The 70,088-nt window shown below is 46.6% G+C and overlaps 3 protein-coding genes across 11 annotated transcripts; all 3 read right to left on the minus strand.

Annotated features, from left to right (window-relative positions):
- Nucleotides 1-392: 392 nt before the first annotated feature.
- LOC121442541 (GTPase ERas) lies at nt 393-1,079 on the minus strand. Its single transcript, XM_041644121.1, has one exon. The coding sequence runs from the start codon at nt 1,077-1,079 to the stop codon at nt 393-395; it is 687 nt and encodes a 228-aa protein (XP_041500055.1).
- A 5,497-nt stretch (nt 1,080-6,576) lies between these two features.
- On the minus strand, nt 6,577-30,033 carry LOC121442580 (histone deacetylase 6-like). Of its 9 annotated transcripts, none has more exons than XM_041644170.1 (29): nt 29,846-30,023; nt 28,998-29,117; nt 28,782-28,910; nt 28,560-28,648; nt 26,544-26,628; nt 26,409-26,449; nt 25,598-25,694; nt 25,368-25,465; nt 23,472-23,576; nt 23,300-23,368; nt 16,168-16,294; nt 16,012-16,077; nt 15,855-15,914; nt 15,698-15,787; nt 14,801-14,907; nt 14,649-14,716; nt 14,280-14,451; nt 14,072-14,200; nt 13,739-13,907; nt 13,369-13,502; nt 12,518-12,586; nt 12,205-12,397; nt 10,524-10,673; nt 8,881-9,055; nt 7,949-8,412; nt 7,712-7,813; nt 7,436-7,582; nt 7,214-7,342; nt 6,577-6,972 (listed from the first exon to the last, which is right to left on the minus strand). In XM_041644170.1, exons 1-29 carry the CDS (start codon nt 29,939-29,941, stop codon nt 6,904-6,906), a joined length of 3,549 nt encoding a protein of 1,182 aa, XP_041500104.1. In that variant the 5' UTR covers nt 29,942-30,023; the 3' UTR covers nt 6,577-6,903. The 9 variants fall into 9 exon arrangements, with proteins under 9 accessions (XP_041500104.1, XP_041500099.1, XP_041500098.1 ...); XM_041644165.1 differs by having other exon boundaries at nt 7,895-8,412; nt 28,782-28,907; nt 29,846-30,022; XM_041644164.1 differs by having other exon boundaries at nt 7,895-8,412; nt 29,846-30,022.
- Nucleotides 30,034-48,822: 18,789 nt separating this feature from the next.
- Nucleotides 48,823-56,091, minus strand: LOC121442583 (erythroid transcription factor). The gene is made up of 6 exons (XM_041644176.1): nt 56,058-56,091; nt 52,063-52,298; nt 51,064-51,441; nt 50,816-50,961; nt 49,668-49,793; nt 48,823-49,194 (listed from the first exon to the last, which is right to left on the minus strand). The coding sequence occupies exons 2-6, from the start codon at nt 52,277-52,279 to the stop codon at nt 48,823-48,825; spliced, it is 1,239 nt and encodes a 412-aa protein (XP_041500110.1). The 5' UTR covers nt 52,280-52,298; nt 56,058-56,091.
- Between the last annotated feature and the right edge of the window lie 13,997 nt (nt 56,092-70,088).

Genomic DNA, 70,088 nt, shown 5'->3' on the forward strand with positions numbered 1-70,088 from the left:
AACCAGGAATGAGTTCAGTATCAGCCTGGACTACATGAGACCCTGTCTCAGAACAAAACAATTTGGCATGGTGGCACATACCTTTTATCCCATTATCCCAGGACTCAGGAGGCAGAGGCAAGGAGCTCTCATTTCCAGCCAGGGCTACATAATACACAGTAAGACTGTCTCAAAAAAAGAAAAGACATTATGGAGGTAGCTTTGAATCCTGAGAACATTTATTTAATTTTGCATAAAGCTTCATAAAACACAGCCAATACTAAACAACCCATGTTACCACCAACTCCTCACCAAATGAAAAATAAAAAGGTGTCCATGGTAACTGTTATTTGGTGGGGAAGGGGACTCTTATGCCAAAGAGAATTGTCATCCTGATCTGCTGTGAGAGATCTTCAGGCAACAGAGCAGCCACAGCTACAGACGGCTTTGTGGTGTCGGGGCTTCTTCATGCTTGCCTCCACCACCGCCTCCTGGGCCCGCTGAATCTCATGGACAAGCAGAGAAAAGGCTTCCTCTACACCTTGCCGTGTCTTGGCTGAGGTCTTTACGAAGGGGGCTCCCCACTTGTGAGCAAGGACAGCTGCAGCAGCATGAGCATCTCCAGTAGAGGTCACTAGGTCACTCTTGTTGCCCACGAGTACTAGAGGCTGCTTTTGATGAGGGCTCCAGGACGACCAGATCTGCTGTAGCTGATCCAGAGATGAGGGGTCATCCAGAGCAAAGACCCCCAGCACGCCATCACCGGCTGCCAAGCACTGGTCACGAAAGGACCTGTGAATATCTTGCCCCGCTGTGTCCAGCACATTCAGAATGTAGCCCCCGTTGTCCAGGGCTACCTCCTTCCAGTAGGAATCCTGAATAGTGGGGTCATGGTCTTTGACGAAGCAGTGGTGGGTCATCTGGATAGTGAGAGCACTTTTCCCAACACCACTTGCGCCCACCACCACTGCCTTGTACTCCGGAAGCTGCCTACCAGCATCTTTGCATTGTGCCCAAGCTTCGTGGCTTTCCTCTGGTGATCTGGTGTACTGTGTGTTGGAGCTCAGGTCCAAGACACTAGACCTGGTCGGCAATGCCATTTCCTACCAGTCAGCTCAAGGAAGAGATATAAATAGCCGCTGCTGAGAGAAGACAATGACAGGTGAGACTGGTTGGAAGAAAGGAGACCCCCCAGGTGCCATTGAATCAACACAGTTAAGTATACAGGGCCGTTTTCTCCTTATTTGGGGGTGGGGCAGAGTCTTAACCATAGCTCTAGCTAGCTTGGAACTTGTCCTACAAGTCAGGCTGACCTCAAAGTTTCAGCAAGCCTCCTGCCTCTGCTTTCCCAGTGTTAGTGTGCCCCACCATGTCCAGTTTCTTTCTTTTGGAGATAGAAGGCAGTTTTTCTTTTAGCAAGTCTGGGAATCAAACCCAGAGTCTCTATCATTCAGCTACTCCTTCAACACCGAGCAGGGATATTTGTTTTTCATATATATCTCATTTTTAAAATTGCAATTTTTTTGTGCATGGGAGGTATTGGATTGGGATAGATAGAGGGGGACTTAACCCTTGCTTGTGTACATAGCATTTGTGTGGCCGTCTAAGGACAATCTATGGAAACAGGTTTTTTTTCCTTCCCCTGTAGGAGTAAGGTAGTCAGGTTTGGGAGCAAATGCCTTTATCTCTGAGCCACCTGGCCTGCCCTGGGATTTTTCAAGTCTTGCTTCTACTGATATCAGCATGCACTCCATAAAGCCCACCCAGTTAAAATGTGCGGCTCCTGTGGAGCCATCACTATAGCTGAATTTGAGAATGTTGAAAGTTTTGACCATCTTTATCTTGCGGAAAAGAATCTCTGTCCCATAGCAGTCTCTCTCCATTGCACAAGTAGAGTGGGATTTGGTGTGGTTTGGTTGTCTTTGAACCCCAGCTTAGCCACAGTAGTGACTGTCTGGTGATTGAATGGCTGCTTGGAACTTTCCCACCCAAAGAACATCTTACTGCCGAAGTTCAAGATCAGCCTCGGTTACAAAACACATTGGGAGCGGACCCTATCTCAACAACAAAAAAAAAAAAAAAAAAAAAAAAGAAAAGAAAGAAAAGAAAGAAAGAAAAGAAAAGAAAAAGGCAAACCAAATCATGTAGCCTAGTAACCACCTGTGTGAGGCAGGGGCATAGATAGGCACAGAAAGTAAAAAAAAAAACTGGGGATGTGGTTCAGTTGGTAGAAAGCTTGCCTAGCATGCACAAATTTCTGGATTTGATCCTGAGTATAATACAAAATCAGGCAGAGGACCAGCAAGACAGCTCAGGAGGTACTATTAATGCTTGCTGGAAAAGCCCAGCAAGCTGAGTTTTCACTGGAGCCCATGTTAATTGGCGCACAGGTTTATCCCAGCACTTAGAAAGCACAGGCAGGTGAATCTCTGGGAGTTCCAGATGAGCCAGGGTTATAAAGGGAGGCCTTAACTCCAAAAACCAAAGCCACGGCCACCAGCAACAAAAATCTCAAAACAGCAGCACTCCCAACCAAAGCAACCTTAACTGCTGTGAACTAACATTACTTTCTACATTTTATTTTATAATCTACACCGTTGCCTATAATCTCACGTTGTTTGGCACCAGATAAGTTAATTTTAGGTATTTTATTATTTAATATCAATTAAAAAAATCTTCCTGTACGCCAAGCATTGATATGGCACGGAAAACAAAAACAAAAACAAAAAACAGACTCAACTCCTGGGGCCTTGGAACAATGCTACTGAAAAGAGGGACAATAAATATGATAAGTATCTTCCTATGTAAGATAAGGAAATTATCTTACATAGTAGAAGAGGTTAGGCACACAGCAGGTGCTCAATTTGTGTTAGCTACTAATAGCAAGTCATTAGCTCACTGAATGCACCTCCACATCCGGTTGGGGAAGGGCCTTCCGAGAGAGCCCCGGAATGGTGGTTGCCATACAGTTCACTAGAAACTGGGAGGGGTGGCAGTTGGGGGCAGGTGGTGGGTTCCAGGGGTCCCCAGCAGATTCGGCAGCGGTCAGCGGTAGCGTTTGGGGAAGTGAACAGAGATGGGGGTGACAGGGGAAGGTCTTAGGTGGAGGGATCCTTGAAAGGGGCCACTGGAAGTGCTAACCCACAAAGGGATGTAGGGTAAGAAGAAAGGTGGGCAGAGAACGGAGCTTTGGAGTAGGGCAATGTTTAGGGATGCAGAGAGGGAAAAGTCCTTAGAAAGAATCAGGATGGCCTCCGTCACGAGGCCCAAATCGTAGAACCCAGGGCTGGGGTGGTGGGGCTGGGGTGGTGGGGTGGTGGGTGCTGGGGTGGTGGGGTGGTGGGGCTGGGGTGGTGGGGTGGTGGGTGCTGGGGTGGTGGGGTGGTGGGGCTGGGGTGGTGGGGTGGTGGGTGCTGGGGTGGTGGGGTGGTGGGGCTGGGGTGGTGGGGCTGGGGTGGTGGGGTGGTGGGGCTGGGGTGGTGGGGTAGTGGTGCTGGGGTAGTGGTACTGGGGTGGTGGGGCTGGGGTGGTGGGGCTGGGGTGGTGGGGTAGTGGTACTGGGGTGGTGGGGCTGGGGTGGTGGGGTAGTGGTACTGGGGTGGTGGGGCTGGGGTGGTGGTGGGGCTGGGGTGGTGGGGTGGTGGGGCTGGGGTGGTGGGGTAGTGGTGCTGGGGTAGTGGTACTGGGGTGGTGGGGCTGGGGTGGTGGGGCTGGGGTGGTGGGGGTAGTGGTACTGGGGTGGTGGGGCTGGGGTGGTGGGGCTGGGGTGGTGGGGTAGTGGTACTGGGGTGGTGGGGCTGGGGTGGTGGTGGGGCTGGGGTGGTGGGGTGGTGGGGCTGGGGTGGTGGGGCTGGTGGGGCTGGGGTGGTGGGGCTGGGGTGGTGGGGTGGTGGGGCTGGGGTGGCAGTCGAACAAGTGGAAAAGAGAGGTTAGGTTCTGGTGGAAACGAACAGCTTCCTTTCCAGATTAAAAAACGAGGGTCAGGAAAGAATCACTATTAAACTTGGGGCTAGAGCAACTACCAATCTAGGGGTGCTGTGACCAGAGGTGGGGATAAATATGAGACGGGCGCCTCCCCAAGGTGCTAGCGATTAGCACAGTGATGGTAGGAGCTTGGGGGAGGCCGAGTGAGCCCCCAATATGGCCACTCAACCTCATCTTTGTGATACCTCAGGAAGGCTAGGGCTATATAGTCTCCAGGTCTTTTATTCCCAAGAAACAGGGGAAAGAGTGAGGGGACTGGCCCCAGGCTCCTCGGCAGGAACGGTAGATACATCACAGACCGGCGCTTCGGCTCTCCGCTTAACTTACACAGAGCCTCTAAAATGTGGAGTGTTGCTGAAGCATTCCCAGAGAACTCTGTGATCCCTGTGGACACCGGCTTTGAGCCACTTGCACCAGTCTTCTGAACTCGCATCTCCGACCCAGGAAGGCAGGAGCCCCAGGAAGGCGAGCAGAAGCAGGCTGGGCACACGGGGTCAAAGAGGGAAGGGCATCGGGTTGATACAAATAAGAGAGCTCCGTGGTGTCCTTCCCAGGGTAAGCTTGGACAACTCGCCTGATCTCTGCACTTTCCCGTGTCGGAGTCAGGTGAAGTGTAAAGCTCGGAGTTGGGGAAGGGCGACCCTGATCCGCGCTCCTCCACTTCGGACTCAAGTTAGAACGGTGGCAGTAGCGCCCTGGTGCTCCTTTCTTCTCCTCCCATCTTAAGAAACAGCCCTGCTTCCCGCTCAGCGCAGGGCACTTAGGCACTCGACTAAGGTGAAGCTGAAGCGAGTGCAGAGTGTGAGGCTCACTCCACAAGGCAAGGACGGGGAAGGGGCCCTGGAACCCCGCGCCAAAAGAAGTCTGCACCAGGAATGCCAGCGTTCCGCTTACCTGTGTCCCCGGAGTGGCGGTCTGCTGAGGGGCCGCAGGCTGTTCTGGCCGGACAGTCCTGGGGGTTAGGAAGCTCCCTACCCCCAGCAGCGGCAGAGGGCGGGGATGTGGGTTTGCCCCCTCCCACCTGCCCGACCCCTGACCCCCGCCTTCCCCCTCGGCCAGCGCACGAGGTGGAGAGCAAATGTGGGCGGGACCTCCACCTGCCCCTCTCTACACAGCAACCCCCTCTCAGGCCCGCCCCTCCCTCGCCTGGATTGCTTGCTTTAGGGTTGGTTCAGCTTGGGCCATTTGTGTGTGTACAGGATTTGACCTGGAAGACAACATTTTGGAAACCATTTTGTGTTTTTTTTTTTTTGTTGTTGTTGTTGTTGTTTGTTTTTTTGGACCCAGAGAACTTGTATAACTTCAGCTGTGTTTCTAGGTAGCTCTGGGGTAGTTGTGTCTGTCATGAAGGGAAACAGTTACAGAAGAAGTGCTGTTTTATAAGGACAGAAAGAACCTGATCTGAGGCAGAAGTGCAAGTTACAAATCCCTCAGACTCTCTTGCAGCTATGACAATCCTAGGCTAGAATTCTGAGCACGTAAGGTGGGATATCTGTAATGCTTCCCTAAAGGAACTGAACTGGGTTGCAACTTAGCTCAGGTGGTAGTGCTTGCTAAGCAGGCAGGCACTGCATAGAACATATGAAGTAGCATCCTGCTGTCATCCCAACATCAGGGAGGTGGAAGAAGAAGGTTCCAAAGTACAAGGTTAAGGCTGGAGAGATGGCTCAGGAATTAAAAACACTTGGTGCTCTTCCACGACACAGGTTAGATTTTCAGCACCCACACAATGACTCAAAACCATCTCCAGTTCCAGGGGATCTGTCACCCTCTTCTGGCCTCTGTGGCACCAGACATGTACATGGTGCAGAGACTTACATGCAGATGAAACATTCATACAAATAAATTTAAAAAGGATGTCCAGGGCCAGAGTGTGAAATCAGTCTGACTCATAGGAGATACTATCTAAACGGGGTGAGGTGCAGAGCTGCCCTTGTCTTCCTGAGTAGCCCAGTCTCTGGAATCAGAAGGTGGCAATCAACAAAATTCCTAAACACCAGCCAAAGTAATTTTTGGATGTGGAATTAAAGTCCAGAAAAGTCCTTCAGTTATCCAACTCTGGTAAATGGCACAGCCATCTTCCTTCCCCCCGGGATGCCACTTATAACTGCTCCATCTAAGAGTGAATCTTCCCTGGGTGACCAGCAAGTCAATGAGTGATGGGCAAGCACAGTGACACTGACACTACTTTCTGACAGTTTTCAGTCTTCTCACCCTAGAGTTCAGCTGGGACAGGCTGAGACCCTTTAGTTGTCTTCATCTTTAGTAGCTCTGACCTAGAACTCTGCTATGTAGACCAGGCTGGCCTTGAACTCAGAACTCCACCTGCCTCTGACTCCCATTTGGGGATAAAAGGCTTGTGTCACCACCATGCCTGGTGAGACTCCTATTCTGTGGTAGGTAATCATTTTATCATGAATTATATTATTTAATTTCCAATAGAGCCAATCTAGCTGCCTGCTTCAATTTTAGATTTTTTGGGGGGTGATGGATGGACAGTTCGTTTGATGACAATCCCTCCACCCCACCGCTTTCTTCTCCCCTCCCTTTTTTGTCAGCTGTGGTGGCTGGGAATGAGGGGTTTTTCAAAATAAAAAAAAAGCTTTCTTCAGGTTTTGTAACAACTTAAACTTTATTAAATATGCAAGCCTGCTATAACTGCCAGTTGTACCCTTCCATGTCATCCTTGTGATTTCAGCTCCTAAGTTGTCCCTCCTTCCTTCTGGGGTAGAACAGTAATGTTCCTGGAGCAGGCAGTGAGCAGGGGCAGATTTACAACTGAACATTATAAGTCCTTTTAAAAGGATGTGCACTTAAGTAAGCACTGTACAAAGGATATTCAAGGATGGGTTCAAGTGAGGCCACCCTCATCCAAGGTACAGGTTGCAGTGTACTAAGCTGCTGTCTGGGGCCTCAGAAGGCAGCAGCATGTTCTGGGACTTAGTGCGAGTGGGGCATGTCCTGCCCAAACTTGCTCTGGTGAGCAGCGCTCTTCACTTCCTGGAGATCCTGAGGGAAAAGCAGGGACAAGGTAGATGAATGTGAAGGTGGCTCTTCTGTAACCACAAAGAGGCTGTTACCACTGAAGCCCTCAGCTACTGCATCTCACAGACTACGGATTCCTGCCAATACCCACAGGGCAGCCATGCAAAGGGCTCTGTGTTCTCCTCTTACCAAATGACAGAAGGGATATGAGGTAGAGAGGGACAGGGCCCAGTGTCCATGGGCTAACCACCCTTCCCAGGCTCACCTGGTGGTGGACATAAGCCTGGCAGACATAACACCAGGTAGACAGGTCAACACAGCTGAGGACTAACGGGTGCTCAGAGGCTTCGTGGTGGTGGACCATATGGGCACGGACATAGCGACTGCAGTACACCTGCGGTGGAAGGGTGTGTGTGAGAGCCGTACCAGCTCAAGTTCGCTGCTGAGCCAGCTTCTACCCGATCAATTCCCTTCTTTTGCTCCATACCTGATAGCAAGTCAGACACACCCAGTTCTCCTGGAGTGTCCCACAGGTCTTACATGGTTGGGCCGTATCCAGGCCTTCTGCAGGAATGGGGCATACTGCCACCAAGTGGGGACACCAGGATAGTGGGGTCACAGCATAAAAGACATCCTAGAGTGGGTAGGTAAAACCGGGTAAGGAAAAGATTCCACCTCTCCACATACATCACGTGTGTTCCTATCTGGAGGCGTGAATAGACAAGAAACAGCAGCCAGAACCCCAGGCTCTCTCTGAGCTCACCTGGGCATTAAAGTTCCCAAATCCTTGTGTCAGCATCAAGCTGTTCATGTCCTGCCCTCCAGCTGCTTCTCCTAGAAGGTCCGCCTCATAGTCACAGACCTCCTAGAAACAGAAGGAAAAGATGTATTTGAGAATGCCCAGTTCTCACTCCCCCACCCTCTTCCCAGGCGTGGCAGAGTTTACCAGAGCTGCACTGTTTAGTTTCAAAGTGCTGAGACACCCACTGAGACTGCTCACTGGGTCTGGGGACTGCTGGGCTGTGGCTCCCTGCACAGGGGAAGCTTCTGTAGTCTGCTTGTCTGCGCACGAGGCTTGGGGAGTTCGGATTGGCTCAGTTTCTCCCACAGGATCCTCGATGGTGTTCTGGTTAGGCGTATTTTTTATGGTTTCTGCTGAGGCATGCTGGTCCATTGTGGTTCCTCTCACAGAAGTCTCCTTTGAGGTGGCCTGGTCCAGTGAAGCTCCTCTGGCAGCCTGTTCTGAGGACTGGCCCTGAGCAAGCACGGCCTTAGCTGTCTTTGACTTAGTATGGCCTAGCAGAGATTCTTTTGCAGATGCTGCTGCTGCAGTCTTCCTCATGCCTGCTTCTGGACCCTTTCCAGAAGGTGTGGCCATTCCCTTAGCTGACACAGGATTGGTTGCTTTGGGCAGCTTCTTGATGACAGGCTTAGAACTGGGGCATTCTTCCTTGTCTTCCATCTCTGGAATAATGGAAAAGACACCTGAGTGTGAATACCACCCCTCTCCTGCCTTTACTCTCCCTTTTTTGAATTCCCTTATTATTTTCAATTTTCTTTCATTCTTCTTTTTCTTTTTTCTTTCTTTTTTTGTTTTTTTCGAGACAGAGTTTCTTCTGTAGCTTTGGAGCCTGTCCTGGAACTAGCTCTTATAGCCCAGGTTGGCCTTGAACTCACAGAGATCTGCCTGCCTCTGTCTTCCGAGTGCTGGGATTAAAGCACCACCACCACCGCCTGGCTATCATTCATTCTGCTTTTTCTTTTCTTTCCTTTTTTAAGTTTTCCCCCCCTTTTTTTAAGTTTTCCAAGACAGGGTTTCTCTGTGTAGCCTTGGCTGTAGACCAAGCTGGCCTTGAATGCACAGAGATCCGCCTGCCTTTGTCCCCCAAGTGCTGGGATTAAGGGCATGCGCCCCACCATTTGGCCACTCACTCATCATCCGCAAACTGCGCCAGTATCTGCGATGGACTTGGATGGTCTCAGTGATTGAGGCCAGGGCTCCTGGCTGTGGAGGTCGCAGTGAGGTAAGTGCGGGTGGTGGATCTCCAAGGAGGGAATGGGTGCAGGCAGCCATAGATTCAGAGATGGACGCCAAGTTATATCCACCCTTTGTAAAAGAGAGGGAAGGATTCAATGAGGGTTCATCAGGGAATTGAGGGTTAGATATCCTGGCTCTCCAAATTGTTCTCCTCCTTGTTCTAGAGGGTGATACCAGAGAAAAATGAGTGTAACACACATTTGTACACTGGGCAGCACTCACTGTGCGAGGTGGCTGTTGGGGGAATGTAAACTGTGCTGTCAAGTGCAAGACAACAATAGCAATACTAGTAACAGTATTAATAAACAATTGCTTACATTTGTTATTTGCTGTGAGCTAGACCCTATTTTAAATATTTTATGTATATTAATACAATCCTCACAATGACAGATGCTCAATCTATACAGAAGTGCACCCTTATGCCATACCTATCTTCACAGTGTTCAGGAACCTCTGACCTCACATCATAGATAGCAGAGATTTGACCCACACAAACGAACATGGCAGATCCATAATGAGTGCCTGTTGTGACCTGGGACAGGAACAACTAATATTCTATGTGATCCCCTAACTTGAGTTTCTTCCTGCTCGATCGAAACTTCTATTCTTTTTACACATATGGGAAGCAAGGCCCAGCACAGTTAGACGACTTGTTTGTGGTCCCAGCAATTGAAGAAGCAGGGCTGTTATTTGAACCTGGGCTCACCAAAAAGTTTGTGTTGTTGTGGGTGTGACCAAGGAATTGCGCCTAGGCCCTTGGTACATGCCAGACAGCACCAGCTCTTTCTGTTCCTAGCTCTTGTTCCTAACCAACATCCTTAACCTTCCATAAGAAATACTGTGCAAACCTAAGTGGGACATTGCATAAGCCAGTTAGATTCTCTGGGACTTACTGGTCTAATCTACAAAAACGGCACACAACTTTGCTGAGAAGGTTAAGTTAATGTCCGAAAGATGTAACAGTAGATGACAGAGCATCTTTCCAGCACACACTGGATGCCAGGAATGCCACCTTACTTAGACGGCCCCATCTGTAGATCAGGAAACCCAGGAACAAGGCTGGAGGCACCAGTCACTTTAAAAGGTCAGTGAATTTATACTCTGTCTCTCTTAACATGTTAGGAACAATTCATATGTGGGGAACAGCAGCCCCCCCAGAGGCAAATGCTTAAGTCTCAATTCTGCCATTATTAAATGTGTGACCTCAGACTAGTTACTATTCCACTCAATTCTCTGATTTGTTTTTTTTTTTTGGGGGGGGGGGGCTAAGGCTTTTGAAACAGGGTTTTATGGAGCGCAGGCTGGCCTCAAACTTGATATGTACCTGAGGATGACCCCATCCTCCTGCGTCCTCCTCCCAAGTGCTGGGATTATAGGTATGCACCATCATAGCCAGCTAGATCCCCTGACCTTGAGAGGGAAATGAGCTAAACAGACTGCCTCACAGTGCTGTTTTGCCAAGCAAACTTGAAAGACCAACAGAGCCAACTTTTCCAAACTGCCCTCCTACCCTGGAAAGAGGGATCAAGAGAGTTACCTCGAGGATGAGGATAATGCGGCCATTGGCAAGGCCCATCAGTAGGTGAGTAAGGTGGGCATAACCCTCAGGTGTCACTTGGCAGCCACCCAGTGGGTCCCCTTGTGCAGCATCAAAGCCAGCAGAAACCAGTACGAGTTCCGGGTTAAACTGCAGTAATCAGAGAAGAGAAACATGGGCATAAAGCTTAGGTAGGCAGTAAGTGATGAGAATGAGGGCAAATGAAAGCATGAAAATGCAGGTTCGAAACCAGAGGATGTGAGCACAGGAAGACAGAGGACCCAGCAGAAACAGACATGGCCAGCCTGTTAGAGATAAGGGTATACCTGCCAGAAACTCACAATCTTGGGAGACAGAGGCTGGAGAGATGGCTCAGAGGTTAAGAGAGCTGGCTGCTCTTCTAGAGGACTAGGGTTTAATTCCCAGCACCCACATGGCAGCTCACAACTGTCTGTAACTCTGCTGCCCTTTTCTGGCTTCCATGGGTACCAGGCATGCATGTGATACATAAATATATATGCAGGCAAAACATCCAAACACATAATAGAAGTAAAAGTTTTAAAAAAAGATATTGTAAACATTATAAATTGACAGAAGGGGGTATGAGGTAGAGTCATGAGATAGATATGGATCACAGAGACAAAGAAACATGGAAACTCAGATGGCAAGAGATAGTGACAAGAGAAACAGAGACATGTCCTCTCTCACACACATAAGGGTCAAATATGGGACACACAGGCACATGATGCAGGCTTTTCTACAAATAATATTACTAATACAAATGTCATACACCCCCACTTGCAATCTTACAGTCCCACACTGGCAGGGCTGCAAATCATACCAGGTATACACATATACTCGGTTTCTCATGGGGACAATTAAGACACGGCCACCTCTGCATAGGCACAGTGATGTGCAGCACAGTCACTACAGTTAGAATGGTCAGACACACCCTGTTCATGGTCACAGGAAGCAATTACTCACACATAGTTGCACAGACACAAAGGGTAGTCTCTGCTCCCCGAGCACAGCCATATGCATGCAAATCTAAAAGCACACTCCTGCGCCCAGACTTGCAGAGTTGCGTCCTCATGGAGTCAGTCACACATATGCCATTGGTCCTGCCTCCAGTTCACACACAGCTAGGCCACCCCTGAGTCAGAGCACTCAGAGAGACCCAACAGAGACATCCAGACCCAATCCAACAGACAAGGATGATGATCTCTGTCCAGCCTCCCACAGTCAGAGCATCTCTCTCAGGCTAGCAAGCACAATGCAGCAGCATTCAGTGGCATACAGCATCACACATATCACATAAAGATAAGAGTCACTGAGCAACATTACACACGTGTTCATCTCCTGCCTCCCTTGTACACACAGTTCCACAGAGACAGCATCCCTTATGGATGCCCTCACAACCATGCACTCATGATGGCAGACATCCAGAAGGCACACACACATATATATATACATACAGCCAAGACAGCTGCTCACATATAAAATGTCATATAGAGAGAGCACTTACACACAGTCATATGTGCATGGTCAGAAAGATATATAAGGACATCACTGCCACCCCTGTCCCAACAGCCAACATATGATCTGGTAGTCAAACACACATGCTGAGGAGGCAGATAGTGCTGCCACCTACACAGATGTCACATAATGACCAGAGCCTTACTTCATAGGCAATGGGAAGTACCAGACGATGCCAGGCAGTCAGGTAGTCACCATCACCCATGCGGGGTCCATTCCAGGGCACATTGACAGTGAAGCCTGTACCTGCGGCTCGGCCTACTTGGCTGCTGGCACCCTCATCCCCCATGGGGAAGAAAGTGCCACGGTCATACCGGTGCAGGGATATGTATAATACACTGCCAGGGAGAGAATAAAATGAGAAGGCGGCCATGACAAGCTAAGGACTCCAAACAGCCTTGAAAGGATGGTTCAGCACCCTCCCACAGCACCATCCCGCTCATTGTCCCATCCCTCACCTGGGGTCATCCTCAAACATGTGCTGAGTTCCATTACCATGGTGAACATCCCAGTCTACGATCAGGATCCTGGGGAGGGAAACAGCTCCTTTTAGCAGTCTAGGACATTTAGCCCTAGGAGAAGGAGGGCTCTGGCTAGCTAGATTCCTGGGGTCTTCAGAAGCATTTGTTACCAAGTAGCAGGACTATGAGTATCTTGAGAAAACATTGGCCAGCATTTTAAGACTAAAAGCCCAATCTTGGTTTCTAAGGGCTTTTTTTGTTTGTTTGTTTGTTTGTTTGTTTTTCGAGACAGGGTTTCTCTGTGGTTTTGGAGCCTGTCCTGGAACTAGCTCTTGTAGACCAGGCTGGTCTCCAACTCACAGAGATCCGCCTGCCTCTGCCTCCCGAGTGCTGGGATTAAAGGCGTGCGCCACCACCGCCCGGCCATCTAAGGGCTTTACTATGGGCAGAAACAAGTACTTGAGGCTAGGTCCTAGACACTTCTGAGGACTGACTAAGGAATAGAACTCCAGGCCTGGTTGGCTAATGTCACATGCCAAACCCTAAGTCTTTTGGAGTAAGCCCTGGAAGCCTAGGCTTGGGTTCTGTTAGAATGACCTGTCAAGGCTCAGGAATGTTGCTGTAATATCCTGGATCCTAGTCTATTAAGCATCTAAATGAATGAATGGGCTGGTGACACTAACACAAGCCTCCTGTCCCGTCTGTGGTCAAGTGCTACCCAGTGGACCCTTGCTTGTTTCTATGAAAGCTCCTGGGCTGTACATGGATCTGCCAAGTAAGACTGAATGGGAAAGCAGTGTCCAGATTTCTTCCAAGATCAGGCTTTGGGGTCTCTGGAGAGCCCTTACCGCAGGGCACGTCCGGCAATGACTTGGGCATGGCGAGCAGCTACAGCGACAGAGTTGAAAAAGCAGAAACCACAAGCAGCATCCCGCTCTGCATGGTGTCCCGGAGGACGCACTATTGCAATGCCATTCAAAACCTGCAGAGAGAGAGGAGCGAGACTGGATTTCTGGCCCTCACTCTTGTCCTTTCTGTTCCTCCCTTCCCTTTCTCCTGTCTTCTCTACCGGCTACCAGGGTACCCACTCTGGGGTGCACCTCTCCCACTGCCTCTGTCCTCCTAAGCAGGGGTAGGTGGTCCTCTCTATTTCCTCAGGACCTGATCTCAGGACCTCATTTCTTCAGTCCAACAGCACTGGCTCCAGAGAAGACGCACCTCTCCTGAAAGCACAGCTTCCACCAGGCGGCAGGCAGCGCCCGTGGCAAGCTGTGCGCAGGTAAAGGTGCTGGGGCAGATGTAGATGGAGTCAAAGCTGGAACCTTCACGGTGCAGCTCCCGGGTTTTCATCTTTTCTGTGGCCCGAATCCGCTCCACGTACTCGGCACTGGAGAGACAGAGGAACAACTAGCCACAAGCATATCCCCAGATAAGAATTTGGACCTCTCTAGGTGAGCAGTAGCTCTACCCACCTTGGAGGAGAGCCCTAGGCCCTACTCCTAGAACTTCCCTATAGTCCTGCATCTGGTCCACCCCAGCACAGGGTCTGACCTGTGGCAAGTAAGAAGCTCAGCATCCATGGCAGGCCGCACAGGTAGGATGAGGCAGCGTGCTGCAAGGCCCAGCTCCTCCAAGTAGCACATGATCCGTAAGATGCGCTGAGGTGTCTCAGGATGATGACTAGTAGTGGGGGGGCAGGGGTTTAGTGACTGAGGTGAGTGATCCAACCACCACTTAACCCAGGCCTCTGATGACATACTTGTCCCATAGGTTGCAGTGACTCATCATTTTTTCATCATAGACCAGCCCAGTGCGATCCTGCAGCACTGGCCATCTACATGTATCCAGTGGCAGCGTAGCAGCCTCCCAGCGGCCCTCATCTTCCTCTTCTACCTTGTCTTCCTCCACTTCATCTTCCTCCCGGGGCTCGACTAGAAAGAGGGGCTCAGATCACCCTACTTCCTGAATCTGGATCCCATCATATTCCGAGACAAATGTGGCCTAGACAAGGCCTAAAACCCACACAGCCCTCCCCACCAAGGCAACCCAGGAAAGCAAGAGGAAATCTGGAAGAGAATAGCCCCAATAGCTCATTCCATGTCTGATGCTGATGGTGCCCATTCCCCACCTGATCTCACAAGGAACTCCCAGAAGGGTTCATGGGCTTCTAGAGTGCAGGAGATCGAAGTCTGGGCACTGGGGGTGGGAGAGGCAGAAATGTGATTAAATGGTCCCCAGGCAGGCAATAAGGGCTCTCCTTTCCCATTTTCCCAGGCTCACCTTGCACAAGGTACACCAGGGGACTCCAGCATGGGGCAAGGGTCTCCAAGAAGGGTGTGGAGTGATGCACTGACACCCTTAGCCAGGGCATGGAGGTTATAGCCACCCTGGGGAAGGAGTTATTGGGGGAGGCAAGCAGAGGGTCAGATATTACCAGGGAAGGATATTGATAACAGTAACAATATTTGGGCACGTACTATGTGAAGTGACACAAAATTTTAAGGGTAACATCATTTGATTCATGGGACCGCGATGTAAAGTGATTATAGAGACACAAAGACGTATGAAGTAGTAAGGCTGAGCAAGGAACAACTTTACCAAAATAATCCCATTAAATTTTTTTAAAATCAATTATTTGCTTTATGATTATGAATGTGTAGCCTGTATATGTGTATGTGTGTGCCTATTAGATCTCCTGGAACGGGAGTTATGGATAGTTGCAAGCCACCATGCTGGGACTCGAACCCAGGTCCTATGCGAGAACAGCAAGTGCTCTCAACCACTAGGCATCTCTTCGGTCCCCAGGGACTTCTTATATACAAGAAAGTTCTTGTTTTGTTCTTAGTGGTTCTGAGAATGGAACCCCTTGCATATATCAGATAAGCATTCTACCTTTTAACTCTATCCCCAAGGTCCAAAAGATCTGTTCTTAGGCCTTCAAGTGGGCCAGTGAGATGGATCAGAGGATAAGAGGGCTTGCTACCAAACCTGATAACCTGAGTTCAATCCCCAAAAAAAATCTACGTGGTCGAAGGAGAGAACCAACTCCCAAGTTGTCTTCAGACCACCACTCACGGTACCCGTGGCTTAGTGTATATATGTGTATATACAAACAATAAAAAATATAAAAATTCTAAGCCTTTTATCTACAGGGTTAGATAAAAGTGAGTTACTTACTTCCAGGGACAGAATCAACCTGCCTCCTGCCAGACCCATGAGCAAATGGGTCAGGTGGGCAAATCCTGCTGGAGTGGCAGCCATCTCTCCCTACGGGAACATGAAGCTCAGAATACTCTCCTTTGAAACTGAGAATACCCCAGAGAACCTGCCTTACCTTGGGGTCTCCTTGGAGGGCATCATATCCAGCAGCCACCAGGACCAACTGAGGCTGAAACTGAGGGAAAGAACACACTATGTGAGAACGCATGCCTTCATAGAACATCACCCCTCAGTGTTGCCCCTCACCCCCAAATTTCCTGACTCTCCAAGACCTCAAAGGCAACTGGCATCAGGATGTGCAGGAATGCAGCAATGTAGTCAATGTCCCGCATCCCCACCTGCAGACATAGAAACATGCTATGACAGTCGCCTTTCTTGAGCCCGTGGGAGGGCAGCACTAGGCTCACTTTAGGTGGGAAGACACTGACCTGGTTCCAAGGTACATTGATGGTATATCCTTGGCCTTGGCCTAAACCTACTGTGGACCAGTTAGAAGCTTTAAGGTGGGGCCAGAACCGACCTTGTTCATATCGGTGGATGGAGAAATAAAGGACACTAGAGGCAGAGAAAAGAAATGTTGAGGGGTTACATAGCATGTGTTAACTCATCCCCCAGCACAGAAAAAAATAAAGGAATTGAAAAAGACAAACTTAAGGCTCCCAACCTATAGCTGCAGGGATTTATTCAACAAGCTGTTTTTACCAACTACTCCATTCAGTCCCTCTCATAAGTTTTTCCAGTTCCCAATCTATACTCTCAATTCTTCTATTCATTTACCCTTCTATTCATTCACCAATTTATTCACTTTCCCATTCATTAATCCTCCCCCAGTGTTTTGCCCATTTTTTCTACATACTCATTGACCTCCCACCAGAACCCTCCTGTCACTAAATATTGCTGCCTCTCCAGTGTCCACCCAATTTCAGACTCAAGTCCAAGGTCTCAAGAGCTACTGAGTTGACCCAAGAACCTGGGCAATGATGACCCTGTGAGAAACTCTAAGTCATGTCTTCTCATTGCTCCCTCCAGTGTTATTATCCCAAGGTAATAATGGCACTGGAGGTCCATAGGAGTCTTGAGGGAACTTATTTGCAGAAGCCAGCTTGGGCTGTAAAGAGCCTCAAGTCCATGCTGGGGAACCTAGTGATTCCACTGAAAGAATTGGAGAGATGCAGAGGCCAGGAATGAGGGAAGATGGGGCTTGGTTTTGTGTGTGGAGCTAAAGTGAAGGATGCTGTCATGAAGTCAGTGAGGACAGTCCTTTTTCCTTAATATGTCACAAAGCCACCTCTACTACTGCTATTTCTTTTTTCTTTTTTTTTGGATTTTCGAGACAGGGTTTCTCTGTAGCTTTTGGTTCCTGTCCTGGAACTAGTTCTTCTAGACCAGGCTGGCCTCGAACTCACAGAGATCCGCCTGCCTCTGCCTCCCGAGTGCTGGGATTAAAGGCATGTACCACCACCACCCGGCTACTACTGCTATTTCATAGGTGAGAAAGTGCCCAAGGGGCGAGAGGGACCAACACACAAAACTGATGCTGGAAATGTTCTGACTGATAAAACCTGCAGGTGCAAACTGACAAGACACATGTACATGTTCTGGGTAGAAACGCATGATGAGGGGGCTGGACGGATGGCTCAGAGGTAAAGAACACTGGCTGCTCTTCCAGAGGACCTGGGTTCAATTCCCAGCACCCACATGGCAACCTCACACACAGATTTACGTGCAGGCAAAACACCAATGCACATAAAATAAAAATAAATAAAAAGATATGAAGAACAGAGTCTAGCTTAAAAAGGCATGATATTCAGGTTGACACTAAAAGAACATGATGGTCATATTCCAACAGAAAGTACACAGAGGGCGTGAGGGGAAGACAAAATGAGTATCTATCATTTATCTGTCCATCTGTCTGTCCTGTTACCATCTATCTGATCAACTACACCCTGCCTTGTTCTAGGAGTCTGAGGCAGCATCCCCCGCCTTTCTATAGGAAATGAAATAGTGAGCAGAGAATCTAGACTAATTCAAGAAAGACATCTTCATATGCTAATAATATAGCTATGCAATTTAAAAAATAGAAAATGATACTTAAAATTGGAGAAAAGTATCTTGAAATTGAGGAATGAAAGCCTTATAAAAAGCTTTAGTCCTGAGGCAACAATCAGTGAACCTGGCTGCATGGGTCTATGCTTGGTTCTCTGTGGTTGTTTAGCTTGGAGTTTTTGGTAGGACTCTTAACAGGAGGAATAGAGGGTGTCTCTATGTCTCTAACTCTTTTGCCTGCTTATGGGGCCCTTTTCCTCCTATGGGGTTGCCTTGTTCAGCCCTAATCTGAAGGTTTGTGCCTCATCTTACTGTGTTCGGATGACAGCCCTGGGAATCCTGCTCTTTTCCGAAAGGAAACTGAGAAGCAGTGGATCTAGGGGAGGTCTATGGGGAGGATGGAGAGGGGTGGATGGAGGGGAAACTGCAGTAGGGATGTAATGGAGGAGAGAACAAGAACACAAAGCACCTCTGGTCTGAGTGGGTAGAGGAGGATTTTTTGTTTTGGTTTTGATACAGGATCTCTACTATATAGCTCTGGCTGTTTTGCAACTTGCTACACAGACCAGGCTGGTCTTGAACTCATGGAGAACCACCATGCCCAGTCTGGATTATTTGGTTTTGTTTGTTTAATTGTACTATTTTATGTGTTTGGCTTTCTTGTATGTCTGTGTATACCATGTATGTGCCCGGTGCCTGTGGAGATGAAAAAGGCAACTGGTCTCCTCAAATTGAAGTTCCAGACAGGAACCGCCATATGGTACTGGGACTAGAACCTAGGTCCTTAGGAAGAGCAAGCAGTACTCTTAGCCACTGAGCTTCTCTCTAGCCTTTAATTATATTATTTTCAAATTTTTGACACCGACAGGTAAATATTGACTTTAAACATTCAGTGAAGTACTGAGCAGGGAAGAGAACCTACTGGAGAGTAAGTGCCCTCAGGGGTAAATAAGCAAAGACCCGAAGAAACCCAACTCCACAAGAACCCCCCTCAGAGAACAGAAAAACAGCCTTTAATCCCAGCGCCTGGGAAGCAGAGGCAGGCAGATCTCTGTAAATTCAAGGCAAACCTGGTCTACACAGTGAGTGCCAGGACAGCCAAGGCTCATTTTCTCAGACATGATATTGAGGTTAATGCTTTTTTTTTAAAATGCTAGGGATAGAACCCAAATCAAAACTGTGTAAAACCGTTCTACCACTGAGCTATACCTTTTCTAAAAAATAATTGCTAATTAAAAGATGCATTCTAGAATTCATGCAGAAATAAAATAGGAGTAGAGTAGTAGGTGTAGATATGGATGAAAAAATGGCCAATAGGGGGCTGGAGAGATGGCTCAGCGGTTAAGAGCATTGCCTGCTCTTCCAAAGGTCCTGAGTTCAATTCCCAGCAACCACATGGTGGTCCACAACCATCTGTATTGAGGTCTGGTGCCCTCTTCTGGCTAACTTCGTACAAAATAAATAAATAAATATTAAAAAAAAAAGAAAGAAAAAATGGCCAATGAATTTATTAATGTTGAAGCATTTAATCCAGGAAGCCACAAACAAACAAAATAAAGAATACAAAACTTAAGAAGATAAAAACAGGAAAATTAGTTAAGCATTAAAATAGTAGAGATGACAGAAGGAGCCAGAGATTAAATTAGAAAAATAAGTGAGGAGCTAGAGAGATGGCTCAGTGGTTAAGAGCACTGATTGCTCTTCCAGAGGTCCTGAGTTCAGTTCCCAGCAACCACATGGTGGCTCACAACCATCTGTAACTCCAGATCCAGGGGATGTGACACATACCTTTATCAAGGCTGACGGATTAAAAAAAGAGATGTTGCTTAAGAGCACTTACTGCTCTTGTAGAGGACCCTGGTTCAGTTCCAAACACCCACATGGAAGCTCACAACCACCTTTATTAACTCCAGTTCCAGGGGATCTGACTCCCTCTTCTTACATCTGCAGAGTCATGCATACCCATGGCACACATACATGCACTTAGGCATACACATAAAAATAAAATTAAATCAAAGATGTATGCCCTCTTTCCACCCAAAAAAGACATTATTTTTTCCTGGTATTTGCAAACTGCAACCTAGTGCTTGGATCTTTTCCCACAGTCCCTAAACCTGAGATCTGTATCAACAGACATCTTCTGTTTCCATTCTGGGGAAATGCTTTTTAGGAACACAGACCCATAAATAGCACAGAACAGTAATCTCATGATGGCCCCAAGAACAGCCCTTAAATTTGAGGTATAAATAGGTAAAAGTAGACATTTGAGGAAAGGCACTGATATAAAAAAGGACCACGAAGATAATTCAGTTAGCCTCAGAATGAAGAGACATAACAATATGGAATGGAAGGATGTAGAATGTTTAGGGCACTTCTAATTAGTTCTTTCTTTCTCTTTCTTTTCTTTTCTTTTTTTGTTTGCTCGAGACAGGGGTTCTCTTTTGAACAGTCCTAGTGGTCCTGGACCTCACTTTGTAAAACTCACAGAGATCCTCCTGCCTGTGTCTCCTGAGTCCTGGGATTAAAGGCGTGTGCCACCACCACCCAGTTCTAATTCTTATTCTATAAAAACTAGCTCAGCAAAGAGAGGGTATAAGAACAAGTGAGAAACAAAATGCTTGTGCTGATCAAAGGAATGTCTAGCTAGAGAGGTTGGCACATGTCTGCAGTTTTAGCACTTAGTAGGCTGAGAGAGGAGGATCTCAAGTTGGAGGCCAGCCTGGACTATAGAGAATAAGAATCAAAGCCAGTTTGGGCTACACAGTAAGACCCTATCTCAAAAGAAAAAAAAACCAAGAGTACATAATTCAGAGGGAGGATTTACAAACAGAATTGAGGCCATCTCTCAGGACACTGAGCAAAAGTAAAAAGAGATAGAAAACATGAAATAAGCTGGATAGGGGAGGAGGGATGTCAGCAATTAAGAGATTTTTGTTCTTCTAAAGGACCTGCATTTGATTCTCAGCATACATGGCAGCTCATAATGATAAATCAAGTTTCAAGGGATTCAGCGCCCTCTTTTGGCTTCCAAGGGCACTAGACAAACACATGGCGCAGACATACATGCAGGCCAAATAGCCATACACATAAATTACAAAAGATTTATTTTTAAAAAGCTACACAGGGCTGTGGATGTTGGTAGCTCAGTTGGTAGAATGCTTGCCTAACATGCATGAAACCCTAGGTTCAATCTCTAGTGTCATATAAACTAGGCCTGGTGGCACATGGTATAATCCCAGCACTCAGAAGGTGGAGGCAGGAAAATCAAGAGTTCAACGCAATAAAGTCCAGACAATCCCTTAGGATTGAGGGTTTAGAGCCAGAAGTCAGAACTGAAAAGGCAGAGAAATAAAAATTAAGTTACAACTCTAAGAATAAAGTGGATTAGATGAAACTATGTATATGTAGCAGAGACACAAAAGAGATCCATTTAGAGGGGCAGATGTGGCAAAGGTCTTGGGCTCCCTGGCAGCTGTGTGGGAGAGGCAGAGTTGAGACCTGTTGTCAGCATGTAGCCTTCACAGGCAGAGAGGAAGGGACAATTATCCCAGACAGCTACATACTTGCCCTGACTCTGGACTATCAAATGGCTCCTGCCCCCACTTAAAAACAATAGGTCATCCTTAGCTATATACAGAGTTAGAGGCCAGTCTGAGCTAGACCCGTCTCAAAAAAAAAGTCAAATCAAAACAAAACAAAATTCCATAAAGGATCAAGCCAGGAGGTTTAACATCTAATAGGAGTCTGAGAGAACAGAGAAAATAATTATCAAAGATCTAATATAAGAACATGTACAAAGGGCTGGAGAGGTGGCTCAGAGGTTAAGAGCATTGCCTGCTCCTCCAAAGGTCCTGAGTTCAATTCCTAGCAACCACATGGTGGCTCACAACCATCTGTAATGGGTCTGGTGCCCTCTTCTGGCATGCAGATATACATGTAGACAGAATAATGTATATATGATAAATAAATAAATAAATATTTTAAAAAAAAGAACATGTGCAAAGACAGAAGGTGTAAGACTGCAGATGTAAAATACCAACCCACTGCTAAAGAGAAGTTCACAGGACCTAGAGTTCATGTGGAATACCATATGGGAAAAAGAGAAGAACCGAAAGCCTTTCAGAGAACAAAACAGGTAACTCAGAAAGAAGCGAAAAATACAATTACCATCAGCACCAAGTGCTGGAAAATAGTAAAGCAAAAAAGAAAGTAAAGAAAAAAGCATCTAGCCGGGCGGTGGTGGCGCACGCCTTTAATCCCAGCACTCGGGAGGCAGAGGCAGGCGGATCTCTGTGAGTTCGAGACCAGCCTGGTCTACAAGAGCTAGTTCCAGGACAGGCTCGAAAACCACAGAGAAACCCTGTCTCGAAAAACCAAAAAAAAAAAAAAAAAAAAAGAAAGAAAAAAGCATCTAGATACGACCAAGGACCACAAGAGTACAAGTAATGTAATAAGTTGGATGGAAGGACCACATAAAACAACTACTACTTACAATATAATACTCCCTCTAGTGGCAAGGACTTAATTATTTTCTCTAGGAGGATAAACTGGTACCCTTCTGGAGTAAAGTTTGGCAGTATGTACCAGACCTTAAAGCATGTACCAGACCTTAAAGCATGTTGATCTGCCTGACTCAGCAATTCACTATTAGAAATTCATTATGCAGATATACCTAAAGATATAAATTATATATTTTTAATACTATTCATAGTAGAATTGTTTATACTAGCAAAAACTGGGAAGTATCTTGAATGTCCCAGGATTAACTGACCAGAAGTACAACCATGCAATGAAATATTCTACAAAGAATAAGATGCTTTGTAGCACCAACATGGTAAAAGTATCCCCAATAGTTAGATGAAATAAAGTTACCAATGAACATGTGGAGAATTGTCACATTGGTAGTATATTATTAATAAAGGTGACTATTTACATATGCATAAAAATCTATGAGGCTAAAACCTAAAGTGTCAACTTATTTTATGTGTATGTGTGTGTGTGCATGCTATGGTATGTATATGCAGGTCAGAGGTCAATTTGCAGGAGTTGGTTCTCTGTCTTTCCACCATGTGGGTCCTGGGGATCAAACTTAGGTTGTCAGGCAAGCACTTTTACCTGCTGAGCCATCTTGCCAGCCTCCTATTTAACAGTAAAGAACAGTTTGAAGTACTGTCATAATTGAAAACAAATGAAGTATTAATTTGGGGTCCACTCCAGCTTGGGGGTAAATTGTTAAACAAGATCTCCAAATACTTATAATTCAAACCCCACCTCTTTCACTTCTCTGCACGACATTGTAACCTGTAAGGTTCAGTTTCACCATCTGTAAAATGGGAACTCCACAGTTCTTGCTTCAGAGTAAAATTAGGAGATAGCAGACAACCAGAAAGCAGCGCATTTCCTCAGTCCCGGCCAACTAAAGAACATGAATGCCCTTCCCTTCTTCCTAACACCTATGACTGGGCCTAACAAGTAGCCAGGAGTCCAGTATTTAGGGTGGGACTTGGGATATACCTGGGGTCCTGGTCAAAGGTGAACTGCGTTCCTTGACCATGGTGCACATCCCAATCCACGATCAGAACCCTGTGAGCAGGAAAGAGGGGAGTTTTGTACAGGGGATCAAGTGAAATATGGAGGAACAGCCTAGACCATGGTACCCCAATTCCATCTGTCATTTGGTGCTGACCTCTGAATGCGGTGCTTCTTTTGAGCATAGCGGGCAGCCACAGCCACATGGTTGAACATGCAGTACCCATCCATAAGACTGCGCTGGGCATGGTGTCCAGGAGGCCTAAGCAGAAAAGGGAAGGCTACAGGTTTGGGAGTCTTCCTCCCACACTCCCAATTCTTTCAGCATAGATTCTGTGAATCTGCCAGCAACTGAGTAACTGTGGCTTCTGAAGCTTCACAACCCCCAATCCAATGCTCTCACCAAAAAAGATTTAAAAATAACCATTAAAATGTACCCATATGCCAGGCACTGGTGGCACACACCTTTAATCCCAGCACTTTGGAGGCAGAAGCAGGCGGATCTCTGTGAGTTAGAGGCCAGCCTGGTCTACACAGAGCCGGTTCTAGGACAAAGAGAAACCCTACACAGAGAAACCCTGTCTGGAGAACAAAACAATACAGTGAGACTGTCTCAAAAAAAGAGAAAGAAACAAAGAAAATATAGCCATGCACCCATTTGGTATTGTGGCACGTGCTTGTAATACTAGCACTCAAAGACATTGAAGCAAGAAAATATATAGCTCAAACTCCTGTCTCAAAAAATAAAAAATGAAGTTGTCCACACATATTTTCCCATACCCAGCCATTTTGCTACATGGCCTTAGGTGAAACCTATGTAGTAAAAATTGCTATGTTCATAAATGGTCCACTGTTATTTGCTATGGTATTAGTTTGAAGCAGCAAATGACTGAAACCAAAATGCCCACCAGCATGAGAATGCCTAACTTAAAAAGTATATTTCACCACTGGGCAGTGGTTTAATCCCAGCACTTGGGAGGCAGAGGCAGAGGCAGGAGGATCTCTACGTGTTCGAGGCCAGCCTGGTCTACAAAGTAAACTCCAGGACAGCCAAGACTGCTTCACAGAAAAACTGTCTCAACACTCTCCCTCCAACCCCCACAAAAAAGTATATTTCACAATGGCATCTCACTCAGGTATAACACATATTAAGAGAAAGCTTTCAGCCGGGCGGTGGTGGCGCACGTCTTAAATCCCAGCATTCGGGAGGCAGAAACTGGTGGATCTCTGTGAGTTTGAGGCCAGCCTGGTCTACAAGAGCTAGTTCCAGTCTGGAAGGGAGCACACTGTGTGCTTTTTAGCATTGGTGATTTAAAAAAGGAGTGGAAAGCACAAAGGCCATCTTCTGCATTTTATCAGTTCTAGAAAGTCAGCTGTGACAAGATGTTCTATGATTTTCCATGGCAACAACAAAACAGAAAATGCTATTGGCTAAAATCTGAGATGTCACGGTTTGTTGGCTACATTGGATTTCAAGATGTTCCAGATAGAAAAGAAACACATACCTGTGAATCAGTGAACTATGATACTTATTACTTACTCACAAGACTATCTGTGAGAAGACACAGAAGTTACTGGTTATAATGACTATCTTTCAGGAGCACATCCCCAAGGATAGGAGAGAATTTTTATTGAATTCCCCTTCATGTCATTTGACTCTTCGACCATATGAAGACATAGTACCCGAGCTAACACATTTTACATTTGAGAGAAGGACTTTATTTTTTGAGAAAGTAGCTTATGTAGCCCAGGCTGGCCTCAAATTTACAATGTAGTTCAAGCTAGCCTTGAATTCCTGATCCTTCCACCTCAAAAGTATTACCTCCATGCACCATTAGGTAGAAAGATTATTTTTAAATGTGAGTAGCAGCGGTGGTGCACACCTTTAATCCCAGCACTTGGGAGGCAGAGGCAGGCAGATCTCTGAGTTTGAGGTCAGCCTGGTCTACAAAGCCAGGACAGCCAGGGTTAGACATAGGAACCTTGTCTTAAAAAAAAAAAAACAAATAAAATGAAATAAAAATGTAAGAAGTCAAATGCTTGAGAGTCCTACCTGATGACGGCCATGCCATTCCGAATCTCAGCCCCCAGGACCGCATCTACCAGCCTGAGGACAGAGCCTGTGGCCAGACAGGCACATGAGTATGAATTCTAGAGACCAAAGAGAAGAAATGAGAAAGAAGTGGCCTATCAACTTAGCTTTCTTCCCACAGTGAAGTTGGCACAGACATGGGAGACCCCGGAATTGCTGCCCCACCCTGACCTCACAGTTCTCATGCATACCGGATGCAGATAGACGGAATCATAGGTGCCTGCTAGTATGCGAAGTTCTCCTTCATTCATGTACTGGGTTGTTTCCATCAGATCAATGTATTCCAGGCTGGGGACACAAGATAGGGGATAGGTCTGAGAGCCCTGTTTCCTCCCCGGCCATACCTTCTACAAACCAGGTCTCTGGCCAAATAAGACCTCCAGCCCACCTAGGGGATTGGTTGGGATGTAGGCCACGGTTCCTATTTCTCCTCTAGCCCACCTCAGCCCTTATTTTCGTTGGATTCACCCCCATTTTTGCCTCTTGGAGCTCAACTCAGATACTCTCTGCCAAGCTAGTTTTATGTGAACCACACTGTACTAGGCCTCTTCCTTTGAATTCCTACAGCCTCCTAGGAGCCTCCTGATCACTCTGCCAGACATTCACCATCAATTAACTAACCAGATTATAAGAACACTAGCCCATCAGAGGCTTAGGATCTTAGATGCTGTCAGGTACCTGACACACATATTGACCCTCCTGAAAAACTGAGATTTCTTTTCTTTAGGGTGGTTAGAGGCTTTTTCAGACAGGGTCTCATGTAACCCAGATTGAACCTGCTATATAGCTGAGGATTGTCTTGAATTCCTGATTGTCTTGTCTTCACATCCCAGTAATGAGATTATGGGCATGCAGCATCACACCTGGCTGGAAGTTAGGTTTTTGAGCAGTAACAGATTTAGAGAGGCTCAGTGACTTGCCCAAGGCCGACCACAGAGCCTATGGGATTCTGTCCTGGTGAGGGCATCCTCTTCCCACCCTACCAAGCTCCCAAGTTTTCACCTGTGAACCAACATCAGCTCCTCCTTCTCAGCAAACCGGGCCTGGAGAGACATGAGGAATAAAGGGGCTAGAGCATAGGCCATGTCTTGGTGTTGCCAGGTCCCTGCCCACCACCCGCATGCTGGGGGGCTTCACCTGAAAGGACACACAGCGGTCCAGCAGGCTCTCCAGGATCAGCTGCTCTTTGATGGCATGGAGCCGCTCAGGGCATTCAGGGAAACTGGGGAGGTGGAGATGCAGTCATATAACCCACCCAGCCAAGTAAGACACTACGAACTACGTCTGCTTTAGCCATACCTCCCAGCTCGCCTCCCATAGTTGCTCACCTCTTACCTGTGCCATTTAGCCTTTCCTCTTGTCATTTCTGAAGTCTTACACTTTCCTCCCTGCTACTATTCACGCCAGCAGAAGCTCCAGTCTGAGCTGTCTGCCATGTCGCCGTCTCAAGAACCTCCCTACCTCTACACCCCCTCCCCCAACAGCCCCTTCTGTAGATGGCAGTCAGACAGTGGTGAAAAGTCAAAACCCTTTTGTAGCTCCTACTCCATTCCCAGTAGGACCTGAAATCTTTATTAGAGCTGGAAGGCCCTAAAAACCGTGTCCCCATCCTTTTTCTGACCCTGTTTCTTGTCGCAGGCCGCATCCTTCACTTTATTTCACCTGTAATGGTCTCCTTGATCTTCAATTGAACACATACCTTTCAGTCAGGTCTGTAGACGTCAATTTCTTTTGTCTAGAACACTCTTTTCCATAATGACTCCATGGCTCACTCCCTTAATGTCCCTCCCCCAGTATTTTTATTCAAATGTTAGCAGTGCCTTCCCTGGCTGTTGTATTAAAAAAAATGACAACACTCCTTCCCCTCAAACATTCCTCTCCCTCCCAGCTCAGTTATTCTGCACAGCCCTGCTCTGACACTTTTCTTGATGACTTTGAAGGCAGTTTGGTTTACTGCTGTATCCCTCGCTCCTTAACAAATGGAGACCATAAATGAAAGCTTTTGACATCATGAGTTAGTTTTAGGTCAGGATCGGGGAGAGAGCCACTATATTTGTAAATATTAGTGAAATGATTAACAGACCATCACAGAGGCTGGTAAGATATCTAAGATCAGACAGGAGAATCTCAACAGTTGTGAAAATTAAAAGAGGGATCAGTCAAGGGTAAAGACCCATGCCTAGAGGGTGTCTGGCATGCGGAAAGCACAGCAAGAGGACCAGTGTCGGCGAAGTGAACTGAAGCAAATAAGGACTGGCTGACTAGGTCACAAAGGGTGATGTGGAGCCAAATCATGTGGAACCTTAGAGGCCGGGATAAAGAATTCAGACTTTACCTTAAGAGCAATGCTCTGCCCTTGAAGTATTTTAAGGAGGGGAACATCATCTGAAACATTTTTTAGGCTTCAATGTGGAAACTAGAAGCAGGGGACCGATCGATGAGAGTCAGATAGCGAATATGTTTTGAACATAGAGCCAAAAGGAATAAGCAGATTCTTTTGGAAAGTAGAGCAGATGAGAAGTATATTTCAGTATAACTGTCTCTTTCTCAAGGGAGGCTCTGTGACTCTGCATGCTAACTAGTCTAGGGCCCTCTAATAAATACTTCTAGTCAAGTGCGGTAGGTAACTCATGCCTGTCATCTCAGCATTCAGAAGGCTAAGACAGGATTATCACCAAAGATTTAAGGCTAGCTGGGCAGTGGCGGCGCATGCCTTTAATCCCAGCACTTGGGAGGCAGAGGCAGGCGGATCTCTGTGAGTTCGAGGCCAGCCTGGTCTACAGAGAGAATTCCAGGACAGTCAGAAATACACAGAGAAACCCTGTCTCGAAAAGCAAAAAAAAAAAAAAAAAAAAAAAAAAAACCTTAACACTGTTGTTGGCTGTTTAATGACCTCCCCTCATACTCACCAATCAGCTGAGAAGGGATTTTTCTATTTTGTTCACATACATCACCAACTCTTGGCACACAATAGACACATCGATAGATGTGTTAGCTTAAAACAAAACTCTTTCAAGAATGATCCCCACCTCCCTAAATCATCTGCCTCCGGACTATGAGCCAGAATAAGAACAGATTCACTCTTGCTTGGTGGAGGGGAGGCAAATGTGTAAATTTTCTACTGTGGGGACAATCTGGAGGTCCCAGCCTCACCTGTCATCCCAAAGGCAGTGGAAGTCATTTAGTTGCTCATCAAACACCAATCCAGTACCAACCAATACTCTTGTCTCGGGGTCCAGATCCTGCAGGGGCAAAGAAAGAAACACAGATTCATTCAGGTCCCCAATCAGAGAAAACACTGCATACTGTCCAGCATGGGGAAAATCATTGTTTTGTTTGGTAAAGAAGGCTAAACTGCAGCCAGGATTCTCTCACCAGCCCTTGAAGCCCCACGATCAGGTCTTCTTCAACTGTTTGGCTGAGCTTCTTCATTTTCCCTTTCTTCTTTACCTCTGCTAGATTGGGGCTGGAGTGGGATACAGTACCCTTCTTAACACTTCGCTTCTGCCAATCAGAGAGAAAGATCAGAATCTGGACATGGCTGGCTGGCTTTCCCTCCCCCCACTCATCAGGGCCGGGCTGGAGCCTTACCAAGGTGGCGCTGGAGTCCTGAGGGGGCGACTGGGGATTGTGCCTACTCTTTCGCTGCCTGGTAGAAGAATCTTGGCCGGTGGAGGTCATGGCTGAAGGGCCTTCGCTCCTGGAACGGCTCTAGCAGGGGTGTAGGTTGGTGATGAGGTCCTTGGAGTATCCAGAGGACCCCACATCTCTAACCCTTTCCAGGCCCCGCCCCCATTCTAGACCGCATCCTTCGCGCTGTTCCCTACCAGTGCCTTCTAAACCCCGCCCCTCAAGGCCGTCTTCTGCCACAGAGGAAACCTGGTGTCTTCTGTTCTCCTGGACCTCGCTGCTTTTATACGATTCTCCTCCCTCATCTTGCCTTTTCATTAAACAAGGTAATCCCAGGCTCAATCCGGCTCTTCTAAGACCTGCCCTTTCCAATCACCGCCCCCCACCCCTCTACTTCCCAAGCCCTTTCATACCTCTAGTCCTCGCCCAGAACGCTTGGCTTCCGCAACCTGCCCTCTTCAGCCTATCTCCCCGGACAATCACAGACCCTTCTAGACTGCCAGGCCAGGCTGCAGTGGCCTCGGCACCACCCTTAAAGACCCACTCAACTCCACCTCCTATCGGGCCGAACCCGCACCTTCCACACCTTCTGATCACGACCCGATCCTTTCACAGCGTCCCGCTGCTCAGAAGACTGCCCCTTTCGAGCAGAATCCATTAGACCCCACCCCCTTCTCAGAGCCTAACGTTTAACCGAGCTCCCTCCGCCAGTTCCAAGCCACCGCCCCCTTTCCACACGGCCATCAAAGCTGGCCAATCTCCCCCTCCCCCTCCACACCCCCCCCCCGCCCCCATTCCCCGCTACTCACTGAGCGCTGCCCCTTTCTCAAACTCCGCCCTTGGCTCGCACCGCCTAATTCCCGGCGACCTGTGTGGCCCCGGGCACCTGATCCCTTCTTTTCCATTGGGCTGAGTGTTTTAATTTGCCCGCCCACGTCCACCCCACAGCGCGGATCTAGCCCGCCTCCAACGCCTCTGGCGCACACCACACCTCTCGCGAGTTCACCTAATAGACGAGCGCGGATCGTTCTGCGCCTGCGCAAAGCATGACTCACTGGTTCGAGACCCGGATCTGCCCCTAGCGCTGCGCCCTTCCCCCCCCCCCCCCATCCACTGCCGCCATTGTTCTGATTGCGATGACTGCCGTTCTCAGTTCTAGGCCTGTCGTTTTAGGAGCCCTACGGACTGGCATCGGTCGTGCTGTGCACTGATTCGAGAACAAATCAAAGGAGGACGTTCAGAAGGGACATCTTGGGGACTCCTGCGCTGCGCTTGGTGATGACATAGTCGGGTGATTAGTCCGAGATAAAGGCTATGGCTATGGACTAATAAGGCCTGTGGCTGCTGGCAGCCAAAATGACAGTGATGATAAGCGTTGAGAAGTTTCTGAATTAATAGTCACTACCATGGTACGCAAGAAGTATCTCCAAATGCTAGCTATTAACATTCTGCGAAAATGGGTAGGGGCGCAGAAGGACTCGCTAAGTGGCACACATTGCAGAAAGCCACAATTCTGTGATGTTTGCATTGTTACGGCTGCTTTGCAGACAACACACAGACTTAGACCTGCGATCTTGGTCAAGTCACAGCGTTGTCCTCAGTTTCCTTATCTGCAAAATTATGATGCTAGTACCAAGGCCAGAATAGACTTTGGAGGGACGTTTCTCCTGGATAGCAGCTCAACCTACCTGCCCCCTCTGCTGAGTAATCAAACTAATAGCATGTAATGGACTAGGGAGGGAAAATTGTCCCTGTGATTCTTTGGGACGCCCACCCTGTGTCTAACTATCACTCCCACAGGAGCCCAATTTGTCCTCCTGATCTCCCCTTCTCAGTCTCCCCCTCCCATTTCCTACTGGGCTGTACGCTGAAGCCCGAAACAAGCCTGGAGTTCTGCATCACTGACTAGCAAATACATTGACAGTACTGTAACCCAGTAGTTAGATCCACTTGCAAATGCCAGTTTCAGCCTCCTCCATTGCCTTAAGGGCTACAGGTCTAAATCTACACAAACTAAAGAAAATATATAATGATACATAATGAAGAACATTCGGGGGGTGTGATAGCTGCAAAGCAATATAGTAAAGATTCTTACAAACAGCAAAGTCTCATTTCTTGTAGAATCATAAGAGGCTCCTGTACAAAAGGAGTCAGTAAATTTTATAAAGGGCCAGAGCAAATAAAGGCTTTGCAGTCACAGGTAATCATTTTTTTTCTTGGCTTTTCGAGACAGGGTTTTTCTGTATAACAGCCCTGGCTGTCCTGGAACCAGCTCTGTAGATCAGACTGGCCTTGAACTCAGAGATTTGCCTGCCTCTGCCTCCCCAGTGCTAGGACTAAAAGCACATGTCAATGCCCAGCATATTTATTTTGCCTGTGTTTGTGCCAGTGCCTAAGGAAGACAGAAAGGGGCACTGGACTCTCCAGGAGCTGAAGTTACAAGTGTGTAGGAGCCATTTGATGTGAGTGCTAGGATTCAAGCGCTGAGCCATCTCTCTGTCCCAACAACCATTTAAAATACTGGTTCTCAACATGTGGGGCATGATCCCTTTGATCCCTCTATCTCCAAAAATATTTACATTACAACTCATAACTAGCAAAATTACAGTTATGAAGTAACAACAAAAGTAATTTTATGACTAGGGACTCCCACCACCATCCAGCATGCTGAATGGTTTTATGTCAACTTGACACAAGCTAAAGTCATGTGAGAGGTGGGAACCTCAATTAAGAAAATGCCTCCATCAACTGGGTGTGGTAGCACACATCTTTAATCTCAGCACTTGAGAGGCAGAGGCAGTTGGAGCTGTGTGAATCTGAGGCCAACCTGGTCTACAGGCCTGTTAAAATGGTCACACAGAGGCAGGTTACCTTGTCTCAAAAAAACCAAAATCAACAAAAAGACTAGGCACAAACCCTTATATCAAGGCTGGGTAAGTAGCCAGTAGGAGGAAAGGGATCCCAAGAGCAGAAAAAGAGTCAGAGACAGCCCCTGCTCCTGCTGTTAGGAGCCCCACAAGAACACCAAACTACAGAACTGTTACCTGTATGTAGAGTGCTTAGCACAGTCCCATGCAGGTGCCCTGATTATTGCTCCAGTCTCTGTGAGCCTCTTATAAGCCCTGCTTATTTGATTCTGTGGGTTGTGTTCTCCTGGTGTCCTTGATCCCTCTGTCTCCTATAATTCTTCCCTCCCCTCTCCTGCGGGATTCCCTGAGCTCTGCCTAATGTTTGACTGTGGGTCTCTGCATTTGCTTCTATCCATTGCTGGATGAAGCCTCTCTGAGCCCTGTTGGGCTAGACACAGATCTGTTTTTCTAGCTGACCCTAAGGCATTTTCTTAATTAGTGATTGATTCGAAGGGACTGTCCAATGTGGGTGGTGCCACCCCTGGACAGGTGGTCCTGGGTTCTTATAAGAAAGCAGACTGAGCAAGTCACGGGGAGCAAGCCGGTAAGCAGCACTCCTCCATGGCCTCTGCATCAGCTGCCTCTAGGTTCCTGCCCTCACTGCTGTTGATGAAGAACTGTTTTCGAGAACTGTGAGCAAAATGTGAAATAAACTCTCTCCTCCCCAAGTTGCTTTTGGTCATGGTGTTTCATCACAACAATGGTAACCATAACTTGGACAAAAATTGGTACCAGGAATGGTATATTGTTGTGACAAATCTGACCATGTTGTTTTGGGGAGGATTGTAGAAGAACTTTGGAACTTGGGATAAGAAAGCCATTGACTGTTCGGTGCTTATTGAGCTGTTCTGTAGGAGTTGGAAGATAAGAATGTTGTGTTGAGGGCAATGCAGAGATGGAGGCAAGTTTGTAAAGTTTCAGCGAGAAGTTCTGTTGTTGCTGTTGTTTTTGAGACATGGTTTCTCCGTGTAGCCCTGACTGTTCAGAGGGAAATTTAAAGACTTTATTGGGGCCATTTGTTATTTTGAATTAAGAGTCTATGGTCCCAGTTAGCAGGGGCTGAAGAATCAGCTGTGTTTAACAAGATACCAGAACTATTAAAGTGAGGCCTTTGCAGAGATACTCAAGGCTGGTCAGCTGAAGCTGAGAAATTCGTGGTGTGGGAAGTGTTTCTTCAGAGTCAGCAGACAGGGACTGTGTTCCAGAGGTGGTCAAGGTTGTACCTTGTGCTAAGAGTTGAAGGGGGTAGTGTAAGCATCACCCAAGTAGTACTGGTTTTGAAAGCATGAAGGGGTCGTGGAAAGCAGCCAAGGCTTGGCACTGTGAGAGGCCAGGAGAGGCCATTGAAGGTGCAGCCTCAGTGGCAGTTGACACCCAGGACTGATGGGGTCATGCAGAGAAGTTGAGGCTTGGCGCCATGAAAAGAGCCCAAGAGAGGCTATTGGTGAAAGTGTAGCCCAGTTGCAGCAAGGGACCCAGCATTTTGGAGATGGGAGGACCACTAAGGAAAGCAGCAGCAGTGGAGTGGAGTCAGCTGGAGCCTAGAAGACAAGCGCTGCGTGCTACAGAAGGCAGAGCTGGAGAAGTGAGCCAAGCTCCTGGAGGAACGCAGAAGAGCGTGAGTGAACCGCAGGCACTGCACATTGAATTATTTACACTGTTGGAGTTTGCTTTTGCTTTGATTCAATTGTGACCTGGTTCTTCCCCCTTGAATCAAGAAAGTATTTATTTTTTGATTTTACAGGAGTCCACAGTCGAGAGTCTTTGAATTTTAAAAGACTTTAGATTTTAAGAGAGATTGGCTATTTTAAAGACACTGAACTTTAGCCGGGCGATGGTGGCGCACGCCTTTAATCCCAGCACTCGGGAGGCAGAGGCAGGCGGATCTCTGTGAGTTCGAGACCAGCCTGGTCTACAGAGCTAGTTCCAGGACAGGCTCCAAAGCCACAGAGAAACCCTGTCTCGAAAAACCAAAAAAAAAAAAAAAAGACACTGAACTTTTAATGTGTTTGAATTTGGTGTTTTGTTTTGTTTTTGAGACAGGGTTTCTCTGTAGCTTTGGAGCCTGTCCTGGAACTAGCTTTTGTAGACCAGGCTGGCCTCGAACTCAGAGATCCACCTGTCTCTGCCTCCTGAGTGCTGAGATTAAAGACATGCGCCACCACCATCCAGCGTGTTTGAATTTGTAAAGATCATGGAGTTTTAAAAGGATATAAATCTATATCCTGATATAGAAGCTCCATGATGAAACTTCATGATCTTTACAAGTTTAAACTAAATATATATAAAATATATAAATATATATAAGGATATACATGTATATTATACATAGACATATGTATATGTATATGTCTATGTATTTATTCTTTTGGGTTTTTGAGACAGGGTTTTTCTGTGTAACAGTCTTGGCTGTCCTGGAACTTGCTTATAGACCAGGCCAGCCTCAAACTCACAGGCCTCTCTCTACTTCCTGGGTGCTGGGATTAAAGGCATGCAGCACCATGGCCTGCTATTTATATTTTTAATGTGAGATATTGGGGATGGATGAGAAAGAAAAGGTTGTGCCTTAATGGTGATGTGTTTGTGTCAAGTTGACAAGGGATCAATTGTGCTGGCTAGTTTTATATCAACTTGACATAAGCTAAAGTCATCTGAGAGGACGGAGCCTCAGTTGCGATGTCTCCATAAAATCAGGTTGTAGGTAAGCCTGTAGGGCATTATCTTAATTAGTGATTGGTGGAGCGGGTTCAGCCATTGTGCGTGGTACCACCTGGGCAGGTGGTCAGGGGTTCTATAAGAAAGCAGGCTGAGCAAACTATGAGGAGCAGGCCAGTAAGCAGTACCCCTCCATGATCTCTGCATCAGCTCCTGCCTCCTGGTTCTTGCGTGAGTTCCTACCCGCACTGCTGTTGATGAACTGTTGTATGGAACTATGAGAGAAATAAACCCTTTCCTCCCCAAGTTGCTTTTGGTCATGGTGTTTCATCGCAGCAATGGTAACCATAACGAAGATAGTAAGAGTTCCATTTCTCCTTGAGGACAGGTATTCCGTTTGTGACGATAGGGCCACATCAATTCTGCTATTATTTATTTATTTATTTATTTATTGAGAAAGGGTTTCTCTGTGTAACAGTTCTGGCAGTCCTGGAACTTGCTCTGTAGACCAGACTGGCCTCAAAGTCACAGAGATCTGCCCACCTCTCTCTGCCTCTTGAGTGCTAGGATTAAAGACATGTGACACAACACCTGACTAATTCTGCTGTTCTTTATTGAACCAAACAAATGCTACTGGGAAGTACAAGGATAGGGACTCTTCTTGTAGTATTGCAGTTTTAATGAATCAAAGAGGCTTCTATGCAGAACAAGATGGTTTCTAGAAAGTTCTAGATTAGAGATTATAGGTTTCTATGAGAGTTCAAGATGAGATCTCTCTCTCTCTCTCTCTCTCTCTCTCTCTCTCTCTCTCTCTCTGTATGTGTTGATGTGTGTATGCCTGTGTTTGTGTGTGCACATGAAGGCCTGAGGGCAACTTTGAGTATCCTCTTCTCTTCACTTTCCACCTTACTGTTTCCAAACTGCTTTCTTATTTGTCTCTGTGTATCCATGAGTGTGGTTTGTGTGGAGGCCAGAGGAGGTTGTCAGATATTATGTTACTTTCTATCTACCTTATTCCTTTTAGACAGGAGTTTCCCTGAATCTGGAACTCATGTTTTTTTGTTTTTTGTTTTTTGTTTTTTACCTAGGCTAGCATCCAGCAAGCTCCAGGGATCATTCTTCCTTCAACGTCATCCCAGCACTCAGTTTACAGGCATTCATGAAGTCAGACCCAGCTTGTCATATGCGTGCTTGTATCCGAACCCAGGCCCTTACAGTTGGGCAGTAAGCCCTCTTAAACCTTGAAGCTGTCTCTCCAGCCCCCTCCATCTTATTTTTTGAAACAGAGTTGCTTTTATTGGTGGGGGAGGCATTTGAACAGGGTCTCTCTTCTGTAGACCAGGCTAGCCTCAAACTCGAAGATCAGCCCACTTTCATCTCCCGAGTGCTGGGATTAAAGGCGTGCGCCACCACTGAATGTGCCCACTTGAGTCTCATTTGAGCTTTGTGACTTGGCTGGCCAGCAGGCCCCGAGAATCCTGTTCATGTCCCCTTGGTGCTGAAATTGCAGGTACATGCTGCACTTAGCTTTTGAAAATTGCATTTTATTCGTTTTGTTTGTGGATGTGTGTACATTCGTGCAAGCATGAGAGTGCCATATCATGTTTGTGGAGGTCAGAGGACAATTTGGGCAAGTTGGTAGGAGAAAGTCTATCATCTGGGTCTCAGGGATTGAACTCAAAATCCTCAAGGATTTGTGGCTGGCACCCTTACTTGCTGAGCCTTCTCCATAGTCTCTGGCTTTAAAAAAAAAAAATACAATCACAAGCATGGGTTCTGGGGCTCGAACGCCAATTCTCATGCTTTCACTATGAGTACTTTACTGCCTGAGCCATCTCTCTTGCCCTAGGATGAGAAGTCAGGTGATCAATTTCCAGGTCACCTAGGTGCTTTCTGTATAGCTACTATTCTTGTGTTCACAGAGACATTAAGATTGGTATACACTGAGGGCTGGGATGGAAGATGTATCTCAGTTGGTAGAGGGTTGCCTAGCATGCATGGAGTCCTAGCTTTAGACAGCTGTAATCCCAGCACTTGGGAAGTGGAGGCAGAAGATTCGGAAGTTTAAGGTCCTCCTTGGCTACGTAGTAAGATAAAGGCTAGCCTGTGCTTTAAAAAAATGCGGTATTCATACAGTTTCAGATTGAGGGATTGTTATTAATTGACCTAAATATTACATTATGCTAGTTGTTATGAGAAATTCAAGGGCTTAACAAGTAAGTGTTTATTTCTTTTTCATAAAATACCATCAGAATGTTTATGGCCACTCATTCATGGACCTAGAGAAATACCTTTTTATGGCCTAGTTAGTTGCCTCTGTATACTTGGAGTTCTCACTAGTTGGTAGATGGGGAAACAGAGCAGAGGCTTGCATGGAAAGCTTTTGTGGCCTAGACCTAGAAGTCGTAGATGACATTTGCACAGAATTAAAAATAAATCTTGAAAAATAATTCTATTAGCTTAAAATCCCGGGTATTCACACTTGCTTTCTTTGATGCAGTGCTGGGGATGGAATCCAGAAACTCACACACGCTGGACAAGTGCTTTCCCACTAAACTACAACCTCCAGCCTGGCACAGGAGTTCTATTGCAAAGGTAAGAAGTCCTCTGTGGGTTCAAGTTAGTGTCTGCTGTCTGGAGTCAGGAGAATGACTATATTAGCTGGGAAGGCAGGTTTGTAGGAAACTAAGGAGTTGAAGCCATTGTCAAGGGAGAGGGGAGGATGTGACGGCTCTGATTTTCTGTACAGATTTAAGAAAATTCCTTTTAAGGCCTGAAGAGTTAAGGCTTTCTGCAGTTATTCAGGCCAGAGGATTACAGCATAAGAGGCCACGTGTCACGGATGACAACATTAACCCAGAGGGTTACAGTTCAAAGCCCTTTGACAGATAGACGTTCCTCTTGTCTCCTTCTTTGGAGAGTAAGATTTGGGAATGTTTCTGTTAATACCTTTCCCCATTTTTCTGCCTCTCCACACACTGATCTGCAGTATTTGCCTTCAGGGGTCATCCACAGTACCTCAAGACAGACAGTGTTCTTCCTTTATAGCGCCTGCATTTAAAAATCTTTGTTCCCAGCATAAAATAGTTTGCAACATGGGCATTTCTTACACCCCACAGGGACAGGCTAGTGTAAAAATATTCCATAGGTGTGTCAAAAATCCAGGTGTTTCTGTACAGCACTGGAGCTAATGGGAACTGATCGGGATCATGAAATCCTGTATGTATTCAACTAAAGATTCTACGACAGGTTCCAGACAGATGTTTATGGCAATTCAGACTGTGAGTTATAGAACTCATTCGTTCTGGCATGCACGTGTATGTGTTTGTATGTGTGTGCTGCTGTGTGAATGTGTGTATGTGTGTAAAGCCCAGGTGTTGTTCCCCAGGCGGAGTGCAGGTTTATTATTTTGATACAGAGTTTCTCGCTGGCTGGGAACTCCCCAGATAGGCTAAGCGGGTTTGCTAGGAAGTGCTAGGGGTTTGCTTGTCTCCAGTCTCCTCCTGTATTGGGATTATAAGTATGCTCCCCCACAATGATTTGTTGTACCAAGTTCTGGGGATCAAATGAAGGTCCTGGTATTTGGAAGGTAACACTTTACCAACTGAGCATTTTATTTTTGTTTTGTTTTTCGAGGCAGGGTTTCTCTATGTAACAGTCCTGGCTGTCCTGGTAGTCACTCTGTAGACCAGGCTGGCCTCGAACTCAGAGATCCACCTCGCAAGTGCTGGGATTAAAGGTGTGCGCTACCACTTCCCGGCAAACTTTTTTTTTTTTAAAGAAATGAAATCACTATGTTGTCTATGTTGTCCAGACTAGTCTTAAACTCTTAGCCTCAAGGGATCCTTCTGCCTCAGCCTCCTGAGTAGCTAGGACATGTACTAGGGATGTATCTTAGCATATAATTGCTTAGCATATTTGAGAAGGAAGGAAGGAAGGAAAGAAGAGCAAAGATATTCTGTAGCTGGAGATGTAGTTACTTGGTAGAGCATTTTGCCTAGCACATGTGAAACCCCGGATTACATCCCTGGCAATCTAAACAATAACAACAAAACCCAGCAGCCAAACGGTTTGAATTTCAATTGTGTACCATCATGTCCACATTGGAATATGGATTATTTAATGAGACCACCACAGGTTCTCCTACAGGATAGACATTTTTATAGTGATTCACTCCTTAGGTTCTTCTAAAAAGAAGGTTCCTACTGAATTTAATGGCAAAAGCTTTCTGTACCAGCTCAGGGTGGAGGTACCTGCTGGGAGTCATAGTTCTCTGCAGAATTTGGACTGTGGTTACTTACAAGACTTGGGTTCATGTTTCGTCTGTTGGTTCAAGACAGTGGGCCCCTAGGGCAGTGGTAGTGTGCACCTTTAATCCCAGCACTTAGGAGGCAGAGGCAGGTAAATCTGTGAGTTCAAGAGAACTTGAACAGTCAATCTGGTCTACAGAATGTATCAGGACAGCCAGGGCTACACAGAGAAACCCTGTCTCAAAAACAAAAAAACAAAAGAAAACAACAAAAGGTGGGGCTCCATGCAGGTTAAGGCAGGGCTTTCAGGATAACGCCATGGCCAGGGTCGCTCCAGAGGACCCAATCAGATCTTCTGCCAGGTGAAGCCATAGGTCCATAGTTTCATAAATAAGATTGGCAGGGTTCAAAGTAGAAAGTAAACTACAGATGTCCATGCTATTACTTTCTCATAGGATCTTGCTGTTTAGACTAGTCTGGCTTTTTGCAATCAATTAATTAATTTTATGCATATTGTGGTTTGTCTACCTGTATGTTTATACACTATTTGCATGCCCGGTGCCAAAGGAGGCCAGAAGTGGGTATCAAATCCCCTGGAAATGGAGTAAAAGGTGCTTGTGAGTGCTGGGAATTAAATCTGGGTCTTCTGAAAGAGCAGCCAGTGTTCTGGACCATTGAGCCATCTTCCCAGGCCCCCACCTTTTTGTTTTGAGGTAGGGATAGCCCTATCTGGCCTAGACCAGGCTAGTCCTGTATCCCTGCCTGCCTCTGCTACCCGAGTGCTGGGATTACAGTCAAGCATCCCCATGCCCAGCTAACAAAGAACTTTCTCAACAAGTTCCAAACAAAAGTCTGTGTTACAAGGTGGAATCTGGGTTCCTTGGTAAGATGTGATATTTAATAGGATTTTTATACCAGGTAGTGGTCAGGGCTTATTGCCGACAATAAAAGCAAGAGCTTCTACACATGATCAGATTTCCTGAAGGAGTTAAGGATGGAAATTTCTATACAGAAAAAGTCAGATCTGTGGAAGTCATAAATGAGTTTATTACACATGGGTTGTATGGAGGACAGGGAAGTAACCCAGTGGTATGCCAGTGATGTTCTTGCCTGAGGTCCACATAGGACCCACAGAGAGATTGAGACTCACACAGAAGGTCAGGACAGGCATCACCTTTAGGGGTGGGTGGTACAGGGGCTCCTTGCTGTGTGTGGTCTGAGATTCCTAACTAATGTAGGGGCTGGAGCTCATATCCAGAATCAGGATGGATTCCCTGTGGATCGTTAGAGAGGGGTTCCCTTTCAGGTGTGGTCCATGCCTGAAGTCCCAGCATCTTCGAGGCTGAAGCAGGAGGATTGCCATGAGTTCAAAGTCAGTCTGGATACATACTGAGCAGAAAGCCAGCTTGGGTTATGTACAGAGTGAGACCCTGTGTCAGAAAAATTGAGAAAAACAAAACAACTAGATGGACGTGAGACCAGGGAGGAAGAGAGGGCAAGATGAAGGGAAGGAGAGCAGGAGCAGAAAGGTGGAGAGTAGACAGAAGAAGGGGAGAGAGGTAGGGGAGAGGGGGAGAGAGGGAAATAGGGAAATGGAAAAATGGAGGGAGGGAAGGAGGGAGGAAGAGGGAGAGAGTGCTTGCATGCGCGCGCGCGCGCGCACACACACACACACACACACACACACACACACACACACACACACACACACACACGTGAACAAGAGGTCAGGTCTATAGAGTCTCAGAACTGGCCTGTGCTTCCTGCACTCACCCCTAGGAGGGGGTGGACCTGGGATCCCTTAACATAAGACCAGGAACCTACATAGCAGCAGTTCCGTTTAGAGTTGCTGTTCAGATAAGGGGTGTCTGCAAGGTGTGAGAGCTGAGCGCTGAGCTTCTTTTGGGGTCAGGCATACATATGGATTTTATAAGGCCACAGCCATTCTGGACACACTCTGAAAGGAATATAAGTGATTGTGATTTTTTTGAGATAAGATCTCTATATATCGGGCTGGAGAGATGGCTCAGCGATTAAAAGCACTGACTGCTCTTCCAGAGGACCTGGGGTTCAATTCCCAGCACCCACATGACAGTTCACAACTGTCTGTAACTCCAGTTCCACGAGATCTGACACCTTCACACCAATGCACATAAAATAAAGTTAAATAAATCATTAAAAAATTTTAAAAAGTTAAAAAAAATCTCCATATATCTCAAGGCTGGACTTGCATTCACTGTGTAACCCCAGCTGGCCTTGAACGCAGGACAGTACTACTGCTTCAGCTTGCTGAGTGCTGGGATCACAGGTGTCTGTTGCCATACCTGGCTGCACTCAGTGGCACTAACGACAGGGAGTTGGTGAAGAGTTAGGTACCAACTGTGTTTAGTTTCTGTACCTCCATAGCGCTCATGTCTGGGGTTCCAAGGGAAGACATCTCTACTTATGCAAACAAAGCTGATTTGCAGGGCTGGGGGCAGTCACTCCATTCAGAACCTACTCGTTGAACTCAGGGTGGTTGGACAAGATACTTAACAGGTCCAAACCTCACGTTTTTTTGGTAAGATGAGTATGAATAGACTTTCTTCAGGCATTACGAACTAAAGTAGACCTTTGAAAAATAATTTATTTTTATTTCATGTGCATTGGTGTTTTGCCTGCATGTATGTCATGTGAAGGTGTCAGAACCCCTAAAACTGGAGTTACAGGCAGTTATGAGCTAGCATGAGGTTGCTGGGAACTGAACCCCAGTCCTCTGGAAGAGCAGCCAGTGCTTTTAACCACTGAGCCACGTCTCCAGCTCCATATTTTTTGTTTTTGAGATAGGATTTCTCTGTGTGACAGTCCTAGCTACCCTGGAACTCACATTGTAGACCAGGCTGGATTTGAACTCACAGAGAGCCACCTGCCTCTGCCTCCATCCAGCTAAAGTAGACCTTCCTAAACTGTGAGTTAAGACTGAATATGGAAGCCAGGCGGTGGTGGCACACGCCTTTAATCCCAGCACTCGGGAGGCAGAGGCAGGTGGCTCTCTGTGAGTTCGAGACCAGCCTGGTCTACAGAGCTAGTTCCAGGACAGGCTCCAAAGCCACAGAGAAACCCTGTCTCGAAAAACCAAAAAAAAAAAAAAAAAAAAAAAAAGACTGAATATGGAGCTGTGCGTGTGGTAACCCACACTTTTAATTCCAGCGTTGGGGAAACAGATGAGTGAATTTCTCTGAGGCCATCCTTGTCTACATATTGTTTCCAGGCCAGCCTGGGCTACATGATGAGCCCCTGACTCAAGACAAAACAAGAAAATATTGACTGATGAATGTGGGCTTACATAACTGAATGTAGGGGTCATGGAAAGTTTGGCAACAGTAAAGCATTTCTGAATGTTTAATGGTCAAAAATTAACCCAAAAGCATATCCAGCATGTTTATGGTAACACTTGCTTGTGTGGAATCATAGTATTGTGGGGTATCCACCAGAGGAGACTCCTCAGACATGGGTTTAAGCCAAAAGAAAGTCTTTATTAATCAGCCGGCGACTACACTGGGTGTTTGGGATCCTAGTGTAGCCCTGAGCCTTTCTCAAGATGAGCTTTAAAGCACAAAAACCATGCTCTGGACTAACGAGCTTCAGCTAACAAGAACAGTTAGCCAGAAGCAGAACTACAGAAGCCAAAAGCAAGGTTAGTACATTTAGAGACTTCCCAGAACTATGGGCTTTGATAGATTAGGTCTTTGTTTTAGTTTTGGCAGGTGGTGCTGTCTATGTGCTGAGATTTACAAACTGAATGGCACTTCATCATGGAGTCAATTGTGCTAAGATTTGGGGGCCTACTAACATCTGGGACCTTGTTACAATAGGACTTCAAGACAGCTCTGGTTTCTTACTATCATTCTTTAAGATGCAAGTATCAAATTAGTGTGTGCTTCATGGCACAGGCCTGTAATGCCAGGCACTTGAGAAATTGAGATAGGAGTACGACAAATACAAGACTAGTCCAGGTAAATTAGTGCGACTCTATCTCAAAAGGTAAAAAGATGGGAGACAGGTCGGGCGGTGGTGGCACACGCCTTTAATCCCAGCACTCAGGAGGCAGAGGCAGGTGGATCTCTGAGTTTGAGGCCAGCCTGGTCTACAGAGTGAGTGTCAGGATACACTCCAAAATTACAGAGAAACCCTGTCTCGAAAAATTAACAACAAAAAAATAAATGGGAGACAGATAAGAAAGGGTGTGGGTAAACAAGTAATCAGAATTAATTATATTCATGTGTGAGCAGAATTTTAAAAGAAAAAAATGAAAAGCTGGGGTTATAGCTCAGTGGTGGAGTGTCTGCCTCATGAATTAGGCTGAGTTTAATCCCCATTATTATATTGTATTAGAATGTTTGACTTAAAAAATTATAGCTGTCAGCCAGGTGGTGGTGGTGCATGCCTTTAATCCCACACTACTCAGGAGGCAGAGACAGGTGGATCTCTGAGTTCGAGGCCAGCCTGATCTATAGAGCAAGTTCCAGAACAAGCTGCAAAGCTACAGAGAAACACTGTCTAGAAACACAAAACAAACAAACAAACAAACAAACAAAAAACGGTTCTTGGGCTTGGTGGTGCGTGCCTTTAATTCCAACACTTGGGAGACATAGTCAGGTGGGTCTCTGTGAGTTCAAGGCCATCCTGGTCTACTGAGTGAGTTCCAGAATAGCTGTGTAGACAGACCCTGACTAAAAAAAGTGTCTGAGTGAGATTGGAGGGATAGCTCCGTGGTTAAGAGCTCTTCTAGAGGATTCAGTTTCAGTGCCCAGCAAACATGGCTTAGAACCAGAGTAAGTTAGTCCACTTCCAGAGTATCTGACATCCTCTTCCAGTTTCTATGGGCACTAGGCATGCATATGGTTCACAGACCTATGTGCAGACACTCATACACATAAAATAGTAAAATAAATTTTAAATAATTTAAATTACTATTTGAAGTGCTAACTTCATTTTTTAAAGCCGCTAAATAAATTTTGTTTAGGATTAGGACAGAATTTCTAACAACTTCTAAAATAGCCATAAACATACTTTTTTTTTTTTTTTGATTTTTCGAGACAGGGTTTCTCCGTAGCTTTTGGTTCCTGTCCTGGAACTAGCTCTTGTAGACCAGGCTGGCCTCGAACTCACAGAGATCCGCCTGCCTCTGCCTCCCGAGTGCTGGGATTAAAGGCGTGCGCCACCACCGCCCGGCTAAACATACTTTTTTTAAAAAAAATACAATTAGTGTGGGGGGGGGGAGAGGGAGAGGGAGAGAGAGAGAGGACAACTTGCAGGAGTGTTTTCTCCTTTCATTATGTGTGCCCCCCAAACTGAACTCAACATCAGGCTTGGCATCAAGCACCCCTGCCTGTTGAGCCATCTTGCTATCCCAGGCTTAAATATAATTCTCACATTTTGCACTACATACTTATCTGAAGTGGCATTCTCAGTATTGATAATAAAATCAAGATATACTTGTACAGTTTCAAGTATTTAGCCAAGATTTCTTCTGAATGTGTGTGGAGGTCAGAGAACAATCTCTAGTGTCACTCCTCAGTCACCTCCCACCTTTTGTTTGAGACCTGGCATCTTACTAGCCTGGAACTTCACAAAGTAGTCTAGGCTGGCTGACCAGTGAGCACCAGGGGTCCTGTTGTCTTTCCCCTCTGTCTCACCAGTGTTGCGATTACATGTGCAGGCTACAATATCTGGCTTTTTACATGGGTTTGAGGATTTGAACTCAAGTCCTCACATTTGCAAAGCAGATGATTTACTAACTGCTGTCTTTCCCGTTCCAAGATTTAATTCTTTATTGTAGTGATGAGGCGAGCAGGCCTGCTTTTTGTCCTGCCCGGCTCCCACACGGCTAGCTTTACACCTGAAATAACAACACACAAATTGTATTCATTTAAACACTGCCTGGTCCATTAGCTCTAGCCTCTTACTGGCTAAATCTCACATCTTGCTTAACCTGTTTCTATTAACGTGTATCGCCACTTGACTGTGGCTTACCAGCATGAGTCTAACCAGCATCCATCTCGGGTAGGAGAAGCATGGCGTCTACCTGACTCTGCTTTCTTTCTCACAGCATTCTGTTCGGTCTACTCCACCTATCTAAATTCTGCCCTATCAAAAAGCCAAAGCAGTTTCTTTATTAACCAATGAAAGTAACACATAGACAGATGACCCTCCTCCATCACTTTATGAAAAATAAATAAATAGCTTGTTAATCAGGCAGTACTGGTGAGCACCTTAATCCCAGCACTTGGGAGGCAGATGTAGGCAGATCTCTGTGAGTTCAAGGTCAGTCTGATTTACAGAGCAAGTTCCAGGAAAGGCAGGGATACAGGAAGAAGCCCTGTCTCAAAAAACAAAAACAATAAATAAATATCTTGTTAGTATGAAAATTTGCTTTCATTTTCTGATGAATTATAAGATTGTATGTATACTGAAGAATTGTTTTAATTTATATATGTTCATGATTTTATATCAGTAAATTATTTGTTTTTAACTTCTTTATTAATTCTTTGAGAGTTTCGTATCATGCACCCCAATTCCACTCACCCCAGCCCCCCATTTCCTCCCCTCACCCCTGCAGTACCCCCCAACCAAAGAAATCAAAACACAGTAAGAAAGCAAGGAAGCAAACCAACACAAATTAAGAATAAACCAAACCAGCCGGGCGGTGGTGGTGCACACCTTTAAATCCCAGCACTCGGGAGGCAGAGGCAGGCGGATCTCTGTGAATTCGAAGCCATCCTGGTCTACAAGAGCTAGTTCCAGGACAGGCTCCCAAGCTATAGAGAAACCCTGTCTCAAAAAAACAAAACAAAAAACACAAAACAAAACAAAACAAAAAAGAACAAACCAAATCAAAACCCCCAAAACAAAAAAGCTTTTTGCTTCTCCTCCCCTGCCTCTCCAATCTCTCTCTCTCTCTCTCTCTCTCTCTCTCTCTCTCTCTCTCTCTCTCTCTCTCTCTTTTTGGATTTTTGCAATGAGTCACTGAATTGGTTCAAGGCCTCTGGTTTCTGGCACACCATCGTCACCGGATCTTCACCAGAATTCCTCTGGGATATTCTGTATACCTAATTTATTTTGTTTTATTTTTAAGAAAGGGTTCACATGTCCCTGGCTGGCCATGAACTTCCACAGGCAGTCAAAGATGACCTTGAGTTTAGGATCCTCTAGCCTCTACCTTAGAAGGAAAGAGGCCAGACAGTCTTTGACCAGATTACCTGTCCCAGCTCTGTGCTAAACTGTATGGCCTTGGGTAAATCACTTTACCTACTTGTCTTAGAATGTTCCCAACTTAAAAGTACATTAAGTACATCTTCTAAGTGTTTAATTTCCTTAAAAATATTTTTATTGTTTTTGCGTATATGTATGTATGTATGCTGTAAGCCAAAAAGGGCACCAGATCGCCTAGAACTGGAGTTACAGCTGCTTGTGAGCCATTATGTGGGTGTTGGAAACCAAACCTGGGTCCTCTGCAAGAGCAGCAAGTGCTTTGAACTGCTGAGCCATCTCTCTATAGCCATCCTCCCAACTTATGCTTATTAAATTGAATGACATATTTCATTTCAGGGAACAGCTCACCCAGTTTAATAGGAGTGTAAAGAGGTACCCGGCAGTGTGGTACTCCCCACCTTGCAGGTATAAGGTTCACAGGCCATTTTTAATTTTAATTTTATGTGGATGAATGTTTTGCTTACATGTATGTCTGTGCGCCACCTGCATGCCTGGTGGTGCCCTGGGAGGCCAGAGGAGGGGGTATGGTCCCTTGGAACTGGAGTTAGGGAAAATTGTGAGAAACTGTGAATGCTGCGGACCCAGCAATGTCCTCTGGCAGAGTGCTGTGCTTAACTGCTGAATTCTCTCTCCAGCCTCCAGATGCTAGTTTTGTGTTGTCATTTTTTACTCTTAACTTGCCTGTCCCCAGCTTTCCAAACCCTGGAATTACCGATCCAAGCCTTCACACAGAGCTTAGTTTTTTATTTATTTATTTATTTATTTATTTATTTATTTATTTATTTTATATTTATTTATTTATTACATATACAATATTCTGTCTGTGTGTATGTCTGCATGCCAGAAGAGGGCACCAGACCTCATTACAGATGGTTGTGAGCCACCATGTGGTTGCCGGGAATTGAACTCAGGACCTTTGGAAGAGCAGGCAGTGCTCTTAACCACTGAGCCATCTCTCCAGCCCCCCAGAGCTTAGTTTTAAGATGAGGCCTCAAACTAGTGGCAATCCCCCTGTCTCATCGTTCCAAGTGCAGGAATTATAGGCTTGAGCTACCACATCCTGTTTCAGAAGATGTTTTGTCTGTCCGTCCCTTCATTCTTCCCATTCCCTATAGGGCAGCAGGCTTAGTTAAGGACTGGCTGCCTCCAGGAAGGCTCAGGGAACACATTTGAGCTTTCATTGTAATCCACTCTTTCCCACTTTCCTTTCCTGAAGATTGTCTCTTTTCCCATGGAGGAGGGCCCCTAACTCAGTGGGGAAGTATGCATTTGACAGCTCCACTAATGTACACAGAGCTGCTCCCACTGTCAGCCCTAAGACACACAATGCCATGGCACAGTCTACATGGTGCATGCACCCAGACATATTTAGACACTGGCAGAGAAAGAACTGCTGTTTCCAGAGCAACGAAGATGTTCTAGAGAGACGCACATCTTGGTACAGTTTGAAAATGAAATGTCCTACACAAGTTCATATCTTTAAACATTTGGTCCTTAGCTGGTGGCACTATTCTGGGAGGTTGTGAGGCCTGACTGGTTGGGGTGACCTTTGTGGGTCATAACACTTCTTGCTTCCAGTGTCACTTTCTACTTTTCTGTTCTGACTGTCATGAAGAGTCTTGCCGTAGTTCCCACCCCCATGAGAGCTGCCAAAATGCTTTCTCCACCGTGATGTATTGGAATCAATTTGAAACCCTGAGCCAAAATAAATCTTCCTTGTGTAAGTTACTGTCATCGGGTCTTCTGTAACAGCAACAAGAGAATTCACTGTTGCACAATGTCACAGCCATACTATTGGGCCTCGTACATATAGTCCTTGCTCAGTGTCTCAAAGGTGCTTAGTCATCAGATTCTGGGCCCAGTTTGTGATATCACACTGTCTCAGTGATCATCCAGAGTCATGCACAACCATGCAACTCCAACCTCACCTGTCTCATCGCCTGTCATGGTACACGCATTTCTACATGCTGTCCTCCTGCAGCTTGGTGACACCCTTGCCATCTTACACCAACCACCTCACCCACAATTAACCAGTCCTACACCATCTTACAAAGACACATGGAACCACCTGGATGCTGTCCACAAAACTTCATGTATGTGGTTACATTTTTGGATGGTGATTTTCAGTTGTGAAATGTTACACCGCAGACTCCTCCAGGCTCGTGTATTCATACATTTCTGTTAGATTCTGTCGTCAAAGAGCCCAGGTGCCACTCCACAACCCCACTAGACACTGACATTTATTTAGCCAAACACAAACTCATGGCTCCAGTTTCAGGTCTTTGGTGGTTTTATTTTACAAAATCTTTGAAGGTACAGGCAAGGTGATGTCTGCAGCCTGTTGGGTTGGGCTCTAAGAGGAGGAAGAAATGGGCATGGAGGCAGATGCCTGGAATCCCAGCTCGCAGGAACTGAGGCAGGAGGATGTCAAGTTTGAGTCTATCCCAGACTACATAGGGAATTCAAAGCCACCTGGGCTACAGAGTGAGACCCTGTCTCAATACAAAACAAAACAAAACAAAACAAAAAAACAGGAAAAAAATGTCAGACATGGCAATACATGCCTATAATCCCAGTGCTTGGGAGGTAGAGGCAGGAGAATCAGGAATTTGTCATAGTCAGCCTGGGCTACAGAGATCCTGTCTCAAAAATAAAAATAAAAATAAAAAAAGAGGGGACACCTTCTCTGCCACAAGGCTTAGGCCATTTTGTGTACCTTCAAGAACTGAGGGGAGCCACCACAGTGGTACTGGTGGTAGGTGGCACAGGACCTGTGGGGAAAGAGGCTGCGGGCGATCCCAGCAGAGGTCCAGAGAAAGGCATAAGATGACTGACAGGTCCTGATAGCACCACAGGTCCCAGGCCCTGGTAGAGATGGGCAGTACCTGTAGTGCCCAGTGTCAAGCCTGAGGCCACCTCCCCACAATTCCCACCACTACTGCCACCAGCTACCACCATGAAGCCACCAGCTGGCCCTTCAGCTGCTCCTGCTCCTCCCAGACTTGAACCCCGCTTCTTTTTCCCTTTTCCAGAGGCCTTGCGGTTCCTAGTCTGAATTCCATCCTTCCGCATGGTCAATGGTCGGTTTACCTGGAGAAAGGGAGACCACAGGGTTGCCAGCTCCAGCCCTTTGTGTGTATATCTTTGGGCTAGGGACATCCTCTCAACCCCACTGTTTTAAGAATACGGAATTAATTCAATGACTAGGGCGATGTACTCAATGCCGCTGGTGTAGAGAAACATGTGGCCGTGAGGCCCTGAACTTGGAATATCCTCCTAGACTGACAAGAGGTACCCAAGACTTAGTGCATGGGAGGGAAAGGTAGTGGAGGTGGCAAGAAGAGAAAGGGGAGAGAGGGGAAGGACAGAAAGGAGGCCTGAGATGGGAAGAGTGGCTAAGCGTGAGGAGAAGCGAATAGAGAAAGAAATCGCGAGAAGAGAAAGCTGAGAGAAGCGGAAGGGAGGGCAAAGGAGGAAGACTCTGGGTAGGAGAGGGAGTTCAAGGTGTGTGGGGACACCACCGTGGAGGAAGGACGGCAAGCACCATGAAGGAGAGTTGTCACCTGGTGTAGCTTGTAGTAGAGGCCACAGGCATTGCACACGGGATCTCCACTGGCATTTCTGCGCCAGAGGGTTGTGGTGGTCGTTTGGCAGTTAGTACACTGAGTGCCTGCCCGTTTGCTGACAATCTGAGGGACAAAAGGATGTAGATTAGAGCTCTGGGAAAGTAGAAGTTGGGGCCTGAGAAAAGGGGTGGGAGTCCCACTCCCGAAGGCATGTGAGTCCCACTGAATCCAAGTTTTCCTATCAAGGATAAGGAAATTACTTAATTTTAATATTATTGTTATTTTGTTTTTTTTCGAGACAGGGTTTCTTTGTGTAGTCCTGGCTATTCTGGATCTAGCTCTATAGACCAGCCTGGCCTTGATCTCACAGAACTCCTGCTTCTGCCTCCTCTACCACTGTCTGCCAAGGACTTTATTTTATTTTAATCTGTGTGAGACTCCTTCCGTCTCTGGTTTTCAACTTTGGCCACATATCTGAATCTTTTGAAAGAAGCCAGGTGTGGTGACTCATACCTACATTCCTGGCCCTCAGGAAACAGAGGAAAGAGGATCGTGACAAAGTCAAAACCAGTCCGGTGTACATAGTTCCAGGCCAGCCAGGATGACATAACAAAGCCCCATTTCAAGCGAAAAACAAAAAACAAAAAAAAAAGCAAAGCAAAACAAAGAATTTCTTGGGAAGCTATAGAAATCTCGGAGCTGGGGGTGTAATCTTATGGTAGAGTACCTGCCTAGCATGCATGAGGCCTGGGACTCCATCCCCAGTGCAGAAAACAAAATCCTTTTGCCCAGTTCAGTGATGTCCTGCCTTCTGTAAGAAGGCATCCAAGGAGATTACAATGTGAACCATAAGCAATAAGCCCACTTATGGATGTGGTGAAGTTTTTCACACAAATTTGAGAACAGGGTTTCTGTTTGAAGCCTCAAAGGGTAGGTAAAGGATGAGAGTTCTAGATCAGAGTAGGGCTCCTGCATAGGAAAGGGATGGGTGTGTCCCCATGGGGAAAGGATGAGGGTGAGGGCAAGTATACGATGTGTTGGAGACAAACATGAGTTGGGCAGGGGTTCCTGTAGGAGGGAAGAATATGGCCTCTTGTCCTGGGCTGGAACTCATCTGCATAAGTCAGGCTAACCCCTGGTCTTACCAATCGCTTCTTGGGACGGATGAGAGGCCGGTTCTGGCCATTCATCTTGTGATACAGACCGCAGGCGTTGCACAGGTAGTGGCCTGTTCTGTCCCTTCGCCACAGTGGAGTGGCTGTTGCTCCACAGTTCACACACTCTCTGGCCTCTGGTGGGTGAACAGAGAAAAAAGTTAAGCATTAACTCAGCTTAACTTTGCCTTGAGCTACCTAGCCCAACTCATCCTCCCTGTCCTTTTTGAGAGCCTCACCACAAGGGGCCAAGGGGAGGCTTCCGTGAAACTTGGGGGAAGAATAGGCTGCAGAACTGAGAGGGCTCCCCGTGGGAGAAAAGAAAGGACCAGGAAAGTCAGGTCCTGCATAAGCACTGCTGTTGACAGGCAGCGATGCCGGCAATGCAGTCCCCAGGGTCAGGAGGTCTGGACTCAGTCGCTCTGTCTTCAAGGTTTCCAAGAAGGTGGTGCTGCTTTTCCCTTCAGGGTCTTCCAGGGCCTGAGGAGGGCCATCCTCGTGGCTGGGGCACACAGTTGAAGCAGGGTACAGCCCCGTCTTGCTGTAGGCCCAGCTAGCATAAGGTGAGCCTCCTGGAATTCCCTCCATACAGTTGAGAAGCGGGTACACCTGAAAGACTGTTGGAGGGGTACAGGGTGGAGGGGGGAGAAGGAGAGCATTAAACCTAAGGGTAATCAATGTTATGGTGTCCATCAGTCCCAACATGGCAGCTAGGTTTCCAATCTTCCCACAACAATTTGTTTGTTTGTTTATGTTTTTTTCAAGACAGGGTTTCTCTGTAGCTTTGGAGCCTGTCCTGGAACCAGCTCTTGTAGACCAGGCTGGTCTCGAACTTACAGAGATCTGCCTGCCTCTGCCTCCCAAGTGCTGAGAGTGTGCACCTCCACCACGCAGCCACAATAGTTTCCTGGATAACTCCTGGGTTCTAAGTCCCTCTGGTCACTGTAGCAATGACAACACCGTCCTTCCCTTTCTGTCTGGGATTGCAATGACTACTGTCACCAAAGAGAGCTAACACATACTGCCAACCTTGCCTCTTAAAGTGTCCCTCCAGTAGGGCACACAGAAAGGAGTACTGCTGTCGTAGGGGGAAGGGGTCAGTACATTCATACACACGGCTTCTATTTCCAAGATGACCCCCTAGTAGAATTGTGAACTGAATGGTAGAAGAGTAGAATGGTCTCTGTGGCAATCCTACCAGTCCTCAGCCAGTGCCAAGGCAACTACCCAGCAGTTACCTGGGGAATGTCTGTAGGCCTCCGTGTCCCTGTAGTAGGCCAGCGCAGTGGCTGCAGCTGTGCCTGCGCTTGGAGAAGTGGAGGAAGCTGCTGCATCCAAACCCTCAGGCCCTGAGGAGAAGAACCCTCCTGAATCTGGTGGTGATACCAGGGCAGAATCCACAAACTGTGGCAGGGGTTCTGAGGCTCCCAGGGCCCCTAGGCCAGGAAAATCCATGGGGAAACTGGGGTTTAACCTGTGAGGACAAGAAGGGTTGTCAGACACAGAAATCCTTTTTCTCCAAGTCGTCACCTAGGTCTGTTTCTCCTTTTCACCACTCAGATTCGCTTCCTCTTTGCTTCCTCCCTTCTCAGGCCTTTCTCTCTCCTGTCTCGCTTTCCATCTTCACTTCCTACCCATCTTCCTTCCTTTGAGCACTTCCTCATTTCTTCTTACTGCCTCCCTTGTCTTTCTTCCGTCCATCCTCAACTGCTCATCTTCCTACCCTTTCCTCTTCCTCTTATTCCCATCCCTCCTCCTCTCTCTCACCTCCATGTCTTCTCTCTTCCCTCTTTTGTCTTCCCCCTTCCTGTTTCCACTGTCATCTGTCTCATTCCTTTCTCCCTTCCTTGTTCCCTGTCTCATGTGCCATGTTTCTCTTCCTCTTTCTATATCTCCTCCTTCCTTCCTTCTCTTTTACTCTGCTCTCTACCTTCCAACCTTCCTCTTTCTCCTCCTCCCGTGAGCTTTCTCTTCTCTCTTTTCTCCCATCCTTCTATTTCTTCTTTTTATTCTCTCTTCTCCTTCCTTTCTTCTTCTGTGGAGGCAAAGTGTGCAACCAAGGTCCCTTGGACCCCTTGACAGCTCCCTCAGGACCTTGGGGTTCACCCTTCTGTGCTCCCCAACTTCATCCTATCTGTTGTATCTCGCCATCTGACTTTCTCAGAAACCCGTGGTTTCCGGCTTTACCCCCTCCCCCACCTCAGTTGTGTCTGTAGACAGAGGGCCCCATTAGTTCCTCCCTGCTCTATGAGGGGTCAGTACCCCTGCCTCCACACTTCTTATCTCTGCCATCCCCGCCCAACTTTTGAAATCACCCCAAAGCTACTGGCTTCCTCTGAGGAGAGTGACAGGTGGGAGGTGTTCCCACCCTGGTATCCTCCCTCTGGGGGAAAGGGTCTGTTTCAGGAACCTTCAAGTCTCACCACTCTTGCTCGACCTCAGTTTCCCCATCTGCTATAGTGGAGGTGGTACACTAAGAGCTGGGTGGTGACCCGTTGCCTCTGTCTTATATTGTATGTCTATCTCTTTAACTCTCTGGCTCCCTGGGTTTCTCCCTCCATTTCCTTTCAGGGCTGACTGTGTTTTCCCTACATCTTGCTATGCTTCTAGGATGGACCTTTGAAAAAAAAAAGATTTTATCTTTGTGTTTATGTAGTGGGGGGCGGGTACATGAACACACATATGGGAAGGACAGAAAACATGGGTGTCGGTCCTCACTTTCCACCTTTTTAAAGACAGGCGCCCTTCCTATTTTTCTACTGCGTGCATACACCAGGAGAGGCCTGTGAGTTTCCCGAGATTCTCCTCCACCTCCCATTTCCCCATAAGTATGCTGGGGCTATTGATGTGCATGCTACTGCATCAGCATGGATTCTGGGGATTTGAACTCAGGTCCTCACACTTATGCAGCAAATAATTTATTCACTGAATTGTCTCCCCAACCATCTAGGGTGTATCTTGCCCCCCTTTCTATGCTTTTATGAATTTGTGTGTCCTGCCCTTCTTTTATCCATCCATGTATGACCATATCGAATATCTTTTAATTTCTTTGTCTTTGTACCTTTCTCAACTTGCCTTCTGTGTCTGTTACTATTGCTTTCTCCTATACTCATACTGCTTACTGTCTCTTCAGTCTTTCCAAGTCTGAATCTCTTTGCCTCCCAGTGCCTATTCCTCCCATTTCTTTCTCTGACCTTGAACTGTCCCCACAGCTCACAGGGCACTATTCCCACAGCTCACTACGGGCGCGCCTTACTACACACAGCTTGTAAAGGAGTTGCAGAGCCTGCCCCTGCCCCTGCCCCTGTAGGGAGAAGTGGGACACAGACTGAGGACAAGACTACCTTCCCTACCCACTCGGTAGATCAGCAAGAGCTGACCCCAGGGTTGGGGACCTTGCTGGGGATAAGACAGCTCATAATTGTGTCCACCATCACCTTGACCTCAGAATTCCCACATTTTTTTTGGACAGTGTCTCTTCTCCCTCTTGACTACCAGTTTACCTTCCCTCCCTCTGCTTCCTCTACGATTGTTTCTGACTCTCCACGACTTGCTCTCCCTTCATTTTTCCTTCTCTCCTTTCTGTTTCTGCCTCTCTCTTGTTTTCTGTCCACGGTCCTCCTTCTGCCTCTCTTCTGATGGCACTGCTACTCTTTCTGTCTAACTTTTTCACCTTCATGTGTTTTATGCCTCAATGGTCTTTCTCTCAGTGTCTCTGTCTCTTGTTCCCCAGTTCTTTTTGTGCCCCTCCTCTCTGTGTCACTCCATCTCCTGATCTCTTTCTCTGTCACCATCCTCCATCTCTGGCCTCACTGCCCGCCCCTGGACCTCTCACCTTGGTGGGTTCAGAGCTGCCCACCCCTCCTGTAGCAAGGACCCACCCCCCCACCCCAGTTATCACTCTCCCCGACAAGAGATAAAGTTTATCTCAAGGCTGGGGGATATGAGAGCTCCTTATCAGCTGTCTCACTAGAGAAAGTGCTGCCCTAGCCAGGAGACACAGAAGCTGCACCTACAGCTCTCCCTGGGCCCAGCCCCTCACCCCAGGTAACAGCCTTTCCCCAGGCCTCAACAAGGGTCCCTTGGGGCCAAAGGCACTGAGGCAGGATCTGGGGAGCAGATGTAGTACTTTGGGGCTCGAGGGAGAGTTTCAGACTCCAATGTGGAGTTGAAGTCAGAAGTTTGGGTATGGCTATGGAGTTTAGGAAAGGAAATCATGAGTTTGAGAAGTAGAGCCGAGCTTAAAAGTTCAGACACACATTTTGGGTTCAAAGCTGGATTAGGGAAACATGGGGTTAGGGAATCAGGGGTGAAGTTTGCAAAGTTAGAAATGTAGTGTAAAGGAGAGAGAGGTTCTGCTGGTCATGGTAAAATGGGAGAGAGGCAAGGTCTTTTCCTGGGCAGCTGTTAGGTTTAGGAGAGAGGGCAGACCGGACTGTGGCTGGTGTCTAGATGAAGTCTGGGAACACAGAAAGAGTGGGAGAAGCCAACAGGGACTCGGAGTAGAAAAGGTGCGGAAAGAGTGGGATTCAGCGAGCAGTTAGACCTTAGAGCTTATAGAAGACAGCCACAAGGGTCACTGTGACAGAATAGATTTGGGGGAGAGCAAACTTAGTGTCTAAAGTAACGAATGCATTTTGGCCAAGAAGTAGGGGAAGGAGGCCATTTGGGAGGCCAGAGAGAAGACCCAGGGAGCAGGCATAGGGTCTGAAAGGCAAAGATGGGGGTTAAAGCTAGGGTTAGACAGATCAGAGACAGGTGCCGTTAGCCAGAAAGACGTGGGTAGAAACAGAAGTATTCACTTGGGAGTAGAAATGGGAGACCTAGGGAAGCCAAAGTGAATGTTTTTCTTCTTCAGGAGATCGAGAGGCAGAGACAAGTTTCAATTAGTGGAAATACAATTTGGGACAGAGATAAGAGCATGGGGGATGAAGGCATAGTTTTTTGTTTTTTTGCGAGGTAATATCTATGGATGGTAGGCCTGGGAGGAGGAGGAGAGCGCTAAGGGGTTAGAGGACATAGGCATCTTAAAAGGAATGGGGCCAAGTTGGGGCAGACAGAAGAAGGGTTTGTGGGGAGAGATGGAGGCTGAAAGCAGAAGTCTGGGGAGCTGTGGAAGAATTCGGGGATGACCCACATTTTAGGGACAAGATGTGGGTCAGAAAGCCTGGAGCAGGCTTGGGCAGCAGGCTGGGGTTGCCTTGCTGGAGGCTCTTTGGGAATTGAGACTGACCTGGGATGGTTGATGCGAGGGTTCAGCCACCTTAGTGATGTGGTGGAGCTCAGAGATCCCAAGGGGTGTCCTCACTGGCCTTGGCCTTTGAGGCTCCCTTCCTCCCTCCCTCTTGCCAGCCCGCCCTCCCTCCCACCCACCTACCTTCTCCCTCCTCTTTCCTCCCCAAGGAGTGGCTGGTGCCCGAGTGGGTGGGGCGGTGCCGGGGAGGGGGTGTGCCGCCTACTTGTGGGGGACCTCTTAGGCACTGGTACTCCCTCCACCCTTCCTGTCTATCCTGTAGATTGTTGGATCTAGTTCGCCTTTGACTTCTATGGAGTCCAGTGTCTAGTCAAGTGAGCTCTAGTCAAGATACATGGCAATATTAAATATAAGTTTCACGCACCACTAGCAAAGCCCCTACTCTGTGCCAGGCTATGTGTGAACTGGACCTGTATTGTGTGTGAGCCCTCCTGGATTCTGGGAGAGGAGTGGTATAGCTGTACCCATTTTGCAGGTGAGAAGAATGAGGTTTATAGAGATCTGGGAGTGTTTCAACTAGAACCTGTGAGCCACCTTTATAGACCAGCCTCGGAGACTAGACTAGGAGCAGCGGAGCGGAGGTATACTTCTTTAGTGTCTGGGGCTTGTGCTTGGGGCTTACGCCAGCTCTGGCCTGCTCTGGGGCAGCAGATAAGTCTTATCAGATGGAGGCGACTGTGGCTGTTGGTGCCGCAGTAACAGGCTGTCTTGGGGTTGGGGGGCAGGGTGGGGGATGCACACAGGGACTGTGCCTCAACTTGTTGCCCGCCATACGTTAGAGGCGGGAAACTGAGGGGACACCTAGAGTGGACTCCTTTGTGAGTCCCCGAGGATTGGGATAAGATGACCAATGGGACGGATAGTAAGTGAGAGAGAGGCAGAGGCAGGAACAGAGATATACAGGAGATGGCAAAGAAGAGACAGACGGACAGCTGTAAATAAAGGAAAGAGACAGAGAAGTGGAAGGAGGCAAGGGGCACCTAGAGAGATTCAGAGAGCCTGAGATGTTAAACATGTAGGGAGAGTCAAAGAGACAAGATGGGGCAGAGCTGGACAGGAGGCAAACGAAGGAAAAACCTGGAAATGGCAGGGGCCAAGGGCATAGACAGAGAAAGGAAGGGGGAAGTAAAAAATAATGTTGGAGAGAGATGCACAGTGCCAGAGTCTGAGAGTATGACCCCCAGGGGGAACTATCTAGGATATGCCCCATGTTGGTGGCATTGGTGTGAGGATGTGGCTGGTGTGACCTGTGGCTCTGCTGTCAGCTTGCGCTGAGGGGCCAGCTCTCCAGCCCTGGTCACTGGATGCTTACAGTCCACCCTATCTTCTTGTCTCGCTCCACTAGTGCCTCACACCCACACAAACCTCTGTCAGTAGATTCTGAGCACCGTGTCTGCATAAAAATCATCGCGCACGTGCACACACACACACACACACACTCACACTAGGCACTGCATTTGGATTCTCATATGACTTTCTGTCATAGCCCTAGAAATTTCTCACTTGGGGAGACTGAGACCCATCAAGGGGAAAGACAAGGACAAAGCCAAATGAGTCAGTAGGGTCAGTTTAGCCTGCCTACCAGCCTGTTCCAGAGGAGCTGATCTTCTTGTTGTGTTTCTCTGAAAGCCATTGTCCCCATAGGCTTTAAAAATGGCAGGCTTGGGCTGGAGAGATGGCTCAGAGGTTAAGAGCACTGACTGCTCTTCCAGAGGTCCTGAGTTCAATTCCCAGCAACCACATGGTGGCTCACAGCCATCTAGAATGAGATCTGGTGCCCTCTTCTGGCATGTTGTATACATAATAAATAAATCTAAAAAAATAAATAAATAAATAAAAAAAAGAAAAAAAAATGGCAGGCTTGTGTTAAACTGCTGTGTGTCCCTTTCCTTTGGGGAACCCTTGTTTACCAAGGAAGGCCACAGAGTCTGGACCTGGGGCTAGCCCATCATTCTCTTCCAACCCAACCAGCTACTAGATGGGAGACCTAGACAGCGTTAGTTATTCATGAGTCACCGTGCCCTCATCTGTAATGGGGTAACCATGATAACTACTTCCATATAGGGGAGAATAAATGAATTTGAATGTGAAGTGATCCAATTGTCTTTAATCTGAGTTCTCAACATATCAAATATTCCATTTTTTTATTGGGTACTTATGTGACTCTGCAATCTCCAAGTAGAGATTTGTCTCCTGGGTGCTTATTGTATGCAAGTGCTAGTCCCGCTCACTCCCTTCACGACTAGCTCTGCTGTGGATTCTAGCTGCAGCGCCAATAGGAACACTGATACTAACTCTAAATTGATAGGCACTTTAATGCTGGTTTTACTACTAATAGCAGGGGTTGGCTAACAGTATGTTAATTCTTGTTTTATAATCTAGTTCTTTTTATTTTATATGCATTGGTGTTTTGCCTGCATGTATGTCTGAGTGTGGGCATCAGATCTTGGAGTTATAGACAATTGTGAGCTGTCATGTAGGTGCTGAAAATTGAACCTGGGTCCTCTGGAAGAGCAGTCTGTGCTCTTAATTGCTGAACCATCTCTCCAGCCCCACTATTTTAATTCTAATCTAAGATTTATTTATTTATTTATCTATCTATCTTTTGGGGTTTTTTTTTTTTGTTTTGTTTTGTTTTGTTTTTTTGTTTTTTGAGACAGGGTTTCTCTGTGGTTTTTTTGGAGCCTATCCTGGAACTAGCTCTTGTAGATCAGGCTGGTCTCGAACTCACAGAGATCCGCCTGCCTTTGCCTCCTGAATACTGGGATTAAAGGCGTGCTCTACAACTGCCAGCCGACTATTATTTTTGTAGTGCTAGGGATGGAGCCTAATGCATCTCTCATGTTAGGCAAGAGCTTTGCAACTAAACCATACCCACAGCCTTAAAACTAATTATTATCCATTCCAGTTCTAAGAACAACCTCCAGTTCTCACCCCCATCCTATGCTGGGAATATAACTGAGGGCCTTTCATACGCTGGGCATGTGCTTAGCCAACCGCTACATCCCCAGCACCCGATTCAGCTAGAACTTTTACCAGCAGGAACATAGCAATAAACAGACCACCAGGAGCAGCAGCATTGGTTGGCAGAACACATGTACTGTGCTAAGTACTTTTCCTGGATAATTCTATTGCAGTCTTTGTGGTATATCACCACTCTTGCCTGCCAGACTGCAGTGGGGACACAAAAATGACACTTTCCAAGGCCTCTGGTACTCGTCTCAACTCTCACACTGACTGACTGCCTAATTTCTGGGCAAGTCATCCTCTGGGCTTTAGTTGCCTCTCCTGGAAAATGGTTATGGTTGTAGACTTTCCTTTCCCCACACCAAATGTCAGTAGTCTGCATGGCGCCTGCCTGGCACTCCACAAACTGTATGCTACGTAAACAATCATTCTCATCATTATTTAGTATTGTTATTTGCCGAGGTTGAGGCTGGGGTGAAGTCTGTGGGGAAGCCTCATTGGGAGGGGAAGGCTAGAGGCATGTCCCATAAAATGGTGTGGTGCTCAGCGCACATCCCTGGAGGTGACAAAGGGCTCAGTAAAGGAAATGAAGGGTGGGGAGTAGGGTGCCTCTGAGGCCAGGCCTCACCCCATTCCCTCCCCCATCCCTGTGGAGGGGGTGCAGGCCCAGAAGTCTGTGGCCACAGTTCAGCCAGCAGGGAGGCAGCTGGGAAGGCGTAGATAAGGGAATCAGCGGGGGCCAGGCTAGGCTTGGGGGAGCCCAGTGCGGGCGGGGGTGGGGTGTCCGGGTTGAAGCGACTTCTCTGTCAGGCTTCCATTTGAGACCCATGCCAATGTCCTCTCTTCCTGGAATCATTCCTTGACGGTTCCCTCTCCCTCCTGGCATCTTTTGAGGTTCTGGAGCCTCTGTTTGACTCAAGCCATAGCACTAAGGCTATCTGGGTCTCTTTGAGACTGGAGTTCACTGGAGGAGTGGTACAGAAAGTAGCAACCAAAACCTGACTAAGGAGTCATGTGTTTGACTCCAGAGTAAAACTGTTGGTTATTATCTCAAGAATTATTTTTAATCGGGACGTAACGATTATATATATTTATGGCACAGCACGGTCATTTGATACACGCACATAATGCACGATGGTTGAATTGGGGTGATTAGCATATCCACTTCTTTAAACACCAAGTACTGATGGTTTCTTAGAAGGGGAAAAAGTTGATTACATAGAAGGACTAGAATGAGCCGGGCGATGGTGGCGCACGCCTTTAATCCCAGCACTCGGGAGGCAGAGGCAGGCGGATCTCTGTGAGTTCGAGACCAGCCTGGTCTACAGAGCTAGTTCCAGGACAGGCTCCAAAAGCCACAGAGAAACCCTGTCTCGAAAAACCAAAAAAAAAAAAAAAAAAAAAAGAAGGACTAGAATGAAGGTCATTAGAGGCTGGGAAGGGAAGGTTGAGTATGTCTAATGCCTTACAGCCCAGTAGAGTGGCTGGTTTGCAACAGCCAATTAAATGTAGTATTTGTTGTCATTATTTAATGATAAAGAAAATAACACAGAGAAGGACCTCCGGAGTGGCAAATGTAATCTCTGTACTCAGGTTGAACGCAGGAGTATCAGAAGTTTGAGGTCATTTTTAGCTACATGGTGAGTTTGAGAGCAGCCTTGAATATATAAAATTTTGTTTAAAACAAAAAAAAAGTGGGGACCTGGGTTCAATCCCCAACACCCACACAGGGGCTCACAAACAACTGTAACCCCCCTTCCAGGGGATCTGATGCCTATGTCTCACCTTTGTAGGCACCACGTGTTACATACACAGGCAAAGCACTCATATACATGAAAATAAATCTTATTTAAAAGGGCCATAGCAATGAATAAAGTAACTGATACATGAATGTTCTATTTGTCTTTGTATTCTTCCCAGGGTCTACACTGTTTGTTTTCATCTTTTCTAACAGAATACTTCTCTTTGCTGTCAGGTCAAAGCTAACCAACCCTATATACAGTCACCAATGGTTCTTATAGCTCTTGAATTCTTCCTTTTTCTAAGTTTTGTTTTCTTTTGTTGTTGAGACAAGATTTCACTATGTAGCTCTGGCTGGCCTGGAACTTTCTCTGTGGATTAGGCGAGCTTTGAATTCACAGAAATCAGCCTGCCCCTGTGTCCCCCTCTGCTATGATTAAAGGTGTGTGCCGCCTTGCCTGACTCTACTTTATTTAAAGGATTATTTTAGATTTATTTTTATGTTATGTGTACAGGTGTTTTGCACGTATTTCTGGTATCTTCAAATGCCAGAAGAAGACATTGTATCTCCTGGAACTGGGGTTACAGGTGGTTGTGAGCCACCATACGGGTGCTAGGAAAAGAACCTAGGTCCTCTGGAAGAGTAGCCAGTACTCTTAACTGCTGAGCCATCTCTCAGCCCAGATTCTTCCATCTTTGAGCTCATTTCTAATTTTTAATATAAATTACACAAATAAATATGTAGGTTTTTTTTTTTTAAGAAAAATAAAACAATGAAACTACCTGGTTACAAGTAGTAAGTAGAGGACGACTTCATTTCAGATTTTTTTACAAAATTAGGAATGAACATGAGCTGGGTGGTGGTGTCACACACCTTTAATCCCAGCACTTGGAGGCAGAGGCAGTGGATTTCAGTGTGTTTGAGTCCAGCCTGGTCTACAGAACGAGTTTCAGGACAACCAGGGCTGTTACACAGAGAAACCCTGTCTTGGAAAACCAAAAGAATGAGCATGCGTACACAAAACTAGGAGGAGTACGGGTTGTAGCTCAGTGAGAGCTGTGGCTTAGAATTGTTGAGGTTCAAGCCTCAACACTAAAAGCAAAACAGAAATTATATGTTAACATATCAACATTAATTCTGTGCAGTAACCAAATTTTCTTCCCTTTGCTTCTGTGTATTTTTTGAAACAGTTATTTCTGTAAAAAGCAAAGACACTGAAGAGAAGCCATTATGGTTATCACTATTATTATTTTGAGACAAGATCTCAATGGAGTTCAGGATGGCCTCAAGCACAGTCTCCCAAGCACTGGGGCCATAGGTATATGCAAGCACCATACTTTGACTATAATTAGCCTGGCAAGACCTGAGATATCCTAAGGAGAGACGTTTGTGCCCTTCCTTCTACTGGCAGGCTATTGAGAAAATAGAGTCCAAGAAACTACAATTTTCCCAGGATGCTCTCTAGAAGGAAAAGGCTAGAACTCTAGTGCCAGCTAAAGGTGGAGTTTGTCTCCTGGAAAGAGATTCACGTAATTCTGACAGCTTATCAAATCACCTTGCCAGACAGACTAGCGCCAAGATAGTCAGTAAGTCAGTCATGTGTCCGTGGTGGGCAGTACCACACCTTTGACCAGAACTGCTTAGTTATGTATACTCCTGCATTCTGTTTAAACCCAAACCTTTCAGGACCCTGGAAAACAGACTTGGGGGTGGGTAGAAGACTTGGGGATAGAGGATGGAGAGGAGATAAGGTCGCTAGACTGCTTTATTCTTTTACCAACGTGGCCATTTTGAATAAATCACCTTGTCCCTCTTTGACACATTGAAGATGGTGGACTGAACCTGGTTTTTTGGGCTGCCTGGGCCTAAGCTCTGACCCTGGTAATTCTGGGTATTTTATTTATTTTAGATTTTTAAATTTGTGTGTGTGTATGTGTGTGTGTATGCATGTATGTATGTATGTATGTATGTGTACCCTGTGCATACAGGGGCTAGAAGAGGGTGTTGAATCCCCTAATACTGGAATTACAGCCAGTTGTGAGCCACCTGATGTGGATGCTGGCACCTGAACTTTGGTTTTCCACTAAAGTAGCAAGTAAGTGCCTTAACCACTGAGCCATTTCTTTAGCCCCAGGTCTTTATTTTCAATATGCATTTTTGTATCATGAGCCTCCTCTATTCCCTACCTCCAATCTTTGCTAAATTACCAAGTGAAGAAGTACAGAATGTAATACCAATACCGCTTGACACTTGACAATCTCAATCCTGTCCCGCTCTCAAAAGGTCGTCTTCCAGTGTCACCATTCAGGCAAGAATAAAAATTGAGAAAGAGACATCATTGAAAGAATTTCAAATTAGGGATATGTCTGTTAGTCAAAACTTCTTAGCTAGAAATAACTTTGGGAACCGGAGTTCTTCCATCCTTACATTGAAGTGTTTTCAAGAGGGACTACCATTAAGATCAAGAAAGAAGTAAGACAAAAGATAGACAGAGACGTTTTTTGTATTACCATTGTCTGTCTAGTCTAAGTCACTTTTCTGTTTTGAGACAAGGTCTCGTAACACAGACAGACTTGAAATTTGCTCTTCAGCCAAGGCTGGCTTTGAACTCCTGATGCTTTTGCCTGCACTTCCCAGATGCTAGAATTAGAGGTCTACCCCACCCACTATACCTGACACAAATCACCTTTTATAGCAAGTTAGTACAATTCATTTTCCAAAACATTTTTCTTCCTTCCTTCCTTTTTTTTGTTTTTCAAGACAGGGTTTCTGTGTAACAGCACAGCTGTCCTGGAACTCACTCTGTAGACCAGGCTGGCCTCTAACCCAGAGATCTGCCTGCCTCTGCCTCCCAAGAGCTGGGATTAAAGTTATGGTCCACCATACAAGGTTCCAAAACATTTTCTAAACTAGAAAAGTACAAAAAAAAATACATTAAAATAGCTGTTACTAGGCACGGGGCGGGGGTGTCCTTTCAACTTAATGGCAATTAGAATGAAGTGGAGCCAGAGAAAGGGGCACTTCAAGCAAATATGAATTTCACAAGGCAGGGGGCACAGCTTGGGGAAACAGGAATGGAGAGGGAGCAGCGCTGAGTGAGAACTAGGCCAGTTCCGTAAACAAAGAGTCTGTCTTTTACGCCACCCCAACAAGATAGCATTGTAGCCCAAGTGTAGCTGGAACTCCCTATGCCCTTGATAACCACGAACTCAGTCCTGCCCGGTACTCCCAAGTGTTGGGATTAGAGGGATAATTGACACATTTTCCCCTTCTTCTTCTTTTTTTAATTTTTTATTTTTTTGAGACAGATCTCTTTACACAGTCCAGGCTGGCTCTGAACTGAAAATCTTCTTGCCACACCCTCCTTCCTGTTGGAGATTCAGGCCTGTGTCACCACGCCAAACACCCTCTTTTTTCTAGTTCAGGGTTTACTAGAAGGTTGGGGGTCTACTTGTTTTTCATTAGCTATGGGTACCCTTCTTTTTTCCCTTTCTTTCTTTCTTTCTTTCTTTCTTTCTTTCTTTCTTTCTTTTCTTTTCTTTTCTTTCTTTTTTTTTTTTTTGAGACAGGGTCTTGCCATGTAGCCCTGGTAACATGGAACTTACCTCAGATATTGGGCTTTCCTAGAACTTGCAATGATCCTCCTGCCTCTGCCTCCTGAGCGCAAGGATTACAGTTGTTCGACTCTATGTCCAATCTTGAAAGATGTTTTCTCTGCACAACGTTTTGGTACTGGAGGAGTGGGCTGTTCTCCCAGGAGCTGCTGCATTCCTGATTTGAACGGTCTGGCCTTGTGATAAGGGTGGCCCGAGATAACTGTTTAAAAAACCGTGTGAAAAAGGGTAGCAGAGAACACACACTTTTCAAAAAACTAATAACAAGTTCAAAGAGCCCAGTTTGTTATGGGGAAAGTATGTGTGACCATTTCATACACAGTGTGGTCTACACTGGCCTCAGATTTGCTATGTAGCTGAGATGACTGAATTCCTGATTCTCTTGGGTCAACTTTCAGAGTTCGAGGATTGCGGTCTTGTACAACCATGCCTGGTTTTTATGCAGTTCTGAATACTGACTCCAGCCCCCACTGTGTATAAAAAGTACAAACTTTTTACTTTATTTTTTTTAACTTTTTACTTTATTTTTGGTGTTTTTGAGACAGGATTTCACTGTGTGGCCCTGGCTGTCCTGGAATTCAAGCTGTAAACAAGGCTGGCCTTGAAGTCAGAGACCCACCTGCCTCTGCCTCCTGTTGGGATTAAAGGTGCACAGACCGCAGCTGCCTCCACTCAGCAAGTATAAACTTTCACAAATTTTATTTTATGTGTGTTTCGTGTTGATTCTTGGTCCATGGTGTTAGTGTGGAGGCTGGAGGACAGCTTCCAGGAATTGGACCTAGGGCTTGAATTCTGGTAGTCAGGCTTGGTGGGAGGTGCCTTTACTGGCTGAGCTAACTCACTAGCCCTCATTATTAAAGCTGTTATACTGAGGACTGGAGACAGGGCTCAGCAATTAAGGGCACCTACAGCTCTTGCAGAGGAGTTGCATTTGGTTCCCAGATCCAGGGAGTCCTGTAACCTCTTCGATATATACTCTCTTCTGATCTCCATAGGCACTAGAGGAGCACGTGGTGCCCAGACATATATGCAGGTGATACACCCCCACACATAAGATAAATATAAAAATGTGTTTCAAAACCCTTTTACACTAAGCTGGTAGCACACACCCACATATTCACCCCAGGGTAAATTATTCCCCCGCCCAAGGTCACACCCCAGATAAATATGGACACAGGAACACTCAAGAGCTTCATTTTTTTTCTCGATCCCATGTGACAAAAGTGGTGTGGAACAGACCTGAGAAAAATGTCAGTCTTTCACAAACTTCTTTCTTGGCATAGAAGGGGGACACAGAAAGACAGCAAAGCTAGGGACTAAGCCTGTGACTTTGGCATGCCAGCATTCTACCACTGAGCGACGTCCCCAGCATCTGCTGGGCCATTGTGTCTCACCAGTGGCTTGGGGAAACACAGAAAGACAGGTTCCATGCAAGCCCCACAGGTTGCTCTTTTGGCAGCAATCAGTCGTTTTGGTTTTACACCATTCAAAGGTTACAGAGGAAGCACCCCATGGTACAAATGTGTGGACGGTGACAGATCTTTGCTTGGGGCTTCTGGATAAAAGCAAAGCAAGTGTTCTGGAAGTTGAGATCAGGAAGGCAACTTCTAGAAACAAGTAGATTCCCAGGAGCCCATGAAAAGCACTTAAATTTCTGATTTTCAGGAGTCATCCTGGGGCCTCTTTCTTGGCCAGCTTCTTTTTCTGGACTATAGGAGAGGCATGTATGTGTTGATCACCGACCAAGCTGGAGGTGGGGTACAAGGAGCTCCAAGAGAACACCACTAAAAGTAGTCAATTCAACCCAAGATCAATAGTCAGAGGTCAAGAAAGGCAGGTTTCTTGCTCTGGCAATTAAAGTTGAAAGCCAAAGACAAAAGCCAATGGGAAGGCAAAGATCAGGAAAGGGAGGGCAAAGAAGGTGGCATCTTGGGTCTCATACCAACAGAGCCTCTTCTTGGTCCAGTTCTCCTGCTTTTTGCGAAGGGCCTCCCTCCTCCGTCCCTCCCAGAGTGTTCTCTGTAGTGCTCCAGGTGGGAGGCTTCAAAGGCAAACACGGTGAGGAGGATACCAGAAGAGACTCAAGAGCCATTGTGAGCCTGAGGGGTATATGGAGGACACCAGTCCACACAGGGCCTGGTTGCTGAGCAGCCCTCGTCCTACTTGTGATCCATGATGGTATTACTCAGAACCAGCAGCTTCCGGGTAGCACACACCTTTAATGACAGTGGAGGTGGAGGCAGATGGCTCCTTGTGAGTTCCAGGCCAGCCCAGGTTACATAGTGAAGCCCTGTGGCAAAACAAAACAGAAACAAAAGCAAAACCTTTTATATCAGGTTAGGGATATAGCTCAATTGGTGGTTGCTTGTCGGGTATGCATGAAACCCTGAATTTGATTCCCAGCACTGTTTAAACTGCGCTTGTTGGCACAAAAACTGTACTCCCAGCATTCCTTGACTACACAACAAGTCTAAGATCAGCCAGGACAACCGAGCGGTGGTGGCGCACACCTTTAATCCCAGCCCTCGGGAGGCAGAGGCAGTTGGATCTCTGATTTTGAGGTCAGCCTGGTCTACACAGAGAAAATCGTGTCTTGAAAAGCAACAGCAACAAAACAAGCAGCCTGGGCCATGTGAGATCCTGTCTGAAAGGAAGGTGAACAGGAATATACACCATAGAAACACAGCGGGGACATTTTCAGAGAGAACTGCACCCCAAGAGGAAATGGGGTACTTTTCTAACAGCTAAATTTCCTGGCCTTGTGTCCATGGGTCATCATTGGTGGGTAGATTTTATAGCACCATTTGCCCTTCCTGATCCTGGCCAGTTAGGGTAAAGCACCAAGGATCTGTTAGGGTTAGGTGGTGTTTAAGTCATGTCCAGTCAGGGACTGAAAGACCCCAGTGGTGGGCAGTCTTTCAGGCTGAGGAGACCCTCCCAAGGAACAGCGAGTCACTCTTCGGATGCAAATAGCAAGAGGCTTTATTCAGTACACAGGCACCTGGGGCGACTTAGTCTCTCGGAAGACAAGCGCGCCTGCAGACTGGGGGAAGGTCTTTTTATAGGAAAGAGGGCAGCAGAAGCAGATTACAGAAGCAAATGCATCGTTAGTGGTCAGTTGGAATGGGGCAAGGGGCACAGGTGGTTTTTCCTCTCCCAGCACAGATGTATGGGAACAGATATCCTGTTAATTGATGTCCTGTCCTAATCTATGGATATAAAGATCCTGTTTTGCAGCCAGGGACCCTGACCTTACTCTGCACTTACAGTCGTTCGTCAAAAGCTTTGTGAAATGACGTTACAGCAGATAAGCTGGGATCTTTCATAGGGGGAGTTGTCTCTTCTGTGAATTACTGATATTCTAAGTTGGGCACATGTGCTGACTATAGGCATCCTGTTTCCCTAAGCAAACGGGATGTTCTCATTAGAGCAGGCCAGCTGCGGGTTCCTTATCGCTTGGGGCCAGATGGCTGACCGGCTGACCGCAGATATCTTGCCTGGCTTCTCCGCCCTTATTCTCAAGTCGAACTTCCCTGCTCTAATTACTTGCGTTGCTCCAAAGTTTAAGCCTTGCAAAATGGCGTTACTGCTGCTTAGTGAGTGGGGGTCTTTCAGGACTAGAGAGATGGCTCAGGGGTTACTAGCCCTCAATAATGCTTACAGAGGACCTGAATTTGGTTCCCAGCACCTTAATAATTATTTATGTGTATGAGTGCTTTGCCTACATGTAAGTTTGTATACTGTGTTACATTTCTGGTATTCTTAGAAGTCAGAAGTAGTCACTGGATCCCTTAGAACTGGAGTTATAGATGGTTGTGAACCACCATATGGATGGTGGGTCCTTCGCAAGAGCACTCTTAGCTACTGGGTCATCTTTTCTTCCCAATAAATAAAACAAATCTCAAAAAAAAGGTTTCCCATACAAGCCACTGGGTCTGGCTTCAAGCAGCCAGGGTTTTATTAATAAGCAGATTCCCCCTTTTATTTTTATCCCATTTTCTCGAAAATAATGACTTCCCTGAGTTGGCTGGTCCTTTTAGGAGGGGTACTGATGTCCTCCGGACTCTGGCTGAGCAGGGAGAGTAAGGGCCAAAATATTAGCCTTTTATTATTATTTATTTATTTAGAACCTTTTTATCTTTTTTTTTACTTTGATCCTTAAGCCTTGATTGTTGAACACAGAGAAGGTCAATTCCACTATTCCTGTAATGGAAGAATTAGACTTTCCTTTTAACTCTGTAATTCTTTGGGTCAGGGATGCTTTGGGGCCTGAGGACAGTGGCCCCTTTGTTAAGCCCTATTTCCTTTTAGCCCTGTTAGTTCTATACTATAACTCTCATTTTGGAAACACTAATTTTTAGTACAAAAAGTATTCTTTTGAGCAGAATTTATAGGTTGGTGTAATTCCAGCTTTATTAGGGGTTCATTCTAACAGGAAGCAAGGAAAGAGGTGGATGGAGCCTTCTCGCAGCTGAGTTTGGACATTTGACAAATCTTAGCTATACTATTTTACTTTTGGTGGTACTGAAGACTGAACCTAAAATGGCTCTGGCAGAAATGAAACTATTCCAAGGAAAGAGACACTGTGTCTCTCAATCTGATTACCAGACTGTTGAAACAATGGACCCGCTAAAATGGTCATCTCCGCTAGGAATCTCATTCTAAAGGACAGCAGCCAGAAGGGGAACTTGTCTCTCAGAAAGACAACTGGTGGGACCATCTTACAGGAAACATGAAGACAGCTAATGATGGATCAGTGGTGGGCGGGGCCACACCTTGACGTGGACTGCTTAGATGTGCGAATCCTTGGCTCCCTGGTTAAACTTTGATCTCGTTTCAGGAGTCCAAAGACAGACTTGAGAGATTAGTCCATCTTCCCAGTGTGGTCACATTGAATAAATCTCCTTTTACTGTTTTCCACTGTGTGTGGGAGTGACTTTGGGGATAAGGTCTCTGTGTAGTCCTGACTGGTCTGGAATGAGCTATGTAGACCAGGCTGGCCTCAAATTCACAGAGAGCCTCCTGCTCTTACCTCCCTGAGTGTTGGTTGACACCATGCCTGACCTGCTTCCAACTTTTAATTGGCTTATTGCGGATGGGTGGCTGGACCTGACTTGGGGCATAGGTTGTGAAACCCCTGTGTAACAAAACGGCATTCATGAGGGGATAATTTGGGGGTATTTGCCACTCATATTGAACTGACCCTAGGTAGAGAGGAAAGGAAAATTGGAAGTTTCTAGATTCGCTGGAGTCATTTACTCTTTCCACTGCAGTGGTATTAGCCGCTGCTTCCCTCTACCCAATGAAGCAGGAAAATGAGTTTGGATTTTTTTTTTGGATTCTCAGAAAATCTGACCCTTGGTAAGTCTCTCCCTGATCAGCTTTTGCCTTCCTACTTGCCTTTGGGATCTTTTGAGCCATTTGGGGTTCTTTTGAGTCATTAGGAGTTGCCTTTGGTTGATTTTGCCTTTAGCTACTCTTCTTTTGAAGAGTATTGGATTATTACTGTAAAATAGACAATGGTGGTGAAGCAGAGAGCTCTCAAAGGCTTTGGGAACCAGGGCTGACGAAATGGCTCAGTGGTTAAGAGCACTGCCTCTCTTCCCAAAGGGCTCAGGTTCAATTCCCAACATCCACATGGTGACTCACAACTGTGACTCCAGTTCTAGGGCTTCTGACACCCTCACA

The sequence above is a fragment of the Microtus oregoni genome, unplaced genomic scaffold (genome assembly GCF_018167655.1).
Source record: "Microtus oregoni isolate MIOR12 unplaced genomic scaffold, Mior012 000092F_000, whole genome shotgun sequence".
In the NCBI taxonomy this organism is placed as follows: Eukaryota; Metazoa; Chordata; class Mammalia; order Rodentia; family Cricetidae; genus Microtus; species Microtus oregoni.

Excerpts from the sequence above, each read along its gene's own strand:
- LOC121442580 (XM_041644164.1), bottom strand. The coding sequence starts at position 29,941 with ATGGAAAAGAAGGGATCAGGTGCCCGGGGCCACACAGGTCGCCGGGAA. Across the intron at positions 14,908-15,697 it reads GGTTGATTCTGTCCCTGGAA|GGTGGCTATAACCTCCATGC; the intron begins GTAAGTAACTCA and ends CTCCTTCCCCAG. Across the intron at positions 14,201-14,279 it reads CACTGCAACCTATGGGACAA|TCATCATCCTGAGACACCTC; the intron begins GTATGTCATCAG and ends CCCCACTACTAG.
- LOC121442541 (XM_041644121.1), bottom strand. The coding sequence starts at position 1,079 with ATGGCATTGCCGACCAGGTCTAGTGTCTTGGACCTGAGCTCCAACACA.
- LOC121442583 (XM_041644176.1), bottom strand. The coding sequence starts at position 52,279 with ATGGATTTTCCTGGCCTAGGGGCCCTGGGAGCCTCAGAACCCCTGCCA. Across the intron at positions 51,442-52,062 it reads GGCCTACAGACATTCCCCAG|TCTTTCAGGTGTACCCGCTT; the intron begins GTAACTGCTGGG and ends CCCCTCCAACAG. Across the intron at positions 49,794-50,815 it reads TCCGTCCCAAGAAGCGATTG|ATTGTCAGCAAACGGGCAGG; the intron begins GTAAGACCAGGG and ends TTTGTCCCTCAG.